This window comes from Xyrauchen texanus, chromosome 3 (assembly GCF_025860055.1).
Source record: "Xyrauchen texanus isolate HMW12.3.18 chromosome 3, RBS_HiC_50CHRs, whole genome shotgun sequence".
Classification (NCBI taxonomy): domain Eukaryota; kingdom Metazoa; phylum Chordata; class Actinopteri; order Cypriniformes; family Catostomidae; genus Xyrauchen; species Xyrauchen texanus.
The window spans coordinates 9311483-9366941 of NC_068278.1; the positions used below are offsets into that span (position 1 = coordinate 9311483).

The 55459-nt window shown below is 38.7% G+C and overlaps 1 protein-coding gene across 1 annotated transcript; it reads right to left on the reverse strand.

Annotated features, from left to right (window-relative positions):
- Nucleotides 1-11256: 11256 nt before the first annotated feature.
- On the reverse strand, nucleotides 11257-54085 carry LOC127631353 (ribosomal protein S6 kinase alpha-4-like). The gene is made up of 18 exons (XM_052109464.1): nucleotides 53203-54085; nucleotides 51348-51419; nucleotides 49478-49545; nucleotides 49015-49165; nucleotides 48784-48899; nucleotides 48472-48579; nucleotides 48290-48370; nucleotides 35710-35813; nucleotides 35409-35559; nucleotides 35060-35221; nucleotides 28526-28651; nucleotides 28292-28425; nucleotides 27805-27898; nucleotides 24818-24988; nucleotides 18506-18703; nucleotides 17833-17992; nucleotides 16741-16904; nucleotides 11257-15417 (listed from the first exon to the last, which is right to left on the reverse strand). Exons 1-18 carry the CDS (start codon nucleotides 53282-53284, stop codon nucleotides 15205-15207), a joined length of 2355 nt encoding a protein of 784 aa, XP_051965424.1. The 5' UTR covers nucleotides 53285-54085; the 3' UTR covers nucleotides 11257-15204.
- Nucleotides 54086-55459: the final 1374 nt, after the last annotated feature.

Sequence of the window (55459 nt, forward strand, 5' to 3'; positions counted from 1 at the left end):
ATGATATTGTATGTCAGTTTCAAACACCTTGTTAAAACCATCTATACTTAGAAATATTTATGAATTCTGTCATTCAAACTCAAATTAAATGATCATATTTGTGTGTGATAGCTGCTGGTTAAACACAAACACACAGTATATTATGATGGTTAAATTCAACTCTAGCCAGTATTTCCAGGTTTTTCCAGCATGCTGTGGACACATTTAAACACTTCAATCTTGAAGACACTCAAGACAGACAATTGCATATCTTGTGAATCTCTTACCACATTCTTTTTTCAACAATTTTAGGGAACTCGAGGAAAACAGTCCCACTTCTAGTCAACATATTTTTAGTGGTGCTTGCTATAGAGAACAGCAGTCTGGTTCCAGAAGAATAAATCCCATTATTTGTTTCCATAGGCCAATTCATTTTTAACAAGACTTTTAAGATAGACCTACTATGAGCTCTGAGGTTGTTAAACAATAGTATATGCTACTGTTGAAGCCAAGTCTGTTATTTCAACTTTAAAAGAATAGTTTTATATTTCTCAATTTGTATTTTATATGATTGCATCATTTGCAATGTTTCATGGGACCTAAGTTCATACTGTCATGAAAGACATTAGGTACACGTCACATAAGATGTCTTTTTGTCTTATTTTCAAATACCACTTTTAGCTTCAAATCAAAGTTTGTACTGGCATGATTTACCCAAGAGATGGTTGGGCGGGTACCTGTTGCTGTCTACACTCGAAAAAATTGCTCTTTGGCTGAACTTGACTCAATCGTAGCTGGTAATTAACTTAAAATTACTATGTAATCTTAACACAAACACTTTGCGTAGAAAGAAACTAGTTGCATTTGGTAAACCCAACAAAATTGGACGTGTCAATTTAACTCAAATAAATCTATTTTATTACTTTATGTACTAACTGGTGTAACTGAATGTTAGCATGCTAAATACATGCTGGTTGGAAGCACTACAGAGTGTAGTTTAGTAACTAGTCTATGGTTAACACAATATTTGCTCAACAAAATGAGCAATTTCATATGACATCTACCTGTCCTCATCGTAAACTCAAGCTCTTCACTCTTCACCAAAATAGTAACCACCAAACTCAAACATAAGAGGAACTCATCTAAATCCCAAAATTAAACACATTAAAAAATACTTAATTTTAACATTTAATCTCCATATCAAGTCACATGAAAAAGCATGCTGGGAAATGGAAATCCCCTTGCCCGTTTCATCACAGCTACATTAACAACCCAAAAAGTATTCATGTTGTCCCAATTTAAATGGATTAAGTTCAAAATCTAATAAGTTCTAGAAGTGTGTTGCTTTAGTAAATTGAACAAGCAAAAAAATCATTTTTTGAGTGTATTATTATTGTTGTTGAAACGTAGAACAAATCCCTAATCTTAAGTAAAACACTTAAGTGTTTCTTGCTCTGTACCGTGTGTTAAAGACATGAACGATACCTCAAATCATGTGGCTTGTTGAGGACAGGTGTGCTAAACCTTTTCTAAGTGACCTGACTTATGATTTTCTCCTAGATGAACAAATGTGCAAAGATTTCCATGGATTTACTTTGGAGGCACCAAGAGTATTTTAAGGGACCAAAATATCAGAGACTTGGGCCAGTAAGCAACCACCTAGTAAACACCCAGAACACCCAAGCAACTGCATAAATGCACTAAAATCCACTCAGAACACCTCACCAACCACTTAGCAATGAACTGGCGACCAGCAACAACCTAGCATTGTGGTGTCAAGTTTTGCACAGGCAAGCACAGCTCACAATTGCTATAGAAAATGCCAAAATCTTGTTCTACTATCATTTAATGTAGATTATACCTTATGTTAGAGTAAGCGGTAAAGGCTTTGGTGAAAACATTTTATAGGCAAACAATCGTTCAGGTCTTCAGTCGGTATTCATAGGTGTTGCCTCAGTGTTTTACCTGAAAACATCTACCTGTAAGCATTAGACAGCCTTATACCTCCCTCAGGGCTTTAGCTTGAGAAAGGGATTGCTAAAATTGTGAGGCGTTACTGTAAGCAACAATCATGCACTCAAACTCTGCGTGCTGGGTAGTCCATATAGTGCTGTACCCATATTTGGCTTTTTAATAATGGAACGCTTTTTTGGAAAGGCGAGATGAAAAATTCATGCAGAAATCTGAAGATATGCCATAAAATTAAGCTCAATGCTCTTACTGACACCGGTGAGGTCACACTCACTCTCCTAAAGCTCAATAATTCAGCAGCAACGGTGAGGGAAGATACTACTAGACCTAAAAGTGTAAGACACTTTAACTTACTACGGGTCAAAGTACAGAAACATAGCAAGCTGGCTCATTTATTCTGCTTTGGCACTGATGTGAAGATATTTGCGTGTGTGTGGCAGGGAGTGTGGGACAGTTTGCCGGCGATCACAGATGGACAGTTTATTTGTAGTGTAAACTCTGCAAAGGGAAACCAGGGCTAGTTGTCACACTTTTTACACCAGTGAATATAGTTTTTTTTTATATAGGCATTTACCTTTGAAATGAAATGTGTCCTCGAATGTTGCCCAGCAAAGAAAATAGGGTTCATTTACCATGCATTGACCTTTGGTGACAACATGTCCTATAATAGCAGGGCATGCATGCCAAAACACTTTAGGGTAATTTGTCATTAAACAGCCTATCGTAATCTTTTCAGCAAAATATAATCAGTAAAACAAATATGAAATGCAAAACAATTCATGAAACTGTAAAAGGTAACATACAAAAACATCAAACCATTATTCTGGCCAACAAATACTGCAATTAATCAATTTTATTTGTTTTATTTTATTTCTAACATTTAGTACGCATGTGCCAATTTGCCTCGACCTGAATCTATAAAAGAGAACAGTTCCACCGTTCTGTTACATACTTGAAGCTGTCCTGAATGTATGCTAGCATGGTTTTATTGTGTTAATTTGTTTACCATTCAGATTAATTATATGATGATATTGGAATTTTAGTTTGGAGTAAAGAATAAAACACACACACACACACACACACACACACACACACACACACACACACACACACACACACACACACACGTTGTGTTTCCATGTTTTATGGGGACTTTCCAAAGACATAATGGTTTTTATACTGTACAAACTGTATATTCTATCCCCTAATCCTAAACCTAACCCTCACAGAAAACTTTCTGCTTTTTCACATTTTCAAAAAACATAATTTAGTTGATTGAGTCCAACAAATTGTCCCCACAATGTCAAAAACTTGGGGTTTCACTATCCTTATGGGGACATTTGGTCCCCAAGTTTGAAATACATGCTCACACACACACACACACACACACACACACACACACACACACACACACACACACACACATGTTGTGTTTCCATGTTTTATGGGGACTTTCCATAGACATAATGGTTTTTATACTGTACAAACTTTATATTCTATCCCCTAAACCTAACCCTACCCCTAAACCTAACCCTCACAGAAAACTTTCTGCATTTTTACATTTTCAAAAAACATAATTTAGTATGATTTATAAGCTGTTTTCCTCATGGGGACCGACAAAATGTCCCCACAAGGTCAAAAATTTCGTGTTTTACTATCCTTATGGGGACATTTGGTCCCCACAAAGTGATAAATACACGCTCACACATACACACACACACACTTGTGTAATTGGAATTTTTGGCTATAAAAACCTTACAGTTACTGAGATTTAGCACAATCTCCCTGTTTGACAATGCAAGGAGGACGCGAGAACCGGCTTGTCAATATAAATAATATTTAATTAAACTCAAAACCAAAACACACAAACATAAACACACACATGACGGACATGCCTGTAATTCTCTCTCTCTCGAACCGTCGTCACCGGCCGCCTTTATCCCTTGCGCGCCCCATCAGGCCGATTGGGGACGGGGCGTGCAACATTCTAGCCCGGCCCCGCCCCCCTCCACTCTCCTCCCGGCGTTACATCAGGCCGGGGTGCCACCAGCATGACCTACATCCCCCCCTATCCCTGGGACGGGGTGTATCTTGCATCCCGTGTGGTCATCCCCGCCTTCCTCGCCCTGGGAGGAGACAGGGGGGGGAAGACAACAACAACAAAGAAAACAAAATAGGCGAGGGAAAAGGCCAACACGGTGCGAAAGAGAGAGAGAGGAGAGAGAGAAAAAGCTCACTCACTGGTTCTCTGGTGTACCGTCGCGTGGTACTCGAACACTGCTCCACACTCAGGTGGACGACAGCCGCTCCAACCCCGCGTGAACCGGAGTCAAACCTCCAACCCCCAGCGGGCAGAACGCCCCTCCGCTTTTCTGGCAGCAAATGGGGACACTCCTCCGCCCCTGGCAGCGGCCCTACCGCACCGGGCGGTTGGGGAGTTTCTTCCCTCCTCCCCTCGCGGATGGCGGTCTCCCTCGACCCCTCCGCGTCTCTGGGAACGGCAGGGCACTCCTCCGCCCCCGGCAGCGGCTCCCTCGCTCCAGACGGTCGGGGCATCCAGTCCCCACTTGCCCCGCGGACGGCGGCCGTTCCCCGCATCCGGGCGGTCGGGCTACTCCGTCACCCGGCAGATGGCAGCGGCGCTCACCTGGGGCTCTTTCACTGCCTGCAACACAGGCCTATTCTTAATCAATGGAAGATGATTAATTCTGCCAGGGCAGGTTTACTTTCCAAGAAGCAGCGAACGCTACGGTCTATTAAACTCTTTTGGATGCTTTGATTTGAAATGATTTATCAAAACATTGTCTGCATATCAGAGCAAAAAAAGGTGTGTGTGTGTGTATGGGGTGGGCATTGTCTTACCATTTATTAAGCGCTGAAACTTTGCCAGGTGAAAAACAATCTGAAAACAGTCATAAATCCTCTTTGCAACCTGAACTTCAACAGAATGTTGATTTGTGACACCAGCGCTGGAAAAAGCTTGATGCAGCGTAACAAATGGTGAAACAGAACACAGGTGTCTCGAGATGAATCCAGAACCAAATCTGGCAAGCCTCCTGTAGCGCATAAAGGTGAACATAGTCACGTGACACGTCATGAGGGGGCCTCCATGGTGAACCGGCCCAAGGGCCTCTCAATTCTTAATCCGTCCGGCAGATTATTAACAGATTATTAGGATGCATGTAATGTGGTTGTATGTCTGTCTCCATGTACTGTAAGACGCCTCTCTGAAACAATAAGTGGTTGTGTTCGAAGTCTACATTAGGACCTTGGGTCACAGCCAGAAGAGGACAATTATAATTGATGGAATCTGTTTGATTTACAGTTTCATTCATATCCATTTGTGTCATGCTCGATATATCACAATTTCCTATGCAAATGATCCGCTTACACATCACTTTGATTAATGGCACGTTGACAGCGGCATTAGGGCCGTTTTCTTCCACTGCTCTCATTGTACAGAAGCCCACTGAGAGGCAGCAATAGTTGCACTGACATCTGCTGCGCTGTCAGGGTACTGCAGGAGCGAAATAAGGTGTTGCCTCTGGAGCATTAGGTCATGCCACAGCTGAAAAAGCGTTAATTATCTTAGGAAGACCTAGGACCTTGATCTAAGACCTTTATGCCGATTTATACCATTCATTCCGTTGAAGAGACAGTAAATTACACTAGTTATTGCCCTTGGTTGATTTGTAATGTAATCAGAAATGTAATTATGTTGTCCATAAAAGTAACTGCTTTCTGATGATACACATTTTAAAATGTAATCTTATTACAATTACTACATTTTTTGAATCTGATTACATAATCCAGACTACATGTAATCTATTAACTAGTGTGCTACTCAAAAGTACATTTTCAATTTACTTAATTCAAATGAACTAAAGCAACAAAATTCTAGAACATTTTGTAGCAAAACTTCATTTCCTTACATTCTATCCCTTTCTATTTGAGTTGGGACTACATGAACACTTTTTGTGGTGTAGCATTGATGAAACTGGGCAGGGGATTTCCCTTTCCCAGCATGCTTTCCATGGGACACAATAGGGGAGTAAATGTTAAAATTAAGTTTGTTTTTTATGTTTTTTTGTGCAAGATTAATATAAACGGGGATAATTCTTAGTTTTTAATGTTGTGTTATGTTGAGATTTATAAGAGTTTCGGTTATTTTGGAGTTTTGGAGGTTACCACTATGGTGAAGAGTGGAGCTTGAGCTAACAATGGCAGGTAGATGTTACACATGAAACAGATTGCATGCTTCAGTGAGCAAATCTTATTTGTAATGTTGACTTATCTAAACATTTTGGGGTTTACCCAATTCAACTAGGTTATATTTACACAAAGTGTTTGTGTTGAGAATACATAGTACTTTACAGTTGAAAAAAACTTGTTGAACCACTGTCCACAATTGAATAAAGTTCAGCCAAAGAGCTATTTTATATATAGCAATGACCTACACATCTCAAAACTTTAAGAGTTATAGCTGGCCTCTGATTTCCCATTATCATCAACAACCACTAAAACTCTATAACCGATTCATTCAAGTCCTTTGGCACCCATAACTGTAGCTCTCTAAATGGTCACTACAGATTTCACCAGCCTGGTCTCATGAAATTTACATGAGCATTGCAACGTTTTTGCAAAACTGAAATTATGTGCTTCAAAACACGTTTGGTTGCACCTTTCAATTGAAATGTCCATCAGGGGCTGAAATGAGGTTGCAATCAGACAAGGTTTTGAAGGTGATTTTTAGATGGAGGTTTTAATAAAACGTACCTCCAAAACCTAATCTTTACCCTAAACTTAACCAATAGTGTCCGAAAAGAGAAATGAGACTTCAACAAAACAGACATCCTTACCATTAACCAACAGCTAACCTTAACCGATAGTGTTTTAAAAGGTAGAAGCGAAATGAAAAGCACATTTTCTGAAACAACCACAACAATTCGTGTCACTTCTATGTCTCTGTCTTGTTATGTGTCAGCTGACATTTGTTCAACAGTCCACGCAGACTAATAATGAAATTGTGTGCATTCCGATCAGCAACACGGACAACCGACGTCTACTTTGGCTTTACACTGACACCTACTGGTGTGGATGCAGCATCATGCAAATGCAATAGTTTTCAGTTGTCAACTGACATTTAGATGATTGGGAATGTCCTTGTATAGCTCTATCCAGGTATTACAAATCTCCTTGGTTAGGATGATCATGTGAGGTATTGAGGCACAAGCCTCTTTGGAGGCCCTCAAAGCTGTGATAAAGCATTCAGAATGCGGTATTAGTGCTGAAAAGGTGACTGGAACAAATAACATCTCTCATTTCTTCATTTATTTCACATTGTGCCAACAGTCATTGGCACACATTCCAGCACTGTCCATCTATTTTACATTTAAAGTGCCTTGCTTCAGGGAGTCATGCCACTGCGGTTCTCAAGGCCCCTGGCAATTAGATAGTGGATTTATCAAGGCCCCTTGAAACTGGCCTCATTGGCCTGGGCTATAATCCATCCTTGGTTAGTACTTTGGACACTGGTACAATTGTCCCCTCAGTCAAGACTATGTATATGTGGCCAAGAATACAGTGTATAATGCTTAATATAATACAGCTGCTGACCTCAGCTAGACGTTTAAGATTATTGATGTCCAAAACCTCATATTAAAAAACAGACTTTTTACTTTTTCGTGTAACATGAAGAAGGTGTATATGTCTTTTAAAAAAGTATCGTGGCAGTACCATTATACTGAATGATTACCATATTCATGAAACATGTTTTTTACAGTACCTGAACACTTTTCACACTCTGGATCGTCAGGTTTTGCACAAACATGTTATTGAGCCAACTCAATAACATGCGGCCATTAAAGCAAAAATGGGGAAATACTAAATACCAAATGCTTATATACACACACAACAGTTAGTTCCGGTCCTCGAATCTGATTGGACAAGAGACGTTCCATGAGCACTGATGGTCTGACACCATCAGCACTCGGACGCTTCATTGTGTCCGCTTATGTTCAAGCCATTCTAAACTAAAGTGTAAGAGCAGTTCAGATCTGTTAAGACCTATTGTTTGTCTTTTTTTTACATTACATATGTTAGCCAGCAGGTGGTGGCAAAAGATATTTTTTGTGTAATATGAGCCAGTTAGGTGACCTGAAGTGAAGCAGCTTCAGCCGTTTACAAACAACAGCTCTTCATGATCGCTTGTATTACTATTACTAAAGCTAGGAAATAGCGTTAAATGGCTTTAAACTAACAACTTCAGCATTACGGATCATCAAAGCGGAGAGACACAACAGACTGGTTAATTACACAATGGGTGCGGTTTAAAATGGTGGAGGACATTATGGTTTCTATAGTGATTGACTCTTGCGCACTGGCTTCTGCAAAATACCCCCGCTTGGACGCTATTTCTCCACAGAGAAAGCGGATCTTCAGACAGCATCTCTGTTTATCCAATAACTTGTTCGAAACAGCACAAGCCGTGATACTGTTTCTGAAGTGACATTTTTTGAATTACTAATGGATGGATGCATCATTTGGTTTTTTGAATTATCTAATGGCTTGGATGCATCATTTGGTTTGAACCAGCAACGGCAGATTCTGATCCGTCGCGTAAGAAAGTAGTTCCATGCACAAATGCGTTTTTTATGACTGTACTCAGTTTTTCAGAATTTTTTTTTTATTTACTTGTTCATTAAAATGTTGTATATAAGCAATATCACACTCGCAATCGTGCTATATGGCCCTAAATCAGCGATTACCTACGGCACTCGGTCTGCGGCCGAATCACAGCAATGCTAATTTAGGGCCATATAGCACGATTGCTCGTGTGATATTGCTTAAATATATATAATATGCTATTAAAGCAATAGTTCACCCAAAAATGCTAATTCTCTCATCATTTACTTGCCCTTATGCCATCTCAAACTCATATGACTTTCTTCCTTCTGTGGAATTTTTCCATACAATGCAAGTCTACAGAGATATATCCAGCTGCAGACCCGCAGCACCACCAGTTTCAGAACCCCAGCGCCAGAACCTGAAGTGAGGGGCGGAGTTATTGACAATGAGACAAGCATGGCGGAGAGCACGGTGAGTTGTGTAACGTTGTCTAACGTTTTTGACATCATGTGGTGAAAAATTATCGCATATATTAAGTTCAGCGTTTATCTGCTAAATATTTAATTTGTGCATAACTTTATCATCTTAATGAAGCTTGAAAATGTTGTCATACTTTATTGTATTAAGACATTGTTTTGATATAATTAAACCAATGATTGGTGTGGTGGTGTTTTTATTTTAATTTTTTAAAGTTGTTAAATACGGAACAAGGAAGAATTTTTTTAATTTGACGTTAACAGAGATAATGTTCCTTAATTTTTGCTGTTTTCCAGTATGCTCTACATCTTGTCTTGGGAGCACCCTTTGATTTTACATCTGTAAGTAATTACCAGTTCAACTAATTGACCTTTATGATGTTGTAGCAGTTGAAATATCAAGATTTCTCTATTTTTGTCTTTCAGTGCGACTTTCCAAACATACAGAGATGGTGGGCTCTTATTCTTCTGGAGAACTTTGGGGTTTTCTCTGAACGGTAGATACCTGACATTTACTCCAGCCCACCGTTACATTTGCACCCTCTTCTGATCAATTTTAAATTAACCAAGATATATATATTCCAGTGCAGAAACCCTACAAGAGTCCCTTCCATGTGAAGAACAAGCTACGCTTAGCAGCAGTGAGGCGGTGTGTATATATAATCTCTTAACATATAATACATTTATATGTCACATTTATAAAGTCACATTTTCCTTTAATATTCTGTAATGAAGGAGCTTCCAATAATCCGGCACATGAAAGAAGCTGTGAAATGGCTCCATTCCAACAGCCATCTGCTCAGGGGTCCAGTGGAAGAGCCTCTTTTCATTCGAATGAATGAAGACCACAAGGAAAAGGCCCGCAACAATCTCCTGGAACAGTCAGAAGCTTCCAGAGAGCCCTTTCTATTTCATTTTGTGTTCAGGGATGACATGGAGTTATTTTTGCAAGAATGTAAGGACAAAATGGGCCTGAGAGTGAATTCCTCATTTGATACATTTTAAGTTTAATTTATACAGGATTGTCATGATAAAATGGGCCTAGGGGTGAATTGGTCATTTGTTGTATATATTTTTATTGTTTCTTTTAAAATTATGCTGAATTTTCTCTCTTTTTTTGTTTTTTGACATGTTTTATTTTACATAAAGAAAAATGCATGCTGCACATGTTCTTGTGAAATAAAGTATATTTTATATAAAATGCCCATAAGTTTCAAGCATTATTTTTCACCATCATGATCAGGAAGTAACTCTCATACAATTATATTACACAAGATCAATGTTTTAAAATGCTTATTGTACTGTAACTTAATGTATCATTATAACATACGTATAAAGTATGATGTTTCGTTTGTAATAAAAGCAAACTACGCTCCAAAACGTTAGGTGGCGCAACTCAGTTTAGAACGTAAGCTCCGCCCCTCACTTCAGGTTCTGGCGCTGGGGTTCTGAAACTGGTGGTGCTGCGGGTCTGCAGCTGGGTACTATTGAGTCTACAAGGTTCAACACTTTAAAGCTCCAAAAAGGATAGAAATATTGGCGCTCTCTGCACATGCGAATCACAAATGCGCCAAGGAAACTGCAGTTGCCAAGATTTATAGAAAAAAAAAATTGTTACAATTTGGACTGTTCACCCAAATCAAATCCTCTCTTCAGAAAACATGGATTAAACCACTTGAGTCGTATGAATTACCCACTGCCTTTATGTCATATTTGGAGGTTGAAAGTTTTGGACCCTATTGACTTGCATTGTATAGATAAAAACACATCATACATCCTTAAAAAGAAATGTTCATGTACCACAGAAGAAACAAAATATGAGTTCAAGACGGCATAAGAGTGAGAAAACATTGAAAAAAAAAAAAACTGGGGGGTGAACTATTCCTTTAACGTACTTAAAAATTATACAAAATAATTTTAATATTAAATAATAAAATTAAATAAATGAAATTAGAAAAATTCTAAATACAGAGGACACATGTTTACTAGTGGACTGTAGGATCCCACTGTATATTTGAATTGATCTTAATAAATGAATGTGCTCCGTGCACAATTAAATGCATCAAAACACACACAAAAAATGTGAAATGTGGTTTAAAATATTTTGACATTACATTTTTTAAAACGTGTAGTCTATTTTTATATATAATATGCTTTGGATTGAACAATGTTCTTAATGCAAAACAATGCACCCCATGCCTTCTTAAAACAGTGTATTTTATTTTGCTCCATGATTCTCTTTTATCATACAAAACTTTTTTTGGGCAGAGACAACACTCAAGTTATCAAGAAAAGGTTTTTAAAAAATAAAAACATCAAAACATGCAAATCAGATGCCTATCAATAACATAACATACACAGAAAGACCAAACTGAATCTAAAGCCATTAAAAAAAGACATTCCCAAATCTATTAAACCATTCCCAAATCTATTAAAACATTCCCAAATCAAAAATGTACATTTCTATAACTTCCACACAACATAATTTGTGATGCATTGCACATGATCATAATAAAGACATCTTGTTCCTACCGACAAATTCATTTGCCACATTAAAAACAAGAAGTCAAACACTAAACTAAAAGAAGCAAAAAGCCAATAACACTGTGGAATAATCACTATTCCAAACATAAAGATATAAAGAGTAACTAAAAATTAATAAATAAAAAGATATTACAGTTGTTAAAGCCAAGAACACACTGACATGACAAAACTTGTGCGACAGATGTAATAAAAAGGATTTTACATTCACATAAACATAAAATAATAGTGTAAAATCAGTGTGTTCATTAAGTCATCCCTTAATAGCCCTAAACTCCAATTAATTTCAATTGCATGGCATTATCACATCTGAAAGATACTTTGATTATAAATGCTGAGCAAAATGACACCTCTGAGCCCCTTGGAGTAAAACATACTAAATCAAAAGACATGGACCCCAATGTGCAGAATTTGTTTCAGTCTTTCCACAAACTGTTTCCATCAATGAACATCTGATAGAAGCACCACTTGTGCACAACAAAGTCATATAAATCTCTAGTGTGTCATGTGTGCAAGGACTGCCGAAAACATATATTTAATCACACAGACTATATTATCCCCATTAACTGATTATTTTGGCACAGAAAACTGATGAATATATTAGTTTAATAAAAACAGCGCCAAACAATCGGTTCGACTATTAAATTGTTCATACCTGCCAGCCTCACACCTCTTAAAAGGAAAGTGCAGTTTATTAAACAACGTTGAAGGTGTTTAAATGCGACTCGACACCTGCTTGCTTCTTCATAAACCGCTCGCATGCTCTGAATCCCAGGTGTTCATTGGTTGATTTACAAAGCGCATACTGCATAAAGACTCAATGCGAAGACGTCTGAATGCTTGTACAGTACATTAAACAAGTTATAAAATTCTGCAAAACTAAAGATGTGTTTCTTCTCTCACTCTTGTCACAGTGCAAGAGGGTCGCTCGCTTACAGCATGGACTGATTGTGAAAGCCCTTGAGAATAGGAGGGATTGATTGCTGTATTGTGAACCTCAGCCCTTACAGTGGGTAGTAGAGTTAAACAGGCAGTGGATGTTTGGATCGCTCAGATAAGTAGAAGAGGCAAGAGTGTGCAGGAGAATAAATGACAGTTTAAAAAAAAAAAAAAAAACAACAAAAAAAAATTCATTCTGTCATTAATTACACACCCTCAATGTGTTCCAAACCCATACGACCTCTTTTCTTTCAGAACAGAAACAAAGATATTCGGCAGAATACAGAGCGCACAGAGGCTGTCGAGCTCCAAAAAAGACAAACACAACACAAGCAGTTCACACAACTTGTGCTACATAGTATACGCTCAAACAATATCGTTAAGAATTACGCTTTTCAATTTTATAACAAATTTCCATCAATTGAGTAATCTTGAACAAAATTAAAGCAATACAACTTTTATATATTATAGACTATAAATATAATTTGGTTAAAAATGGCATAATTCAATATGATGGAAATGTATTGAAATTCTATGCATAAATATAATTGTTTTATAAAAATGTTTTAAATATAGTATAGGATAGTACAGTAGTGGACGACCGATACATCACGAGACCAATATATGGGCCAATATTTGGTCTTGTCTGATAAGTTTTGGAATCTGTGACAGCACATAGAATTGCCAGCTTGCATGTATAGGAGCCGTATTCAACATGCAAATTGCCAAAAAAATATTTTGTTAAATTATTATTATTTTTTTTTTTTCGAAGTTAAAGTTTTTGTGTGAAATTGAGTAAATATAATGCTAAACAAAAGTAAACAAAATGTTTGCTAGCAATTTTATGTAACATTTACCATTATATTAAATTGTGTGATATCAAATATATCGGAACTGCTTTCTAGATATCGGCATCGGACATTAAAAACTCTTATCAGTTGATCAGGGCAGTGTTGTATAGTATAGTAGGGGTTGGCAATACAAGCAAAAACTTATATTGCAATTTTGTTTAATTTTTTTTTTACCAACAATGATATATATATATATCATTTTTATGGAAAGTGAATAAAAAAACTTTAACTACAAAATAATGCAAGTTTCCTTTTTCATTTTAAACTATGTTAAAAATAATGGATGACCTGTCATGTCCATTACAATGAAACAATTTTATTGATAAATACAATTATTTCAAAAGAACATTTATCTATTTATCTACTCAACCAAGGACAACTTGTTTTTTTAGTTGAACATGCTTAGATTCTGAATGACTACATTCATTTTTCACTGGATACTAGAAACCTTTTTTACATACTATAGTTATAAATGCACAGTTGACAAAGGTGATTTTGAATAATTATTGTGCTAATTTACACAGTACGATCACTTCTTTTTTTTTTTGTGTTTTCAGCAGAACATTGAAAGACCAACTGCTGTTGGTCATTTTGAAAGATTAAAAGAAAAAAGCCATTTAAGAGGCATGAAATAGAACTAGCACATCACTTGTCAGTGAATAACATCTTAAATTACGTCTGTTCCTCAAAGTCATACTACTTTTATGATGCCTTCTTGAGCTTGACAGCCAATGGTCACTGTCTGCTTTCATTGTATGGAAAACAGCAGCTTCAACATACTTCAAAATATCTAATTTTGTGTTTCACAGAAGAAAGTAAGTCATACAGGTTTGGAACGACATGAAGGCGAGTAGAAGACGACAGAACTTTCATGTTAGGGCAAACTATGCCTTTAAGAAGCCTACGCAGCATTTCAAGTACACAGATACAAGTCTGATAAAGGTGGCGGCAAACTCGGCCGGTTCACAAGGTAAACTATACCTTTTGAAATCAGTCAAGTAAGTGATAGCATATAAAATCAACTCTATGCACTTCACACGTCAACTAAAGATAAAAATACAGGGCATAAAGATCGAGACACAAAACTGTGGATAGGAGGCAGTGTCCTTGTCCAAATCCCCGCATTGAAATTGGCGGATTAGTGAAGGCAGACGTGTGGTCTGACTTCATAGGTCAGTTTTTTAAAATGCGAAATATTTAAAATACTACAACCATGCACACATCGAGAAAACTTATGAAAGTAGTAACATGACTGTAAATAGCCTATACATGATTCACATAAAGCTTTGCTCAATGGATCGATAAAACTTTAAGATACATTTAAATAGAAGTTCACTCTAATTCTCGCATATGGCTTTCTTCTCTTGCGACGTTCTTTACCACTAAAATGTTTCCTTAATATTACACACTTCCTGATCCCAGTTTCATGTGTTTCAATCTCAAACTCGGTTTAAATATCTTTTAAAATCCATGTGGATATCCACCATAGTTACATTCAATAAAATGTACAAGAAATGCCATCCGAGTCTCTTTTCTGAAGAAGATCATTTCCTTGGCATTGTGGGTTTTTTTAGAAAGCCACCATCTTTAAAAAAACACCTTTTCTCTTCTTTGATTAAATATCCGATGAAAAACTGTTGATCTCACCAGCTGCACACTTCGAGATGAAAGTTCAATCTCTTTTGTAACGTTGAATACGTTGCCTTAATCTGCTATTTCAAATTGAAAGTCTTTTCTGTAGGTATTTTTCATGCTGCAAAATGCTTTTGCATTATATTCTCTCACCACATCAACGCATCTTATCATTTAAAGGTGAAATGTCACAGTTTGGGGTCTTCGTGGGGAGCCATAGATTGGCAATTCTGCATCTTGGAATGGGAAGCAGATGAGGAAGAGGAGGAAGATGAAGAGGAGGAGGAGCTGCGGCGGGTTTCCACGCCAGTGCTGGTCATTTTCAATTTCCGCCGTTTTGCTAGTGGAGCGTTGTCGACGCTTTTAAGGAAAAACCCCTCACGCTTTCCCCGGTTAAATGCCTGTGTGTATATGTAAGAGAGGAAGAAAATAGAGCAAAAACAGTAAATATCAAGACGCAAAGGATTAATAGAAGTAGGGATGTCCTCATACCATGCTCATGTACTCGTACTCGTAAAATTCCTCCGAAACCAAAAACAGATACAATCTGACATACGAATGTCATTCCGTAAACATTCAGCGCACAAATGAAAATCATGTTGTGTCCTAGTGTGATTATTAAACCGTAAAGGCTGCAATTTACTGCTATAAATATTTAGTTTGCATGTGCGGTGCGCTTCAAATGTGAGCGCTTGTGAATGTGCCGACACCAGTTGCTCATACCTTTTAGAGATCCATGGCTCATACATGGAAAACACCATCATTAACATTGTGCACATTGTTTGTTGCAGATGACAGTGAGCAAAGTGCTAATTCACGTTGTAGCGTGAGGCACATACAGACTATATATTTATGTAATTCAATAACAGCCTTTTGCGGTTTAATAATTACATTGGTTCACTTAAAACCTGCTTTTCCGGAGGTGTTTTTTGTGTTTTTTTAATAGTGTTTAAATAAATAAATTAATGTGGCTCAGGTGGTAGAGCAGTTGTCCACTAATCACAGGGTTTGTGGTTCGATTCTCGGCTTTATAAAAACAATAAAACAAAAAAATATTGGCGAGTACCAAAGAGGAAGTATCGGTGCTCGTACTTGTTAACAAAAAAATTATATCGCGACATCCCTAAATAAAATTTCCATTGATTTCTTTGTTTTATTTTGTAAAACAATTTCCAGTGACTGCTGTGCAATTCTATCATTGTTTCCACACCTGTGTGTATTACTGCAGTATTAAAGATTTCAGATTTATTTGCCAAAAATGAACTTGGGTTGGTAACTGAACATTTTGCTCAGTTGGTCCCTTCCAGTCTAAGTGGGCATAAACTCTAAATTGGGGCAACATTTTCTAGAACTCATACTAAAATGTAGGAATAAAATCTCTAAAATTTTTAGCTGAAAAAGCCATTTTCACTTTTCCATATGGAGAAAAGGCATTTGAAATGCTTCTGGTTCAATTGGATTTATTTGAAACGCTGCCTGAAATCTTGATGATACATAATGTGTTGTCAGGAAAGCGATAACATTTACAACTGATGAGGCTTCTTACCTTTTATCTCACCATTGTGAGTTCATATCTCGCAATTGCTTAGGGTTAGGGTTTGCAAGAGCAAAAGCACCACAAATAACGTAATATTTAATCATAAAATATGCAATTTTTCACAGCCCAGTACATGCAGTTCTGCTTGTCAGACTGCAAACAAAGAGCTTAAATGCAGATACTTGACCTTGTAGGTGGCATTGACATAGGTTCGGACGGTCGGGCCACAGGACTCCAGAACATCAGGTGTGCAGAGGGGCGTGGAGGACATGACGCCCCCTCCTTGAAGCCAGGCATTCTCTTTCAGAGCAGAGAGCTTCAGCCGCCGCTCAGGGTTTACGGTTAACAAACCTGTGGAGAGAGAGTGAAAACTTGAGATAGGAAGCTAATTTGGGGCTTCAGCCACTAAAACAACATCTCCAGGGACCATCACATGGCTCTTTCCCTCCACCAGGCCACCGCACCCCATCCATCTCAATACAGATGATCAGATGACAGCTATAACAACAAGCACTTGTGCTGAAATTGGACTGAAATGCACTCGATAGCCCGCAGATCCCTGATGGCTGGGTCAGGAATCACTCATCATGAGCTTTGAAGTGGTGCATGAAAGAATTAAAAAGTATTTCAGAGCTATTTCAGGTCATAGTCAATACTGGAGAGACCGAGCACTCAAGGAAAGCAAATAGATTTTCCAGGTCTTTGTGCTCTAAACCCATCTGGATTTGAATTCTTTTATTATAGGCTGATCATTTCACAGAACATTACATTAACTTGTAGCAAGTGCTTTTTCTAAAGTAAATCCTCTTTTGGACCCTGAGCCTACATTAGATCTAATTTCTATTACACACTTTTACGATGAAATCCCCCAGAGGATTTTCTGAATATATTAGAATAATATGTGGTCATAGAAACCACCATTAGAATAGGGCTGTACTCATACTATAACACATATACATAATATAAAACTGTTAATTCCGGCCCTCTAATTTGATTGGACAAGCAGCATTCCAAGAATGCTGATATTTCATATAACAGAACTCTAACATTTCAATGTTTGCCTGTCAGTCTGAGTGTCGCTTGGCAACATGCAAAACTTGATGCTTGGACTCCTTTGAAAGTATTTTCAATGTCAGAGAAAAAAATATACAAACTATCTGACCAGATTTTGAGCAATATCACACTAGCAATTGTGCTGTTGTACTGAATATCAGTATGGCTGTGATTTATTGAATTTTTAATCAGCGAAGCCAATTCTGATTTTATTCAGTTTTTGTACCTCTCACTAGATCTTTGGCCTCTTCGGACACACCCCTCCAGCCTTCTCCTTCCAATGAGAAGTCTCCCTCTTTGATTTTATGCATGATGTCAGCAGCGTGTGATGATGTCATTCCTTTTTTATCACTCTGGAATGGAACTTGTCCAGAGAGCATGGTGTACTGACACAAAAAATTACATTGAAACAATATCAGCATATTACATGTGGTATCCTGAACAAGTGGTCAAATAATGATAGGAATTTAATGTTTGTGATCAGAAATTAGAAACAGTCTTTCAACAGTATCGGTTGTAGCAAATATCAAGAATTGTGTTCTTTAAAAGTTGAAATTCTATTTTTGAAATCAAGAATGTGTATTTCTGCAAGTGATGACTTCTTTTTATATATAGTTAACATTTTTACGAGTGCAAATGTATTTATTGATATAAAAAATGAGCACTTTCACTAGTAGTAATTGCATTCCTGTCATCAATAATTAGCATTTAATGTTGATATCTAAAATTATTATCCTGCATGTGATTAAATGTCAAAATGGATTGGGATAATAGCAGTCCTGTTTAAAGTAGTAGTCTGACATGTGCTGCATTTCATTCATTAAAATACATATACTTATGTACACACACTTGCATTTACATATATTCATACACAGTCAGCCTCACACTCACACACTTACCAAGATGACCCCCAGGCTCCAAAGGTCACATGCCTGGTCGTATCCGGAGCTGTGGAAGAGCTCGGGCGCAGCGTACTGCAGGGTGAAACAGGGAGTCTGCAGAGGAGCACTACCACTACCCGCTGGAAACAACCGTGCAAAACCAAAATCAATCACCTTCAACACTGAGTCATCCGATTCATCGGCAAACAGCACATTCTGCCAGACAGGAAAAATGGGAGAAAGAAAACAGATCTATAGCATACTGCTTTACATATTGAAGTATATCAGAATGATGACTGAGCCTGTTTTTAGACTTCTGAACACACACACACACACATATATATATATATATATATGTGTGTTCAGAACTTTGCTAAAGCAATTGTGAAGCTGCCTTAACAACATTTGCGCTGCATTGAACACCATATAAAAAGCTTTTAGCGCTGACACTGTTCACTAGGGATGCGACGGTATGGTTATCTCACGATTCGTTATAATCTCGATTAGATATAATAACACTTAAGTGACAAAATATTTCAGATTTTTTTTCAGACTTTTTTTTTACATAATGTTTTTTTTTTTTTACATCAAAATAAACATTAACATTTCTCATTAAAATAAAGTTATTTTATACACAATATAAATGCAAAACTTTTAAATGATTAGAGTTGCTGAAATACCTTTCTCTATAAGAAAAGATCTCAAACAAATAAGACTTAAAAAAATAGCGGGGTACATTCAGATGAAGAACAAGAAATAGAACCGGTCCTGAAAAAAGTATATGAAAGTAAATATAAAATGTTTAAATCATTCATTTATCATCATAATTCTAATCACACATTACCTTTGTAAAATGTAAAAAAAAAATGGTATATATAATGATGATATGAGCTATCACTGTTTAAAATAATGTGTACAATTTACATGTAAATAACAAAGTCACTTTAAGAATTTCAACGTGCATTTCACAGTTTTCTGGTTCAGCGAACATCATCAAAAATGTAGTGCATCCTAGTGCCGTTGAAAAAGATAGTTACGACACTGCCATAGGGCAAATTCCAATCGAAAGTGATCATCCCTATGCCTTACTCACTATGAAAGACAGAGTGATCACTATGAATGGGACTCTGACATTACGGTTTAAATGCAGCCTTCACTAAAAATCTTCTGAAAGGGCCCTTTATGAAAAAAAATATTTTCCTAATTTTGCTTGGAATGACCATTTGAGAGGCGTCCCCTTCACCGAGTGCCCTTCAAGGGTGCAAAAATGCTGTTTGGCTAACGGCAATAGACTTCTGTTGTAATCGGAGAATACGGAAGTGATGTGTGTCGTGGGGAAACCGATAGTTCCCCATTCATTTCAGTGTTTCTCAAGAACACTCGCTGATAATTTGATGAAATGACTGCATTTTATGGCATTTTATGGCATTAGCTGACTTCTCATGAATCTAGTCAATAGTGTCATTTTATGAAGCCCGCTCTAGTTAATGTTTATCATTAGAAAATAGTTAGTTCGATTCTAATTGCACATGAGCAACACTTCACTTGCTACTATAACCAGATGTCAGTTGGGCTAACTTTACCTCAAATTAATGGCAGTTATGGGCGAGTTTTTCCATATATCTATATCATGCTAAAATCAACTGTAAATCCACATTTTAAAGCTGATATTTAAAAATGGTCCCCTGGACTCCTGAGTTTGCACCCCTGATAATGAATTGTTTCTGTGTTGTTACTTTTGTTATTAGGGAGATTGCTTGTCTCCAGGCACATCTGCATGGTGTTGCCTAGCAGTGGTCAGGAGTAGAGGGAACTGCTGAAATGTTGCCAGGGATTAACCCCTGATTCCTAATGGTGAGGAACTCATCCAATGCCCACAATGTCCGAACCCTTGTAATTGTAGGAAGGAGAAGTTTACATGTTGGGCTAGCCTACAGGTGTAAGTTTGGGATTTATACAGATTAGTCAATGTATTTGGACAATGGCACAATATTTGGTTATTTTGGCTCTGACTTGCAGCACACTGGATTTGAAATAAAACAATGACTAGAAGTTTAAAATGCAGACTTTCAGCTTTAGTAAGAGGGTAATATTTGGGTCCTCAAATTCAAAGAATCTGCAACCAAGCACTAAATATGATAATTTTATTTTGGTTTATAGGAACTTGTGCAATAACTTTTGGTCCTATAAAATGGTCAGTCTGTGAAATGGCTATAATTACTACATGGTTCACTTGATTCATCTGAAAATACCCACAAATTTAAGATGAGAGTTTTCAGTTGAAATCCATAGTCGTTATTTAATGTCAGATTCAATGAACTGGACAGAAATCAATGTCCAAATACGTATGGACTTACACTGGCAGCCAAAAGTTTGTAATTTATGCATTTGTTATCATTTGTAATACTGTACAGATTTAGCAGTTTAACTTTAATTCACCAAAGTGATATTCAACTGATCACAAGTAAAGTCAGGACATTACTTTAAAAAAAACAGCACCATCACTATTTGAAAAAAGTCAATTTTGATCAAATCTAGACAGGCTCCATTTCCAGCAGCCATTACTCCAACAACGTATCCTTGATTAATCATGCTAAATTGCTAATTTGGTACTAGAAAATCACTTGCCATTATTTCAAACACAATTGAAAGCTATTTGGTTCGTTAAATGAAGTTTAACATTGTCTTTGTGTTTGTTGAGTTGCCACAGTATGCAATAGTCTGGCATGCCTTAAGGTCAATATTAGGTCAAAAATGGCAAAAAAAGAAACAGCCATTGGATGACAGATAATTGGAAAAGAGTGTTATAGATCTTAACCCCATTGAGCCTTTGTGGGATCAGCTTGACTGTAAGGTGCGCGAAAAGTGCCCGACAAGACCATCTATGACAAGTGCTACAGGAAGTGTGGGATGAAATGTCACCTGAGTATCTGGACAAACTGACAAATAGAATGCCAAGGGTCATTACAGCACGTGGAGGATTTTTTGATGAGAACTCTTTGAAGTAGTTTAAGAAGTTCTGGTAATTGTTTTCAAATTGTAATAGTATTTTTTCACATTATTAATGTCCTGACTATACATTGTGATCTGTTGAATGCAACTTTGGTGAATAAAAGTACCAATATCTTTCCATAAGAGCAAAATCTGTAGATTATTCCAAACTTTTGGCTGCCAGTGTAACTGGCACTTTTGTAATCTCTACCTCATTAAAATCTTTGGGAAACATTGGCTTTCGATGTGTATTTAATCTGTCCTTCAATGTATTAACCTTAACACAGTTTCATCTTTTTTTACTACTCCCAGTTCTCTCCAGCAGCAACAGGCTCGACTCAACTCAAGACCGAAGTAAAAGATCTGAATAAATCTTCCACCACTGTCTGCTTCTGGCAGTGGAATGCCCTCACCCAAAAATTCAAGTAACTGTAGCATTTACTTGTGGCGTGGCGTTTGAATGTTTTTGCATGGATAAGAATTTGACTCTGTTGTTCTTGTATGTGTGTCTGGAGATGTTTTGAGAAGTCATCATCCAATGAAGTTTGAGCACTCATGGCCAGGTGTCCAGATCTCCTTTTCTTCCAACTGTTGCAGTGAAAGAAAGAATGCAATGGCTATTTTGAACATATTTATGCCTTTCCTGGCCTGCTTTCTGCTGTCTTTCTCTCCCTGTAGGAGGTTGAATTAGTTTCTATGAAGGCTGCCCATTCAAGGAAAAACTTATCTACCCTCTACCTGGATATATTATATAATAAAATGTTTTGTTGAATGCAATTGGTTGCACTGTTTATTTTGCACTATTGACCAAACTTCTTTCTTGGGTAAATTCTACGTTATGGGAGTAATCCCCCTTCCCTCCAAAATTAAACACAGCAAAACTGATTAATGCTGTCTCTCCATCACTCCACAGACAAAAAGCTACTATAAATGTAGTCAATGTAGTAATCAATGCACATTATGCATAAATACTTGCCGAACATTCCTGCAAATATAGTCGCTGATGCTGTCTGTTCCGCTTAAACCCATTCAAACAGGTTGACGGTGCGGATTTGTTTGGAACTATTGTGAGCTACATGAACCACGTGACGGCGAGTTACTTTACTTTTTATCTGACTGTAAAGAACAGAAAAGATATTAAGGCACATTATTCAATGAGTGGAGTCGCACGAAGGGAAACGATCTGTTTAAATCTCAAGCACTTTTCATCAAAACAAGGTGATTTTCCAGGTATTCCAGTACTTACATTTCTCAAGCATTTCAAGGACCTTGAGTGAACCCTGTTAACAGTGAAGAAAAAAGCGCAGTAGTGGTAAAATCAAGTGATAGAGAGAGATTATGATGTTTGACGAGTCATTTCATTTATGATCACATGGACAGACAATAATTTCGAAATATCAAGTTATGCCACGATATGGTTCGTAATTTTTTTGGTTCGAGATGTATCGAAATTCAATATATCTTCCCATACCTACAGTCCACGTAATGATAATTCATCTAAATTGTCTGGTAAGTTGGAAGCGAAACACGACACCGGGGAAATGCTGATGCTTCACTCCAGTGAGTCATGCTAATGCAGCTTATCACAAGTCCAATCTGGGTTTGTTTTGTACAAAAAAATACTGTGAATAATATGTCAGAATCTAATGTTAATTTTTGTAAATAAGTTAATTGCGTTAAAGAAAAAATTGCGCGTTAAACATTTTTAATTAATCGCATGCATTAACGCTTTAATTTCGACAGCTCTATTATATACTTTTATACATACATATACAGTATACACTCACTGAGCACTTTATTAGGAACACCCATACATCTACTTATTCATGCAATTATCTAGGCAGTTAATTGTGAGGCAACAGTGAAAATAAAATCATCCATATATGGGTCAGGAGCTCCAGATAATGTTCACATAAACCATCAAAATGGGGGAAAAATTTGATCACGGTGATTTCGATCATGACATGACTGTTGGTGCCAGATGGACTGGTTTAAGTATTTCTGTAACTGATGGCATCCTGGGATTTTCATGCACAACAGTCTCTAGAGTTTACTCAGAATGGTGCCAAAAACAAAACAAAAAAGGTCCAGTAAGCGGCAGCTGCAGAAGGAAAAGCCTTGTTGATGAGACAGGTCAACGGAGAAGGGCCAGATTGGTTTGAGCTGACAAAAAGGATACCACTCTGTACAATTGTAGTGAGCAGAATAGCAGCTCAGAATGCACAACAATTCGAACCTTGAGGTAGTTGGTCTATAACAGCAGAAGACCACATCAGGCACTTTATTAGGACCATTGTGTTCCAAATAAAGTGCTCAGTGAGTGCAAGTACAGTATATATATATTACACATACAGTATATTAAAATGATTAAATATTATTCTTCCTTGTTCAGTTAAAAGTATGCCTTGATTATTTTAAAATAGATGTTTACTGATGGCAAATAGATAATTAAAAAATGTAAAGGCTAATAAAGAGATATACCTAATTGTTTTATCTATTCGTCTAGCCCTACTATAATTATCAATGTATCATTAACAGCAGTTCATTTGCGCACATCAGGCCAAATTTCACACCAATTGTTATCCGTACTGGAGCCCACGTGGACAGTAATCCAGACGTAATTTTCTGACTCGGGTTTGGTTCCTTAGTGGACACCAGATTTTGGAAAACAGCTTTCACACCAACTTAACGAATTCAACTCTAATGTCAAACAAACTCAGATTCACACCAAAACTCTGGTGTGAAAGTGGCCAGAAAAACTGCCATTGAAGAAGATGATGTCAACTGTAGTGTACTTGTCTAAAGTCCTCCCTGCATGTGGACAGCACATTAAGATTCCACAGCACAGACCCCAAATCAGCCCATGGATAGCTGAGCACAAGTGAGTGCTGAATGCATAATATCACAATATCTACTGCATCTGAAATGAAACCAGGCAAACTATGAGTGATGATCGCACAGTTGACAGGAGATCTGAATGAGAGAACAAGAGACTGAGTGAGCTGAAAGAGAGCTGGCACGACCAGTTAGTGGTGCAGCAGATGTGAATATAATGCATTTGTCAGCGCATGACAGCACCCTTTTATGAGTTCAATATTCTCCATTCTTTGCACTTGCATAGCCACATGCTATTTGATCAATTGACAATTTGAATTAAAATATGTTAATTTACCCGTTTGCTGTTCACACATCAATAAATTGTTATTTTAAGTCATTTCTTTGTCCTTCTCTTTTTGGCAATGAGCCATGAAAAATTCTAATTTAATGCCCATCTATTCATCTATCCATTGTAATCTCAATAAATGTTTTTGACCACTGTTATTTTGTGTATCTCTGTACCTCTGGTTTGAGGTCTCGGTGTACTACTCCAGCCTCATGCATGTAGCTGACCGCAGACACTAGACTCTTCATTAGCTGACTAGCCTCCCATTCAGCAAACATCTTCTTCTTCCTGATACGCTCCAACAGCTCACCGCCACGCAACAGCTCCATGACCAGATATGTGTGATACTGGAAGAAGGATGGAAAGAAGGACAAATTTAAGGTTGGGAATCAAGAAGTGGTTCTTATTCAGAACATGCTCCATTTAAAAAAAAAAACACCAGAACCGTGTGATTTTCGGTTTCATTAATGGTTCCCAAACGTGCAATTTTGGCAGGTAATGTTGTACTTAACATGTTGTATGACTTCAATCAGGCAGTGCTGTTACTGACTGATGGTTCATATTAGAGGTTGATGGTTTTTCAAATGGATTTATTGAATGTAAAAAAAAAAATTTTTAGTCTTTCCTCACAGAGATGGCCACAGACCTAGAGGCCAGGTGGTAGAGCGGCTTGTCCAATAATCGCAGGGTTGGTGGTTTGATTCCCGGCCCACACGACTTCACATGCCGAAGTGTCCTTGGGCAAGACATTGAACCTCAAGTTGCTCCCAATGGCAGGCTAACGCTTTGCATGGCAGCTCTGCCGTCATTGGTGTATGAGTGTGAATGAGACGCAGTGTAAAGCGCTTTGAACACAGCTGAGGTTAAAAAAGCACTATATAAGTGCAGACCATTTACCATTTATAAACAAGGCTGAAATACACCAGGGACTCTTATTTTGAAATGTCTGTGCTTCTAGAGTTCTGACAAACTTGCCATACATTTTCCACTCAATATTTTCACATGCAAATGAGCTTGCGATTTGGCGAAAATTAAGAGTTTGCCGCAAAGCTCATTTGCATGTGAAAACACTATAAAGTAAACATTGTAATATGGGCTATAAATACTGTAAGCAGTAATTCATCGATAGTAGATCTTTAGCAATTGCTTTTCAATTGACATGTGTTCTGTTTTATTTAACATTTCACATTAGTAATTTTGAATTAGTCCATAACCAGTGATGGTGATATAGTCTTGGCTCGTTACAATGCTCTATGTAAATATTCACCAAATTAAGCTTTTGTTGCCTACCTGTGTATTTACATTTACATTTATGCATTTGGCAGACGCTTTTATCCAAAGTGCCTTACAGAGCACTTATTACAGGGACAATCCCCCCGGAGCAACCTGGAGTTAAGTGTCTTGCTCAAGGACACAATGGTGGTGGCCATGGGGCTCGAACCAGCGACTTTCTGATTACCAATTATGTGCTTTAGCCCACTACCACCACCACTCCATATATTCCGTATATTACCAGATGAAGGGTTTTGGCCATAGAGGTACACGGAGGAATAAATAAAGCATTCAGCATTGATTTTTGTTGATAACCAGTAGTTCCAAAAAGTAACTATCAGCACTGATTAATCTGTAAAAATGATGTATCGGATGACCGCTAGATCATGACAATATGCAGATAAATATACACATGAGTTTTCTTGAAATCAGTGAAATTATATTAAAGAATAAATGCATGAATAATATATGCAATCACATTTTTAGATTATTTAAAAAAAATTTAGTCTATAATTGTAGTTAGGATCAATTATTGGATTGAATTTATGCATCTAAAAAGTCTGTTAACACAAAAACACATTTGCAAATAATTGTTATTTAAAAGTACTACAATTTTAACTAACTATGGAGCTGAGAACATATGTCATTCTTTGTGTAAAGTGTGTAAATGCTTAGCTAAAATATATGTGAAAATATTTGGTCCCTATTTTAAATTATACAGTTATCTATACCATCAGAGTAAATGTAATCACTTTTTCAAGATGAGTTGTTGCTTGTGTTTTCTTCACTTATTTTAGTTTAGTTTTTTTCATATTAGCTACACATTCAACAATGCTTAACCCATTCGTCTCTTAACCCATTATTTCAATAGAATATCATGAAATATACATAATAATAATGGATGAAAACCAAAATGTGCCATGTTTGGAGCCTTTTTGGGGCATACTATAGGGTATTTTTGCCCTCAAATTTGAAATATCCATGGCATTTTTGTCCTGACGCTGGATAATACACAACCTGCCCACAAACAAACTTATCATAGTTGTTGTTTACAAATCTTATGTGCTTTGAGAGCATATTTGAACATCCAAAATCATTTAATGAACCGCTTTTGATTCAATGGTCAGAAGGTTAATTAACTTAAATTAATTGAACTAATTCAAACATATGACATTGGTAAAAATAATAATTTGATCTCAGATTCTTTAGTTGATTTTAATGACTGATCTAGTTTTCTAGTCCTGAGTTGTTCTGTAAACTTTTCTTGTTGTATACATTATGCTGCCCAAAAAGGATTATTCTCTCATCATTTACTCACCCTTATGCCAATTAAAACTCATATGACATTTATTTTGGGAAACACAAACATCCATATTTATTTATGGAATATATCTATACAATGCAAGTCAATGGGGTCCAACACTTTCAAGCTCCAAAAAGGACATATATGCAGCATAAAGGTAATCCATACGACTGTCAGTTCTGCACATGTGCACACGCTTTACACATGCTCTAAGCATGCATCAAGCGCAAGGAAGTGTAATCAAGCTTTAAATCATAATCGCACCAAGAACAATGCAGATATCAAGACCCCATTGACTTGCATTGTAAGGAAAAAAAGCACATATAGTATCTCCATGAAAATATTTTCATTTGTGTTCCACAATGAGAGAATTATAATTTTTGTGAACTATTCATTTAATGGTTCCTGGTTCAAGACCAGTAGGTTTATGGGGCCAGTAAGGAGCCAGTTTGAAAACGCATGGAACGGTTTCAGATTGGGCACCAGTTCCGAAACCATGTCCGTGGAAAAGGAGTAATAAAAGAATGGAGTAAACAAGCAATAAAATAAATCTGAAGTATTATAAGTGTGTTGTGCGCAAAGGCATACCTGATCAGTATAGACCTCATGGAGTGTGACAATGTTCGGGTGAGATTCACACTGTCTTAATGCTGCCACCTCTTTCTGAGTCATGGCCTCCATCCTACAACAACAGACAGAATCATGCTAAGACCTGAGCATTGCTGGGAATCTAAACACATCTCTACAGACATTCAACAACACAATGGCTGAAAAAGTGTGCACGGCCCATAAATGATTCATGACTATGACTATGAGTATGAGTCAGACATGGTCTTGAATTCCTGTCAGTCTAGAATTTCTGTTCAGTAGAGATTTGTTAACTCAGTAATCGCTCTGAGAGTATGACTGATAACTCCAAGTTCAATAGGTGAAACCAAATACAAACTCAGTGTTTGATAGTTAAAATAATTTACTACTAGAGCAACATTTGATGTTCATCAAAACCCCACATTTTGAACTGCTTTGATTCAGAATGTGACTTTTGCAGTAAACAAGTGTGACAAAGTGTTTCTACCTTCGGCTGACAATTTTTACAGCATATTCCTGCCCACTCTGCCTGTGTCTGCACTTCCTGCAGACAGAGAAACTGCCCTCACCAAGTGGTGCCCCCAACAGGCACAGATCATAGTGCAGGAAAAACTGAGACTCCTGGAAAACACAAGGAAGAAGGATGTTTTACTGCTTTTACCACAAATCTTCAAAGTTATTTTATTTTTTAAAGCTTAATTTTGGAGGGGCAGCAGTGTACCTTTAGCATAGCACTACGATGGACTGTAGCAGAACCGGGCCTGTCAACATTCACGTGAGCGTCCAGGACGTCCCCCATTACCACATTCTTGTTGAATAAGATAGAAGGAGCCACGAAGGAGTAGCCCTGAGAGCAAAGAAGACACAATTAACAAAGCAGGGCTTATATCAAATATCAATACCAATGCCAGTGAAACTTCAAGATTCTTCATGCCAATTTCGACACCACAGCACAAACTATGCTATTGGACACTCTATTAAAAGTTAAATATTCATAGAAACATTATTGGTATAGTCTTCGTGGCATGATTATTTAATAATAATAATTACAATAATTAACCCTTAAATACATGGGCATTTCACCAAACATTATTACATACTCAAGCCTTCAGAGACCCGGCACGTATATATCTTTCACAAATGGATCTACAAAAGTGCCACATTTTGAAGACAATTTGAAAATAATAGAATACATTCTGATATATTTTGATGAATTATTTTTCATATATCAAAAAGATGATGTAAAAAATAAAAGAATAGGAATTAATACACACTGAAAATTCATGAGACGCAACTGGCTGTCAAACACATATTGAGCTACACATAAAACATAAGCTACCCACAAGCTACACATATTTATTTTCTCAGGCACTTATTTAGTCTTAATTACGGAGCCCCGAAAAGGACAGGGTGGAATTATTTTTTCTGAAATAGATTTGCTTTCCCTCACAATAGTTTTGCGTTCCCTTGCAATAGTTCTGAATTCCCTTGCAATAATTTTGCGTTCCCTTGCAATAGTTCTGCGTTCTCTCGCATTAGTTCTGAATTCCCTTGCAATGGTTCTGCATTCTCTCGCATTAGTTCTGAATTCCCTCGTAATAGTTTTGCGTTAATCTCGTAATAGTTTTGCGTTCCATCGCAATAGTTGTGCATTCCCTCGCAATAGTTCTGCGTTCCTTCGCAACAGTTTTGCGTTCCCTCGCAATAGTTCTGCGTTCCCTCGCAATAGTTCTGCGTTCCCTCGCAATAGTTCTGAGTTCCCTCGCAATAGTTTGCATTACCTTGCAATATTTCTGAGTTCCCTTGCAATAGTTTGCATTCCATCGCAAGAATTTGCATTCCTTCGCAATAGTTTTGCGTTACCTCGCAATAGTTCCGAGTTCCCTCGCAATAGTTTGCATTCCATCGCAAGAGTTTGCATTCCCTCGCAATAATTCTGAATTCCCACGCAATAGTTTTGCGTTCCCTCGCAATAGTTCTGCGTTCCCTCGCAATAGTTTGCATTCCATCGCAAGGGTTTGCATTCCCTCACAATAATTCTGAATTCCCTCGCAATATTTCCGAGATCCCACTCAATATTTCTGAATTCTCTCGCAATATTTCTGAGATCCCACTCAATATTTCTGAGTTCCCTCGCAATAGTTTGCATTCCATCGCAAGAATTTGCATTCCTTCGCAATAGTTTTGCGTTCCCTCACAATAGTTCTGAGTTTCCTCGCAATATTTCTGAGTTCCCTTGCAATATTTCTGAGTTCCCTCGCAATAGTTTGGATTCCATCGCAAGAATTTGCATTCCTTCGCAATAGTTTTGCGTTCCCTCGCAATAGTTCCGAGCTCCCTCGCAATAGTTTTGCTTTCCCTCACAATAGTTTGCATTCCATCGCAAGAGTTTGCATTCCCTCACAATAATTCTGAATTCCCACGCAATAGTTCTGCGGTCCCTCGCAATAGTTCTGAGTTTCCACGCAATAGTTTTGCGTTCCCGTACCTGGTAGCAAACTGTTTATCCCAAAAAAAGAAGCTTCTGCCAAAAAACACTCAACATAATAAAAACACGATTAAAAATAAGGCAATTAATTGATAGTCTATGTATTCCATTTCAAGAATGTAGTCCATCAATAGACAAAAGTGATGCAGGCAGAGATCAATGAGGTGATGTCTGACTTATTATTGTTAATTGTTGAAGGTGGGCGCACACTGTACGTGTGATTCTGCCGTCAGAGACAAATTTCAAGTATCCTAAAGGATTTCTGTCGTCGCAGGGCAAAATCGGCAATCTTACAACGTTCAGTGTGACATGTTCACAGACGGAAGATTAATAGCCTTTGAGATGATCTTCAGCCTCCGACGAAGTACTAATTTAGCATCGCAGTCGCATAGTGTGACTGCTATTAGGACAGCCAGATTAGATATTCTGCTCGTCTCTTGCACCCATTAACTTGAAAAGAAACCTGCTCCAGGTCTGCACCACCATAGCAACATTTGTGCCCAGTTATCACTCTACTCTAGCTCTTTCAATATATTTACTTTTTTAATTTTATATAAAAAGTTTTAATATATAAAAAAGCTGAAATACTTGGAGAAAAGTGTAACACGTCAGCAATATGAAAGTATTATTCCCTGAATTAAATAAATACAGATTTTAGGCTATGTGAAGTGCTCCTCCATTGTAGGCACATTTCTGCATTTTGCTTCTATTCAGCAACACTCCCGTAACGTGAGTCAAATTCACTGATCGGGACGATTGGGACCACAGTCGGCTACGATGTGTATCGTGCAGTCTGACATAATGTCGCACAGTGTATCATGGCAATATCAATGCGTTCATATGTGTCTGACAAGCAACAATCGTAATGGACTATTGTAAATCGTACAGTGTGCACCCGCATTAATATTAAAATGATAATAACTAAACTGGGGTGTTAAATGGCACATTATCATACAAGCATATTTTTGCTGTGGTATCGAAATTGGTATCGAAGCATGAAATGTCACTGGTATTGGTACAGACTACTGAATTTTTGGTACTGTGATAACATTAGAATGCAGTATATTATATATTTCCACATTTTTTAACATAAGCCTATCATTGATTTACAGTACATAGCAATCCATTTCGCAACTAAATTGGTAAATCGGTCCAAGATTTATTATAAGGGCATGTTTAAGGTACACCTGATATCAGATAGATGGTTTTGGAGCGTCTCGGTTGTGTCGCGTCATAAACGTACCATTTTTATGTAGCTGTGTCAAGTTAAACGAAGTTGCGCTCCACCAATCTGAGTTTGAATGCAGGAAAGTGTTCTCATCTTGGCTGTATACGCAACCAAATGTAGCTGTCTTGTTGCCTCGCTGCCCAACAGATAGTATCTGAGTACAAAGTTACCTCCAGAAACTGATTTTGGACAGGCTACAGAGGCAGCATAATGTCACATCGTTGCTAGGATATCAGCAACTGATTATCGCCATCTGGTGTCCACTAAAGGCAACGTGTTTGTTTCTTTCAGTCAAACCGAACTAAAAAGATCTAATAATCTAGAACAAAATCAAGAGAGTTTTGGCGATAACCAAGTGTATATTTAGTACCTACAATACTACTTTCTCGCTAGAAATGGAATCAAAAGTTGGAAAAAGTGAACAAAAACGTACATTTATACACAAATTGGCTATCAACTGCCTCTTCGGCTGTCATTTTTTTCTTTAGTTCAACTGCTGTGGATTCACGCGCACATGAATATGGGATTTGCAAAGGACACATCTATGCTGCCTTCAAAAATGTATCAGATGAAGGTAACTCAGTAGACAGGATGTGACACAAACATTGGATTCGGATGTGCTTTGATCACTTCCTGCCTCCATATACAGCCTCCGGAGGCAGCATTTTCCTGGTTTCAGATGCAGCCCTTGTGTTCTGGTGTTAAATATGGATATATTATATATAAGTAATTTAGTATAAATTAAACCAGCTGCAACTGCAATGCGTTTCTATAAACAAAAACATGTGACATCCCTTCATTCTCCATATTTTATAAATGCTTTTAATTAATATAATGAACTATTATTTTTAAATGATTGTATTTTATTTTAAACCACTGGCTTTTTGTTTGAACTTGTGTTATTTTCATTTAAAATCACAAGATCAGTTATTCTAAAGAAGTTTAAATAAAATAATATCACAAAGTGGCATTTTATTTACTTAATAAATGCACTGAACATTTGTTTATTGGTTTTTATTCAAATAAATAAAACACAGTTTTAAGAGTTTTAAACATAAAGCTTAATTTTTTCATAAAGAAATAAAGATTTTAATCATTTATTTTCAGTTTCTATTCTGAAAGCAGTTCAGCAAGTTAGTGATGCAAAATCATGTGTAAATATTTCTGATTAGGTGCAGGTGATGTTCATTAGTGTCAGCCTTTGTGCCATGGCAGCAGCTCCTTTGGCTTAGATAGATGACGCTCAATTGCATTCCAAATTACTGATATTTTTGAGCCCTACACCCTTTAACCCTCCGAAGCTCTCACCTTGGAGGGCAAACCCTCTGAAGGGATTAGGGTTTATCCCTTTAGAATGGAACACCGGTAAGTGTGGTTTGTTCTGTGTCTGTATAAGCTGTGCGTTGCCTATTCAGCTGGAGTTTCCCCTTACTGCCCCCTGGAGAAAACAGTTGGTAATACAATCTTGAAATGCTGAGAGATAAGGAATATTCCTTATTAGAGTCTGGGGATATGATTAATTGATTTGATTATTTGATTATGATTATTTTGATTATTACATAATGAATAATCTTTATTTTGGGCCTTTTCAGCAAATATCAAATTAAGTAATTAATTAGATTTTTTTATTGCCATTTCATGTAATAATTTCAATTAAATAGAAATGTATTTAACAGCGCTAATAAATACTGATTCTCAGAGATGCTATTGGAGAAAAAGATCTGTAATTAAACTCAGCTATACAGATAATTTTTTCCTTTAGGCCTATCTTTGTTTTTATATTTTGATTGTGAGTGCTTTTTTCTTGTCAATATTGTTGTTTGATTAATATTATTGACACACTGTAACAGACAATGGCAAGCCCTAAGGCACAGATCCGATATTTTAACATACACTTGCGGCCAAAATGTTGGAATAATGTAAAAATGTTGCTATTATGGAAAGAAATTGGTACTTTTATTCACTGAAGTGGCATTCAATGTTTAGTCAGGACATTAATAACGAGAAAAAATTACCATTACAATTCAAATTTTGTTTTTCAGAACTTCTTAAACTACTTCAAAAAGTTCTCACTAAAAAATGCTCCATGTGCAACAATGACAGCTTTGCAGATCCTTGTTATTCTAGCTGTCAGTTTGTCCAGATCCTCAGGTGACATTTCACCCCACACTTCCTGTAGCACTTGTCATAGATGTGGCTGTCTTGTCGGCACTTCTCACACACCTTTCAGTCTAGCTGATCCCACAAAAGATCAATGGGTTTAAGATCCATAACACTCTTTTCCAATTATCTGTTGTCCAATGTTTGTGTTTCTTTGCCCACTCTAACCTTTTCTTTTTCTTTTTTCTGTTTCAAAAGTGTATTTTTCTTTGCAATTCTTCCCATAAGGCTGCACCCCTGTGACTTCTCTTTACTGTTGTACATGAAACTGGTGTTGAGCAGGTAGAATTCAATGAAGCTATCAGCGGAGGACATGTGAGGCGTCTATTTCTCAAACTAGAGACTCTGATGTACTTATCCTCTTGTTTATTTGTACATTTATTTCGTTGTGTAGTCTCATGTGGTCCTATGTTGGTCCTTTGTTGTTTTTATGTAGCACCATGGTCCTGGAGGAACGTTGTGTCGTTTTGCTGTGTACTGTACTAACTGTATATGGTTGAAACGACAATAAAAAACCACTTGACTTGATCTGACCTTCCACAGTCTCTTTCTGTCCTTGTTAGAGCCAGTTGTCCTTTGTCTTTGAAGACTGTAGTGTTCAACTTTGTATGAAATCTTCATTTCTTTAGCAATTTCAAGCATTGAATAGCCTTCATTCCTCAAAACAATGATTGACTGATGAGTTTCTAGAGAAAGCGGTTTCTTTTTTGCCATTTTTGTCCTTAAGACATGCTATTGTATACAGTACACAGACTATTGCATACTGTGGCAACTCAAAAACAAACACAAAGACAATGTTAAGCTTCATTTAAAGAACCAAACAGGTTTGATATAATGGAAAGTGATTTTCTAGACCCAAATTAGCAATTTAACGTGATTACTCAAGAATAAGGTTTATGAGTGATGGCTGATGGAAATGGAGCCTGTCTAGATTTTATCAAAAATTACATTTTTCAAATAGTGATGATGCTGTTTTTTACATCAGTAATGTCATGACTATACTTGTGATCAGTTGAATGCCACTTTGGTGAATTAAAGTACCAATTTCCTTCTGAAACAGAAAAATCTGTACATTATTCCAAACATTTGGTCGCCAGTGTATATGCAATGTTTTTGCCCCACGTTTACATTTACTTACAACTAAACGACTAATTGCGTTGCCAACAGCATGAAGTGCGAAGGCTGAACGAGAACACCATAGAACAGGATAGACATGACAGAGAAGGTGTTACAATAATAAATGTGTGCATTTGGTGGGTGTGTGTGTGTGTGTGTTGTTAAATTAGCTGATAATAATGGTGGGCAGTGGCAGGAAATAGAGTGTATTGTGTACATGTATATTGTCTCTCTGATAGTGGCCCAGGAACAGGTGTGTGTACCTGAAACAGACGGTCTGTACTAGGTGGAGTGCTGGCAGGGGAATAGACTGGCTCCATCCCTGTAAACTCTTCTGCAAAGTTTCCCACATCCAATTCATTTCGGAGTTCTGGTCGGAATGGACTTGCAACTTTTTTCTCAGCCAAATCAGACCAGTTTAAACCCTAAAACACAGAAAACAAGTGGTATTAAATGAGCAGTAGCAACAAAAAAAAAAAAGAAGAATTACTTTGCGTCAGAGAGAGGATGATTAAGAGACTACTACTACTACATGGAGCATTGAGAGAAAGAAAATGTGAGGAAAAAAAAGATGAAATAGATAAAGAAAAAAATCAGAGTGATTGAGAGAACCTTGAAGAACGGATGACTCTTGATGTCCTCTGCCCCTCGAGGGCCAGACCCCAGTCTCTTATGAGGGTCCTTCACCAGTAACTTTCTCAAGAGGTCCTGCGACAAAGGTCCAATTATAGAAGGGAATGGAGGATCACAGCGCAAGATACGTCTGAAACAGAGAGAGAACTAATTTAATTCAGGGAAATTATTTCTTCGATGCAATCATCCATATAAATGGTTTATGGGAGTACACACAAAGGTGTATTTGTGCAAGCTCATTAGAGTTATGGAGGTTTGTCTGGGTGCTGGCGAAACTCACTTGGACACTTCGCTCTGGGAATTTCTTTCTCCCTCCAGAGTAAACGGAGATGCTCCTGTCAATAGTTCAAACATCAGGATCCCCAAACTCCACCAATCCACCGTCTACAGGAGGAAAAGGAAGGAAAGAAGTTGGGGGGGGGGTAGTTTTCAACTCTCAGGTTAATGCTTGTCTGCCATTATTCGTCACTACCGGTGAGAGGGCTAGAGTCACTAATGATTATAATATAGGGTGTTTTTACAACATCTGAAACCAAAGTGAACAGAGTGAAAACTGTCCCTGGCCTTAAAAATGAACTTGCTCTGGGCCACTTTAGGGTCTCAGTCCACTTTCCATTCACACTTTTGTTTTCTGGACCCAATGCCGGCCCTGCCTTTTAAGTCACATATGCGGCTGCGTAGGGTCCCCATAGCCACCAGGGACCCCCATACCATGGTGTAGAGCGGAGGAAGGTGGGGCCAGGCTGGAATGATGCACGCCTGGTCCCCCAATCGGCCAGATGGGGCGCGCGAGGGATAAAGGCATCCCATGATGACAGTTCGACAGAGAGAGAATTATGGGCAGCTGCCCTGTATGTGTTTGTGTGCGTGTCTTTCTATTTAATTAAATATTATAAATATTGTTAAGCCAGTTCTCGCCTCCTCATGTCCCTTAACCCCCTTACACTGGTGCCGAAACCCAAGAAGGAGGAGGGACTCCCATCACTGAGTCCTCAACACTGCCGTCCACCCAGGGGAGAGCCGCTGCCATCCGCCGGGTGATGGAGTAGCATGACCGCGGGGAACGGCCGGCGTCCGCGGGGCGAGTGGGGACTGGACTCCTCGACCGCCTGGAGCGATGGAGCCACTGCCAGAGGCGGAGGAGTGCCCTGCCGCCCCCCACAAATGCGGAGGGGTTGAGAGAAGACCGCCGTCCACGTGTGGAGGAGGGAAGCAACTCCCCGAATGCCTGGAGTGGTAGAGCTGCTGCCAGGGGCAGAGGAGTGTCCCCACGTGCCGCCAAAAAAGTGGAGGGGCGTTCTGTCCGCTGGGGGTCGGAGGTTTGACTCCGGTCCGCCCGGGGAGGAGCGGCTATAGTCCACCTGAGAGTGTGGAGGATTGATATTTATTTTACTTAATCATTAGTTTTTCATAATTATGGTCACATTTTAGCTTTTTGTACAAATCCATGTATTCCATCAATTAATATGATGTCTTGAAATTATATATATTATATTGGATATATACTTATTAGGAAATGAAAAAAACATTTAATGCAATTAATGCAGTTTCCGTTTTTTGTTTTGTTTTTTCCACTTCCTGAAGCATCACTAATGTTTTTCCCCACTTCCTGTGGCTAAAATTGCCTCAACTGCAAATTCTACCACAGAAACTGATTGTGTGAAGCAGTGCATGCTTGAGCAAGATGAGGGAGAGATAAGGGCAAGCTGCCATATCTCTTCACTTCTGCCAGAATCACTTACTGATTATATTTAAATGTTTGTTATAAATGTACCATATACCACGATTAATTGCGGCATGTGGTATAATATTAAATCACAGATAACTGTGCGATTAATAAGTTGAAAATGTTTACAAACCCAATATACAGTATATATATATATATACACTCACCTAAAGTATTATTAGGAACACCATACTAATACTGTGTTTGACCCCCTTTCGCCTTCAGAACTGCCTTAATTCTACGTGGCATTGATTCAACAAGGTGCTGAAAGCATTCTTTAGAAATGTTGGCCCATATTGATAGGATAGCATCTTGCAGTTGATGGAGATTTGTGGGATGCACATCCAGGGCACGAAGCTCCCGTTCCACCACATCCCAAAGATGCTCTATTGGGTTGAGATCTGGTGAGTGTGGGGGCCATTTTAGTACAGTGAACTCATTGTCATGTTCAAGAAACCAATTTGAAATGATTCGAGCTTTGTGACATGGTGCATTATCCTGCTGGAAGTAGCCATCAGAGGATGGGTACATGGTGGCCATAAAGGCATGGACATGGTCAGAAACAATGCTCAGGTAGGCCGTGGCATTTAAACGATGCACAATTGGCACTAAGGGGCCTAAAGTGTGCCAAGAAAACATCCCCCACACCATTACACCACCACCACCAGCCTGCACAGTGATAACAAGGCATGATGGATCCATGTTCTCATTCTGTTTACACCAAATTCTGACTCTACCATCTGAATGTCTCAACAGAAATCGAGACTCATCAGACCAGGCAACATTTTTCCAGTCTTCAACTGTCCAATTTTGGTGAGCTCTTGCAAATTGTAGCCTCTTTTTCCTATTTGTAGTGGAGATGAGTGGTACCCGGTGGGGTCTTCTGCTGTTGTAGCCCATCCGCCTCAAGGTTGTGCGTGTTGTGGCTTCACAAATGCTTTGCTGCATACCTCGGTTGTAACGAGTGGTTATTTCAGGCAAAGTTGCTCTTCTATCAGCTTGAATCAGTCGGCCCATTCTCCTCTGACCTCTAGCATCAACAAGGCATTTTCAGCCCACAGGACTGCCGCATACTGGATGTTTTTCCTTTTCACACCATTCTTTGTAAACCCTAGAAATGGTTGTGCGTGAAAATCCCAGTAACTGAGCAGATTGTGAAATACTCAGACCGGCCCGTCTGGCACCAACAACCATGCCACGCTCAAAATTGCTTAAATCACCTTTCTTTCCATTCTGACATTCAGTTTGGAGTTCAGGAGATTGTCTTGACCAGGTCCACACCCCTAAATGCATTGAAGCAACTGCCATGTGATTGGTTGATTAGATAATTGCATTAATGAGAAATTGAACAGGTGTTCCTAATAATCCTTTAGGTGAGTGTGTATGTATATATTAACATCCAGTATGCGGCAGTCCTGTGGGCGAAAATGCCTTGTTGATGCTAGAGGTCAGAGGAGAATGGGCCGACTGATTCAAGCTGATAGAAAAGCAACTTTGCCTGAAATAACCACTCGTTACAACCGAGGTATGCAGCAAAGCATTTGTGAAGCCAAAACACGCACAACCTTGAGGCGGATGGGCTACAACAGCAGAAGAACCCACCGGGTACCACTCATCTCCACTACAAATAGGAAAAAGAGGATACAATTTGCAAGAGCTCACCAAAATTGGACAGTTGAAGACTGGAAAAATGTTGCCTGGTCTGATGAGTCTCGATTTCTGTTGAGACATTCAGATGGTAGAGTCAGAATTTGGTGTAAACAGAATGAGAACATGGATCCATCATGCCTTGTTATCACTGTGCAGGCTGGTGGTGGTGGTGTAATGGTGTGGGGGATGTTTTCTTGGCACACTTTAGGCCCCTTAGTGCCAATTGTGCATCGTTTAAATGCCACGGCCTACCTGAGCATTGTTTCTGACCATGTCCATGCCTTTATGGCCACCATGTACCCATCCTCTGATGGCTACTTCCAGCAGGATAATGCACCATGTCACAAAGCTCGAATCATTTCAAATTGGTTTCTTGAACATGACAATGAGTTCACTGTACTAAAATGGCCCCCACAGTCACCAGATCTCAACCCAATAGAGCATATTTGGGATGTGGTGGAACGGAGCTTCGTCCCCTGGATGTGCATCCCACAAATCTCCATCAACTGCAAGATGCTATCCTATCAATATGGGCCAACATTTCTAAAGAATGCTTTCAGCACCTTGTTGAATCAATGCCACGTAGAATTAAGGCAGTTCTGAAGGCTAAAGGGGTCAAACACAGTATTAGTATGGTGTTCCTAATAATCCTTTAGGTGAGTCTATATATATATATATATATATATATATATATATATATATATATATATATACATACACACACACACACACACACACACACACACACACACACACACAGGTGGCCAAAAGTTTGAAATAATGTACAGATTTTACTCTTATGGAAAGAAATTGGTACTTTTATTCACCAAAGTGGCATTCAACTGATCACGATGTATAGCCAGGACATTAATAATGTGAAAAATTACTATTACAATTTGAACATTTTTTAGAGCTTCTTAAACTACTCCAAAGAGTTCTCATCAAAAATCCTCCACTTGCCATAGATATGGAAGTCTTGTCGGGCACTTCTCATTCACTTTACAGTCCAGCTGATCCCACAAAAGCTCAATGGAGTTAAGATCCATAACACGCTTTTCAATGATCTGTTTTCCAATTATCTGTCTGTGTTTCTTTGCCCACTCTAACCTTTTCTTTTAGTTTTTCTGTTTCAAAAGTGTCTTTTTCTTTGCAATTCTTCACATAAGGCTGCACCCCTGAGTCTTCTCTTTACTGTTGTACATGAAACTGGTGTTGAGCGGGTAGAATTCAATGAAGCTGTCAGCGGAGGACATGTGAGGCATCTATTTCTCAAACTAGAGACTCTGATGTACTTATCCTCTTGTTTACTTGTACATCTGACCTTCCACAATCTCTTTCTGTCCTTGTTAGAGCCGGTTGTCCTTTATCTTTGAAGACTGTAGTGTTCAACTTTCTATGAAATCTTCAGTTTTTTGGCTATTTCAAGCATTGAATAGCCTTCATTCCTCAAAACAATGATTGACTGATGAGTTTCTAGAGAAAGATGTTTCTTTTTTACCATTTTTGATCTAATATTGACCTCAAAAGCAACTCAAAAGCAAACACAAAGACAATGTTAAGCTTCATTTAATGAACCAAATAGTTTTCAACTGTGTTTGATATAATGGCAAGTGATTTTGGGAACATAAAGCAGAGCTCTATAACAAAGTAACTTAAACAACATCACTGCATTTATCAGCAGATTATCAAGAGAAAAAAAATGTTTACATTGTCAACATTCAAGTAATTTTAATTTTAATAGCACTTTTCACAATGCACATATTTCAAAGCACCTTTGTAGAAAATAATTTTGGGATTAAAAGGGGGTCATGACAAGAGGAATCAAATTGTCCTTGATCTTTTGACATCTAAGTGGTCATTGTACTATAAAGACATAATGTAAGTTTCAGAACTGAAAACTTTCTCATTAGCAGAAAAAGAGCATTTATTTAAGCCAGGCTGTTAAAACAATAGCAATTTGAACTTGTGATGTCACAAGGACCAAATACATCTGCATATGACACATTGACATCAATGCCTATTTTTCGTCATTGCACCCTTGGCACCGCCCTCTGGTGCTCACTCTGTCACAGAAGTGAAGTGGAGAGAGATGGGCCTGTCCTTAGCGATCTTCATCTACAAGGGGACTTACACAGGATTCACACATCTGGATTTAAATGTTTTTCTACATAAACTTGCATGGCTTTAATCATTATCATGCCTCTTTTAAAATGTGCAATTTCAATTTAGAACTCTACAAAGGAGACCTCTGTTCTATTTCATTCACTTGTGCTGTGTCTTGCGGTTTTAAGCGCAACCTGGATTGTATGTGATTTTGGGCTCATATCAGCGTGGATTGCTTGTGAACCAGTCACAATATGATTCAAGCTTTGCAAAGGAACGGTTAGTGAAAGATGAGGCAGTTAATCACTATCAGACCCGTGAATAAATCACAAATGTTTCAAATGTCATGACTGTTGATGACATGTCAATGATAGTTGCTGTGCTTGAGTTAACTTTTTGATACATTCAGATTAAATGTGTTCGGTGTTCATTATGTTCTTAGCCTGAAATATATCTTTATAAATTAAAATGTGAAGCTTATTCATTTTCTTTTCAAATATGTCAGAATTTGAGGGACATATTAAATTATGACTGTTTTGGTGCAGAAAAAACTTTACAGATATTGTAAGTGGAACTCAGAAAAAAAAAGAAAAGCGTGAGTATGTCATGACCTCTTTAATAGTGAATATCAAGATCGTTTTGAACTCCACATGAAAAGCGCATGCAGACTAAAACGTCTCATTCTGCGTTTTGATGATAGTTAAGACTTGACATGCTTCTGTGGTAATTAAAATGCATCTTACTTAGGCTGAAAAATTATTGATTTCAGAATCAGAATCAGAATCAGAATCAGCTTTATTGCCAAGTATGCTTACACATACAAGGAATTTGTCTAGGTGACAGGAGCTTCCAGTCAACAACAATACAAACAATACCAAAAAAAAAACAGCAGCAAGGCATAGGTAATTAAAAACAAAAAAGAACACAAAATAAATAATTATACATATACGTACATAAACTCACCTTCATACATACCCACATACACACACGTGAGTACAAATCTAATACAATCTGTATATAAAGAACAAAAAACAGTATATTATGTACAGAGCAATGTAAGTAATGGCAGAAGTGGATAAGTTGGATAATATAATTTAAATTAAAATTAAACTGTGTATTGCACATAATTATTGCTCAATGGGGGTAATTTAACTGTTCATTAGATGGATGGCCTGAGGGAAAAAACTGTTCCTGTGTCTGGCCGGTTCTGGTGCTCAGTGCTCTGAGCGCCGACCAGAAGGCAACAGTTCAAAAAGGTAGTGGGCAGGGTGAGTGGGGTCCAGAGTGATTTTACCAGCCTTTTTCCTCACTCTGGAAGTGTATAGTTCTTGAAGGGAGGGCAGGGGGCAACCAATAATCCTCTCAGCAGACCGAACTGTCCTTTGTAGTCTTCTGATGTCTAATTTCAGTGGCTGCACCAAACCAGACAGTTACTGAAGTGCAGAGGACAGACTCAATGACCGCTGAGTAGAACTGTTTCAGCAGCACTGGTGGCAGGTTGAACTTCCTCAGCTGGCGAAGGAAGTACAACCTCTGCTGGGCCTTTTTCACAATGGAGTCGATGTGTATCTCCCACTTCAGGTCCTGTGAGATGGTAGTGCCCAGGAACCTGAATGACTCCACTGCTGACACAGTGCTGTTTAGAATGGTGAGGGGGACAATGTTGGGGTGTTCCTCCTAAAGTCCACAATCATCTCCACTGTTTTGGCGTGTTCAGCTCCAGGTTGTTTTGACTGCACCAGACAGCCAGCCGTTCAACCTCCTTTCTATCACGCAGACTCATCATCATCTCGGATGAGGCCGATGACAGTGGTGTAGATCTGCAAACTTCAGGAGCTTGACAGAGTGGTCCTTGGTGGTGCAGTCATTGGTGTACAGGGAGAAGAGTAGTGGGAGAGCACACATCCCTGGGGGCACCAGTGCTGATGGTACAGGTGGTGGAAGTGAATTTTCCCTGCCTCACAAGCTGCTGCCTGTCCGTCAGAAAGCTGGTAATCCACTGACAGGTAGAGGTGGGAACAGGGAGTTGGTTTAACTTAGTCCGGAGTATATCTGGTATGATTGTGTTGAAAGCCGAGCTGAAGTCCACAAAAAGGATCGCTAGCGTATGTCCCGGTCTGTCCAGATGTTGCAGGATATGATGCAAACCCATGTTGACTGCATCATCCACAGACCTGTTTGCTCGATAAGCAAATTGAAGGGGGTCCAGAAAGGGTCCAGTGATGTCCTTCAGGTGGGCCAACACCAGTCTCTCAAATGACTTCATGACCACAGATGTCAGGGCGACAGGTCTGTAGTCATTAAGTCCTGTGATTTTTGGTTTCTTAGGGGCGGGGATAATGACTGGCGTTTGAAGCAGCATGGGACTTCACATTGCTCCAGTGATCTATTGAAGATCTGAGTGAAGATGGGGGCCAGTTGGTTAGCACAGGAGCGAAGGCAAGCTGGTGAGATGCCATCTGGTCCTGGAGCCTTCCTTGTCCTTTGCTTCCGAAAGACACGGCACACATCGTCCTCACAGATCTTTAGTGCAGGTAGTGTAGCAGGAGGGAGGAGGGGGTTGCAGGAGGTGTTAATGGTTGTGTGAAATGAAGGTCCGAGTGCATGTGGGGTGTGAAATCGGGCCTTTCAAATCTGCAGTAAAACACATTCAGGTAGATCAGCCAGTGGTTGGTCCGCCACAGGGTTGGGGGTAGGAGTCCTGTAATTAGTAAGTTGTTTCAGGCCACTCCACACTGATGCTGGAGTGGTTAGCTGAAAACTTGTTTTTCAGCTTCTCAAAGTAACTTCTTTTAGCCACTCTGATTTCCCTATTCAGTGTGTTCCTGGCCTGATTATACAAGACTCTATCCCCACCCCTGTAAGCCTCCTCTTTGGCATGGCGAAGCTGTCTGAGTTTTCCTGTGAACCATGGTTTATCATTGTTGAATGACAAAAATGTCCTAGTAGGGATGCACATATCCTCACAGAAACTGATGTATGATGTAACAGTATCTGTGAGCTCGTCCAGGTCTGTAGCTGCAGCTTCAAAAACACTCCAATCAGTGCAGTCAAAGCAGGCTTGTAGTTCCAGCTCTGCTTCAATAGTCCATCTCCTTATAGTCCTTACAACTGGCTTGGTTGATTTTAATTTCTGCCTGTAGGTCGGGAGAAGATGAACCAGACAGTGATCAGAGAGACCCAAAGCTGCACGTGGGACAGAGCGATATGCATCCTTTAATGTAGTATAGCAGTGGTCCAGTATATTCCTGTCTCTGGTGGGGCATGTAATGTGCTGTCTGTATTTGGGCAGTTCGCGTGTGAGATTTGTTTTGTTAAAGTCCCCAAGAATAATAATGACTGAGTCCGGGTATTGTTGTTCTGTGTCTGAGATTTGATCAGCCAGCTGTTGCAGCGCTAAGTTCCCAGACGCGTTTGGAGGAATGTAAACACTCACCAGAATAAGCGAAGAAAACTCCCTGGCGAGTAGAGCGGCTTACAGTTAATAAAGAGCGCTTCCAGATTAGGACAGCACATCCTCTTTAGTGTTGTTACATCTGTACACCAACTTTCGTTGATGTAAAAGCATGTTCCACCACCTCTCGTTTTCCCGTTAACTCCGCGATGCGATCCGCTCTGAACAGCTGGAAGCCCGGCAGATGTAATGCGCTGTCGGAATGGCTTCACTCAACCAGGTTTCAGTGAAGCACAGTGCAGCAGAGTTTGAAAAGTCCTTATTAGTATGTGTGAGGAGATGTAGTTCGTCCGTTTTGTTGGGAAGAGAGCGGAGATTCGCGAGATGAATGCTCGGCAGTGCTGTTCGAGCGCCGGCTGGCGGAGTTTAACCAGCGCCAGCTCGTCTCCCTAGCCTGCGTCTCGTAGCGCATCTAAACAACACAGCAGCGCCTCAACTAAAATGTCCAGCAAAAGCGTCCGAATATTGAAAAACCGGGAAAAGATTATCTGGTATGTGCTGCTGAATGTTCAGCAGTTAGTCCCTAGTAAAACTGATTGGTAAAAGATTGCTAAACACAGGACAAACTAACAAAAACAACAAAAGAATTGAAGAGCTCCACACCGAGGCGGCCATCTGCGGCGCCATGTTGTATATGTTGTATATTTCTTTCACAAGTTCAATCTAGAAGGCTAAAAATAGCCACGAGTGTGTGTGTAAACAGAGCAGAGCCATTCACTGATGTGCTGACGCTGCGCATACTATATATTTACTTATTAAACACAGCCTCTTGCCCCGTCTGCCAGCAGGTCATCCCCGTCTACCTGGACGAGGGAGGGGACAAGGGGAGGGAAACTGAAATAATTAAATAGGGGGGTACTTCCTGTAACAGTGTAGTAACCCCCAAAAAACACTAAAATTTAAATGAGAGGGAAAAGGCCAACGCGGAGCAGCAGTGAGAGAGAGAGAGGAGAGAGAGATAAAAAAAAACACTTACTCGCGAGTTCTCCGATACACCGTAGCTTGTTCCTCGGCCACTCCTCCACCCTCTAACGGACGACAGCCGCGCCTCTCCGGGCGGATCGGAGGCAGTCCTCCAGCCCCTGGCCTTGTTTACACAAACATACCAGGCGCGTACCGGGAGGAGCCCCGCCCCCACCTCGGCTACTCAGAACACATCTTATGCTATTTCCAGCATACAGACCGCTCATCAGACGCACAAAACCGCTCCAGAAGCAGGTGAAAACCTGGCACGCAGGAGCCATCTCTGCTCTTCAGGACTGTTTTGAGTGTACTGCCTGGCACATGTTTAGGGAGGCTGCAACATATGGCGACGCTACCAACATGGAGAAATACACAACATCAGTAACCAGCTACATCAGCAAGTGCATTGATGATGTCACCTTCTCCAAGACCATCACCACATGCTCCAACCAGAAGCTGTGGATGACTGCGGAGGCTGCAGGCTGCTGAGGACCCGAGACTCTGCTTTCAGAACAGGCGACAAGGCTGCCCTAAGAACAGCAAGGGCCCAACTTTCCCGGGCCATCAGAGAGGCAAAGCGCGCACAAGCCCAGAGAATCCACAGTCACTTCCATGACAGCGGCGACACACAGAGCATGTGGCAGGGCATCCAGGTCATCGCCAACTACAGGACAATATCAGTTGCCTGTGGCAAAGATACCGCCCTTCCAGATGCGCTAGACGACTCCTACGCTCGGTTTGAGGCGCAGAACGACGTGGTGGCGAGGAAGACCACCCCTCCTCCCAATGACCAGGTGCTCTGTCTTACCACGGCTGATGTGAGGAAAACTCTACATAGTCAATGCACGGAAGGCTGCTGGACCAGACAACATTCCTGGCAGAGTGCTCAGAGGAAGTGCAGACCAGCTGGCAGATGTTCTTACCGACATCTTCAACATCTCTCTGATCAGCGGCGTCGTTCCAACGTGCTTCAAGGCTGCTGTTCACTCTGCTGACTCACGACTGTGCAGCAATGCAAAATTATTAATTAGATAAATATCAGCAAGAACGACGAGTCAGCATACCGAGAGGAGGTAGAGCCAACAACCTGTCTCTGAATGTCGACAAAACAAAAGAGATGGTTGTTGACTTTAGGAGAGCACAGAGTGACCGCTCTCCGCTGAACATCGACTGAGCTCCGCTGAGCTCCTCAGTGGAGATCGTCAAGAGCACCAAATTCCTTGGTGTTCACCTGGCGGAGAACCTCACCTGGTCCCTCAACACCAGCTCTATCACCAAGAAAGCCTAGCAGCTTCTCTACTTTCTTCGAAGGCTGAGGAAAGCACATCTCCCACCCCCCATCCTTGCTTCATTCTATAGAGGGACTATTGAGAGCATCCTGAGCAGCTGCATCACTGCCTGGTTTGGGACTTGCACCGCAAAGCCCTGCAGAGGATAGTGAGGACAGCTGAGAAGATCATCGGGGTCTCTCTTCCCTCCATCAAAGACATTTAAAAAAACACTGTATCCGCAAAGCAACCAGCATTGTAGATGACCCCACACACCCCTCACACAAACTCTTCACCCTCCTGCCGTCTGGCAAGAGGTACCGAAGCATTCGGGCCCTCTCGGCCAGACTGTGTAACAGCTTCTTCCCCCAAGCCATCAGACTTTTTGCACTACTGTATACTGGTCGGCACTGCACTGTCTCTCACTGTGCCTATTGTCCTGTTAATTTTTAGTAATTTATTGTACTGTCCCGATCTTTTAGCACACGTTTGCACGTGCACTTTATATAGGTATGTTATTTAGTCTGTGTAGTCTCATGTGGTTCTGGGTTTGTCCTATGTTGTTTTATGTAGCACCATCGTCCTGGAGGAATGTTGTCCTGTTTCACTGTGTACTGTACTAACTGTACATGGTTGAACGACAATAAAAACCACCTGACTTGACTTGTGATTCACAGAGCTATTGCACATCTTAAAGTGGCTTCGAATAAAATGCACAAGTCATATAAAGTACTTTAATTGTGTTTTAATGGTTCTTTTATGTCATTTTTGGAGCTTGACAGTAACGAACATGACTAACACACAGTATCGGATTTGGATCGGGCTCGTCCGTACCAGAGGTTGCGTTAACCGAAAATTCACCATCATTTACCGAATTTTTTAAACATTGACGGAAAATTCCAAATGCAGTCTGTCATTTTGTCAGAATAAAAAAGAAGATCGTTTTAGCCTAGAGCATAAGTTTTGACTTCACTAACTCTTTCACTTACACTCCCACTGTGTGTGCGCCCCATTTATTACCTGGTATTAAGATGTGCATTTAGAGGCGTCATCACCATTAACACCTGCAATGTGCGTCTCTTTTGACCAACTGTGTTCGGATTTCGAGAACAGCGACTCTGAATTAATGACTGCATACATCAATCATTACGTTTGTGTGTTACTGCATAATAAGCATTTTATTTTATTATAATAAAGAGCAAAGAATGATATCAAAATGAAAGCTCAAAAAAAACGGCACATTGTTTCTGCCAACTTGAATTTTTTATCTAAGCACAAACATGACATTTAGAGCAAACTTGTCAGTTATTTTTGTCAAGTACCTGCATCAGAATGTTGTAGACTCTGAAGGGTAAAAATAGACCATGACGGAAATTTTACAACTCAGTCCGTCAAAATGATACCCAATCTGTCTAAAAGCTTCATTTTCGGAGCCGATACCGATCCAGGTATCGGATCAGTGCATTCCTAGGTTCCACCCTTACAACAAGTGTTTAAGCTGGTTTATGCTGTGTATCCCAGTAATGTGGGGGGAAATTTACTAAAATGTCATTTAAACAATCGTATACATATACTTCATATACAAAAATAAGCTTAATCTTCTTTGGGGGGGGGTCTTTCTATTTTGAGGAGATATCTGATCTGGACCTGTTTTTGTTTGGTTCACCCAATAAATGCTTTTTCTCTCTGCTCTTACCTTGCCATGGCCAGCTTTCCCTCTGATAATCTCTGGTGCCATGTACTCTATAGTGCCGCAGAATGAGTATGTTCTCTCCTTCTGCAGGTGAATAGATAAACAGAGCAGCATAAGGACTAAGAACTGCACACTTTACAACAAAACAAATCCAAACAACTGTTATTGTGGTTTTATTTTCTCACCTCTTCCTCCAGAAACTCCTTACTCAGCCCAAAGTCAGTCAGGACCACATGACCATCACTGTCCAATAAGATATTCTCCAGTTTAATGTCCCGGTACACAATGCCAAGCTGAAAACACAAGACCAAACCGAGGTGCTTATAAAACACTTGCTAAATTTGGCATGTTTTTTTTCCTTTTCCAAACTAAATTTCATTTATAAATGCATTTAAAACAATGTTAACTATAGTTAATGAATCTGTTAAATAAATCATCCTCAATACAAGTGTTTCAATGTTTTCACTCATCAGTGAAAAGCTCTTCAGCAGATCTACCTTGTGCAGGTGCTCCAGGGCCAGTATGATCTCTCCCACATAGATCCTCACCTCATCTTCTGAGAAATGATCTCTCTGGTACAGGTGAGTGAACATCTCTCCTCCACTCACATAATCTTCAAAAACAAACACACACTCATAGGTGTCCAAAAACAGTTTCAGGAGGAATAGCTAGAAACACATACACCATCTATAAACCTGTGCAGAACGGAGTCTGTCTTCTGCGCTTACCCAGTATAAGGTGCAGTTTTGTTTGGGTCTGGAAGGCGTAATGGAGGGTGACGAGAAAGGGTGACTGGCGGATATGTTCAAGTACCTGCCGCTCTGTCCGAGTGTGCTCGGCCGTCTTTGCTTTCTGAACAATGGCCGCTTTCTTCAGAACCTACAGGAGGAAAGGTCATTTTCAAAATGATTAATTAGATAAATATCGATTTAAGTAATAAACTTAATTATATTTTTTTCTCAAAGAAATTGTGTTTCAAGAAACACAAATAACATTTGAATATAATTATACTTGTCACTTCTATTGGGTCTTTAATCATTCTGCTTTCTCACCAATTGCATTGTTTATGTACTACTATCAAATCAATAACCAAAACAGAAGACATCTAGATTTACATTTTACTAATGATAATTTAGCATTATATGACATTAGTTTTTGCCAAATATCACAAATTTTAAAAAAAGTACAAACCTTCATGGCATACAGTTTGCCTTTATCATGACCACTGATTTTCCGGACCAGGAAAACTTTCCCGTAAGCTAATAAAGAGGAAAGCAGAGTTATAGTTATACTTTAGTTAGTTTTCAGTTATTTGTACAAATATTCTTTAAATGTTTCCTGTAATTCATACACTGATCAGCCATAACATTAAAACCACCTGCCTAATATTGTGCAGGTCCCCCTTGTGCCGCCAAAACAGCGCCAACACGCATCTCAGAACAGCATTCAGAGATGATATTCTTCTCATCACAATTGTACAGAGCGGTTATCTGACTTACCGTAGACTTTGTCAGCTCGAACCAGTCTGGCCATTCTCTGTTGACCTCTCTCAACAAGACATTTCCATCCACAGAACTGCCCCTCAATGGATGTTTTTTGTTTTTGGCACCATTCGGAGTAAATTCTCCGAAAGAGATCAGCAGTTACAGAAATACTCAAACCAACCTGTCTGACACCATCAATCATGCCACGGTCCAAATCACTGTGATAACATATTGTTCCCCATTCTGATGGTTGATGTGAACATTAACTGAAGCTCTTGACCCGTGTCTGCATCATTTTATGCACTGCACTGCTAACATAGGATTTGCTGATTAGATAATAACATGGATGATTGTTGGTGCCAGACGGGCTGGTTTGAGTATTTCTGTAACTGCTGATCTCCTGGGATTTTCATTAACATGTACAATATTAGGCCGGTGGTTTTACATAAGTAAAATATTTTCTAATTAATTCCAAACTGTAAAGTTGGATATATTATCATAATCATGTTAATAAAAGCATATTTATGATAGAAGACATACATATGGTTTAAAATAAACTGTTGTTTGTGTGTGTGTGTGTGTGTGTGTGTGTGTGTGTGGCTTTTCACTTAAAATTATAATGTTTAACACTGTGCCAACCAACTCCACAAGTTGTGCCCAAAATGGGGTTGGTTGGCAAAATTGCACAAGATAACATTGACCATAATTAACAAAAGTCCATTCATATTCGGTGACATTGAAAAATCACAACAACCCTTTACAGAGTGAACAAACTGTAGTATATGTACTTTTTAATTGTCAAACAAATGATGGCGCTTATGACGATTAATTGTCGACCAAACAATGGCACTTATGACGATTAATTGTCGACCAAACAATGGCGCTTATGACGATTAATTGTCGACCAAACAATGGCGCTTATGACGATTAATTGTCGACCAAACAATGGCGCTTATGACGATTAATTGTCAACCAAACAATGCCGCTTATGACGATTAATTGTCGACCAAACAATGGCGCTTATGACGATTAATTGTCGACCAAATAATGGTGCTTATGACGATTAATTGCCTCTTTAAGGACTTTCAAAATTAATTGTCATATTTTGTAAGGTATGCTTTTTCTGCATGTGTTCATACACCTTAAGAAGTCATTTTTACACATTTAACTTAAAACATAAAAACCAAATAATAAAATAGGGTTAATAAGATAATAAAATATACTTGTTTGTGTATATTTTCGTGGGCCGCGAGCCTCTGCTGACAGTGGACGGATCAGAGCGCTCCACACACTCTTCCGGACATGAGATGGTTGAAGTCTGCTGTGCAGATCGGTGACGCTTGGAGTTCAACCCAATGACACACAAACGTGCCTTCATTTGCATTTATACACTATATTCACTTAAAGTTCCCTTATTTGGGCATTCAAATGTGATTGGAATTAGAATGCATAATAATCGCAGTTGTCTCAAATAATCACAGTTAGATCAAATAACCGTGTTATTTAATAATCGCGACAGGCCTAACATATGGCATAGAAACGAACTCAAATATCACAGTGAAGTGGTTTGCTCTCACCTCCAGTGCCAAGCACTTTGAGAAGTTCAAAGTTCTCCATGCCAACTTTCTCAGTGTGTCCTGTGAGGTTTGCTGAAAGAGATGAGCAGTAAAATGTAGACAACTAATCAAACCACGTATAAAGTACATTTGAAGAAATAAACTTTAAGTATACATAACTTTATGTATACATAGGTAGATAACTGATATTGCCAACATCAATAATGTTTTGCCTGTCTATGGCATGAAACAATTGGCCGGAACCAATATATTTTCTATGGTGGATAACTGATATTGGCAACATTATAAATCAATACTGTTTTGTTTTGCCTGTTTATCAAACAACTTCATTCAAAATAAGACATTTCAAATAACACATTTAGGCCCTAATTTACTAAAGCATTGCATGAATAAAAAAACGTGCAAACTTGATAGCAGCACGCTAAAAAAAATTGTCCGAGCTGAACTACTAACGTAGACTTTTAAAGATTGCAACTTGGAAATTTGTATGTGTTTCCCAAAAATGAATGTGCAATTTAGAGGTGTGCCTCCAAATGTGTATAATAAAAGGGCGGTCTATATTCAAATGAATCAAATTGCACCCGCAAAGCCTGAAAGTTATTTCAGAATCGGATACAACGAGAGCAAATTAATACAAATGAAAACATAGACAGCATTTGTGGCATAAAGTTGATTACCACAAAAAAATATTTCGACTCATCCCTCGTTTAAAAAAATAAATTAAATCTGGGTTCCAGTGAGGCACTCGCAATGGAAGTGAATGGGGCCAATCCGTAAACGTTAAAATACTCAAGTTTCAAAAGTATAGCCACAAAATGTAAACGATAAGCGTGTTAACATGATTTTAGTGTGATAAAATTGCTTGCTAACATTTTCTGTGTAAAGTTATAGCCAATTATACAACTTTGTTGCCATTATGACACGATGGCGTAAACACAATTTAAACTTTACAAAACTTTGTAAAAAACTATACAGATGAATTCATATTAGTGCTTTTATTAAATTATAAGCATCACATTTCTGTGTTTAAACCCTCCAAAAATTGGCCCCATTCACTTCCATTGTGACAGTTCCTCAATGTAACCTCGACTTTTGCTTCTTATTTTTTTAAACGAGAAATGAGTGAAAATAAATTTTTGAGGTGATCAACATTATGCCACAAATGCTGTCGACTGAGCTTAACTTGTATTAAACCCGGAATATTCCTTTAAAATCGACAGATATCGGAATAGTTCAAATAAGGGCTCCGATTAAACGGAAAATCTATCAATTTATCAACCTCACAGCAAAACAGACCATCATATTCTACATCTATAATGAATTATAGAGTTGCTGCATTTGTGTGTAGCATTTAAATTGGATGACACTAACAAAAAAAGTACCAAGGTAATATCGTGTTTTTTTGTTGTTGTTGTTGTTGTTGTTGTTTGGACTTGGCACCATGGTGCTACCATAATATTATTGAAATTATCATGGAGTATCATGTAATTACCATGGTACATGAATACAGCAATCACACACACACACACACACACGTGTTTATATATACACATATATATACACACACACATATATATATATATATATATACATATATATATATATATATATATATATATATATATATATATATATATATATATATATATATATATCAAAGTACCATCTGGTACACAACAATACTTTTTTGTAAGGTGAATAAGAGAGATTTGAGGAATAAAGGAATAAAACAGAATTATGAAAAAAAAGTTTTGTAATGGAAAAAAAATTATATATATATATATATATATATATATATATATATATATATATATGTGTGTGTGTGTGTTTTGTTAGTGAGAATGTAGTCACCTACCATTAGTGATCTCATGTTTCACAGTGCACACTTTACGGTGGGTTTCCCGGTCCGAGTCCTCACCACTACTGTCCCCTGACATGATGATGTGACTGATTTATAGTGTATTTTATCAGTAAAGTGACTTTGACAGATTTATTTTCTAATGCACAACCATTTACACTAATAAAACCAAACGACGCACTATTCAGTGCTGTAAATGTCTGTAAAATTCTATAGCGAACTTTCAAAACGGGTTTTTATGACAGGGAGGATGACATGTTTTTGTTTTTGTTATGCATCTCAGCTCACAAATCCCTGTGACATCCTGCTGTGGTCACTAATCTTCATGCACGACCTAAATATTAATCTTCACTTTTGATATAGTGGCGCGCGCACACAGCGATATACTTTTATATATATTTCCGAAACAAAGGGCTTTGTTTTCAACACTTAAACTGCAATTAATGATTATTATGTCGGCCATAAATGGCTGTTATTTCCGCATTTTCAACTTCGACACAACTGTCGTGAGCTCGGATGCAACTGCAAAGAATATTGCACACATGCGCGAGCTTGCCGTCACATTTGCGTTAATCGCTTTGTCGCTGCTGCCGCCGCTGCATTACCAGCTACACACTTTCAATAAAGCGATATATTGATCCGCCAGCGAGCTATACCCCCGTAGCGTACGTGCTAACTATCAACCATGACAGATCCCCTTAAAAATATTCCTGGCAGCTGGTTGGCAAAAGCTGAACGTGTGAATTTAAGTGTTGTCCTTTTCTCCTTTTCTTTCCGGATGTAGTTGAATGACTCGCGTGAAGAAACAAAATGCGTTTGTTATGAAAGGAAATTAATTGAACAATAAATGTCTTGGAAGAAAGTGTAGCAAAGACTGTGGTTCAGTTCAGCTACGGAAGCCGAATTAGCGATGTTCGATTCGCAAATGACTCGTTTTTTTTTACAGGTTCTTTTTCAATGATTCAGTTGAACCGAGTCGCAAGCCTTTTTAAAACCACCTGAGTGTAAGCGCAGTTTGAAAGTAAAACTGTGGTTGGTGATTATGTTGGAAACATAAACACAGGCTATTTCAAATGAATATTGCGGGGAATACATTGTGTAAATCCTATCTTTAAAAAAGTAGCCTGTGTAGTTGCAACAATACATTTTTCCATGTAGGCCTACACAACGTACACATTCACATCATCACGTGTTTAATTAAGCAAGTGGAATCCAGTTATCATCTTGGAATTAGATGCAGTTATTTTGCATTTTTGATCCAATATTTTGTGTAAAAATGTCTAAATGATTGGCATTAGTTCACATACTATGTACAAAAATACCTCACTGTAAATATTGTAAAAGCAGGCCCGACTCCACTGAGGCCTGGCCCACCCAAAAAAGTATTTTATTCCAAACAAAGCCGCAGTGATAAATATGAGCATTTTTATAAAAGTAAAGACGTAAAACGCAGCTCAGGGACTCGAACGAATCGGCCAGTCATTTATTTTGAACCGGTTCATTGAAATGAACTGTCTAAACGAACCGATTCGATAAATGATTCGGACTTAGCAATGCTTAGTACCGCTATTGGTTTCAGAGTACAGCGGTTGGGTGGGTTGGTTCTCTGTGTGGGTAGCGAAAGAGGAAAGCTGGTGCAATACAACTTGCCAACTCCCTTTCAAAATTACTGCCTCTCCCAATAACGACGACAGCAGTGCTTTTATCTTGCACACCCTTTTGTATCTCTAGTTGTATGACAAAGTATGCAAAGGGTGATGTTTAGGTTATTGGTGGGGCTGGGCTAGTTGTCATATCTTTTTACGACATTGAATATTTCCCAGGGTGGGATTATTTTTAAATCAGTCTGTATAGACACAAACCTTTAAGTCTTGACTACAAAAAGCTTTCACATTACCATAGTGTCCAGGAAATAAAATCCAGTTAAATAAATACACATTAAATATCACTCATTAAGGCATTATCACATATGGGTAATGCTCCCACACAATAGAAACATAAATGACACTGATTGTTAGAAATCTGAATACTATCTAAAGATAATAAATAATAATAATAATAAAAAAGCCATCTTCCACAACATATTTGAATTTAAGTGTGTATTACAGCCTATTTAATACATTTTCAATTATTTAACCTTTGGATGGGATCACTGGTGAGTCTGACACATTTGAACTTTTAACACTGATTTACATCATCTTAACTGTAAGTTTTCTACATGTCCTTCAGCATGCCTCTGTAAAAAATCCACTGT

What these genes read in the sequence shown, in the direction of transcription:
- LOC127631353 (XM_052109464.1), bottom strand. Translation starts at nt 53,284, where the DNA reads ATGTCAGGGGACAGTAGTGGTGAGGACTCGGACCGGGAAACCCACCGT. An exon ending in GAAACATGAGATCACTAATG is followed by an intron (nt 51,420 to 53,202) that starts GTAGGTGACTAC and finishes CATCTCTTTCAG; the next exon opens with CAAACCTCACAGGACACACT. An exon ending in GTACAGACCGTCTGTTTCAG is followed by an intron (nt 28,652 to 35,059) that starts GTACACACACCT and finishes CTTTGCTCTCAG; the next exon opens with GGCTACTCCTTCGTGGCTCC.